The sequence below is a fragment of the Carassius auratus genome, chromosome 1 (assembly GCF_003368295.1).
Source record: "Carassius auratus strain Wakin chromosome 1, ASM336829v1, whole genome shotgun sequence".
Classification (NCBI taxonomy): domain Eukaryota; kingdom Metazoa; phylum Chordata; class Actinopteri; order Cypriniformes; family Cyprinidae; genus Carassius; species Carassius auratus.
The window spans coordinates 10,428,605-10,489,552 of record NC_039243.1 but is presented as its reverse complement, the minus strand read 5'-3'; the positions used below and the strand labels follow the sequence as shown (position 1 = coordinate 10,489,552).

General features: G+C 36.9%; 3 protein-coding genes and 1 pseudogene across 6 annotated transcripts in view; 3 read left to right on the top strand and 1 right to left on the bottom strand.

Moving 5' to 3' along the window:
* The first annotated feature begins 8,692 nt into the window (after positions 1–8,692).
* On the top strand, positions 8,693–22,630 carry LOC113109605 (spermine oxidase-like). Its single transcript, XM_026273295.1, has 7 exons — positions 8,693–8,841; positions 15,346–15,580; positions 15,697–15,923; positions 17,421–17,594; positions 19,141–19,840; positions 21,348–21,508; positions 22,208–22,630. The coding sequence occupies exons 2-7, from the start codon at positions 15,373–15,375 to the stop codon at positions 22,358–22,360; spliced, it is 1,623 nt and encodes a 540-aa protein (XP_026129080.1). The 5' UTR covers positions 8,693–8,841; positions 15,346–15,372; the 3' UTR covers positions 22,361–22,630.
* Positions 22,631–22,812: 182 nt separating this feature from the next.
* Positions 22,813–38,726, top strand: LOC113109359 (atrial natriuretic peptide receptor 1-like). Of its 4 annotated transcripts, XM_026272983.1 has the most exons (27): positions 22,813–25,754; positions 25,973–26,167; positions 26,260–26,381; positions 26,706–26,795; positions 26,906–27,051; positions 27,422–27,543; positions 27,645–27,791; positions 27,880–28,034; positions 28,237–28,372; positions 28,555–28,646; positions 28,773–28,902; positions 30,468–30,546; positions 30,874–30,973; positions 31,248–31,340; positions 31,494–31,571; positions 31,664–31,768; positions 32,396–32,467; positions 32,558–32,720; positions 32,908–33,060; positions 33,173–33,347; positions 34,566–34,709; positions 36,062–36,185; positions 36,797–36,865; positions 36,955–37,129; positions 37,826–37,924; positions 38,108–38,199; positions 38,607–38,726. In XM_026272983.1, exons 1-27 carry the CDS (start codon positions 25,748–25,750, stop codon positions 38,652–38,654), a joined length of 3,111 nt encoding a protein of 1,036 aa, XP_026128768.1. In that variant the 5' UTR covers positions 22,813–25,747; the 3' UTR covers positions 38,655–38,726. The 4 variants fall into 4 exon arrangements, with proteins under 4 accessions (XP_026128768.1, XP_026128764.1, XP_026128761.1 ...); XM_026272979.1 differs by lacking the exon at positions 38,607–38,726 and having other exon boundaries at positions 25,976–26,167; positions 38,108–38,588; XM_026272976.1 differs by lacking the exon at positions 38,607–38,726 and having other exon boundaries at positions 38,108–38,588.
* Positions 38,727–51,452: 12,726 nt separating this feature from the next.
* LOC113108993 (5-hydroxytryptamine receptor 4 pseudogene) lies at positions 51,453–52,297 on the top strand (annotated as a pseudogene).
* Positions 52,298–56,635: 4,338 nt separating this feature from the next.
* The window catches only part of adra1d (adrenoceptor alpha 1D), a 9,734-nt gene continuing 5,421 nt past the window's right edge, over positions 56,636–60,948 (bottom strand). The window contains exon 2 of the mRNA XM_026273354.1: positions 56,636–58,088. Within this exon, the coding sequence (XP_026129139.1) occupies positions 57,535–58,088 (554 nt within the window). The 3' untranslated portion in view covers positions 56,636–57,534. The remainder of the gene's footprint in view (positions 58,089–60,948) is intronic.

Here is a 60,948-nt window from a genome sequence, read left to right as displayed (position 1 = left end):
GTTGATGAGATCACCTGGGGCACCTACAGACTGGGTCTAAAGGACAGGTTGTAGGACAGTTGGCACAGAGAACTTTGTAGACCTCATTCTCTGTAAGAGGAGATAAGGTAGAGAAGAGTGGAATGTGTCTGGGTGGGTGGAAGCTGGCTGTGGGTAAGTGGTGTAGAGAACTGGTTGCCACCTTATCAGCAATCAGAGAAGAGGGAGACAGTCAAGAGAAGATAATGTTGTGAATAGTTTCCAAGTGTCTGTAGTGTTGCTGATTTTGTTTTGGTAGTGAGATATTTTGGCAACAGAAACATTAGAGGAGAAGGAGGACATGAAGGAACAGTACTTGCTCTTGTCAGCAGGGTTTCTATCCTCGTTTCATTTCCTCTTAACATCTCTGAGCTTGGTTCGATGGTCATGGAGAGAAACTGTGAGCAAGGGGCTGGGAGGTATCACATGTACTGGCCTGGAGGTGACAGGACACATATTATCAATGCAGGTTATTATAAATGCTTTAATTTACTGTAACGATTTGTTGGAAAATACGCTAGTTTAAGCTGAGCATGAATCTGTGCAGCACTGAGAAGCATCTCAATGCATTTAATCTTTACATGCACTACAGTTGTTTACAAGTAGCATGCGCAGCTAATAAATAACTTCTTCAATGCTACCAAAAGACAGGATCCATCAGGAGGTTTCAACTAGACTTCATCCGCTCTTTTTGTGGGCTCTAATACTGTGTTTCACTAATATTTGTTTACTGTGCGAGATACCACTCCAAATTATTCAGTTGGTGAAAAATTGAAATGATTCAGAGAGTTATGCTAACCCTTTGACCGATTCATTGAAAGAACCTGCTCAAGTATTGATTCATTCACAAACCGGGCGCATCCATTTTTGAAGACTGAAAATACAGACACAAAACTTGATGTTCCTTAGATTAGTATACATTAAGCTCCCTAGGCAGACAACATTTTACAGGGATTTTGTTCGCTACATATAGTGAGGTTTGCTTGGTAAATCAATGCCCACAAGAGAAGGCCCTAATGCGCTTTTTTTTGGCTTGTTTACATAACTAAAGGCATTGTTTTTTAATATAATGTGGTTACTTCATATTTCTCAAAGCAATAATTACCTAAGGACTGTTGTTAGGTATGACGTGGATTGGAGATATTTAGTGTTCTAAATTCACTGTAAACCATGGCTTCACGGAACTTATTGCTTTTGTGAAATGTATATTATGTACATGTATAAATATTTCTACGTCAAAATATAATACAAGTCAAAATTCACAACAAAATCTGATGTTTGTTTTATAGGCATTAGCAATGAGGATTTGTCTACCTGTCACATGAATACATTATGTTAATGCACAGTTAAGTAAGTGGAATTTATAAATAGCCTACTGTAGTTGCAAAATAATACAATACAATCACTTTAACCTACAAGCCAAAAATGTTTACCATAAATCTTATATTACTCTAACACTTTAACTCTCTTTTTTATTTTTTTATTATTTTATTTTTTACTTTCACTTGAACTTTGTGACTGCAAATAAGTTCTAGTGAATCATATCCTGTACATCTGCAGTGCACTGTCTTCTGTCATGTGAGACTGTTTGGAAATCTTGGCGAGCTGGAGAACAACAGCACGCTATATCTCCGAGATGCACAGCTGTTGGCCCATCTGCTGTGTGACAGACAGGTCTGTTAGGAAAATATGAATGACAATGTGAAGTCATTAGTTCTGGGTGAGCGTGGTTAATATGCACTGATCTGAGACCAGCCCCACCAAAACCAAACACACTGATACTCATGACTGTATAAAGAATCAGCAGGTTTTGTCAAATGTTAAATGAATGAGTAAGATCTCCCAGAGCAAATGCTGAATCCACTAAATCCTGACTGTTGTCCAGGGTGTCTGTGTGTGTTCTTTACGGCTTAAAGGGATAGTTCACAAATTCTGTCATCATTTACTCCAAACCTGAAAGACATATATATTTATTTGCCCACACTATGGATATTATTACAAATTGCACAAATGATCACTAGCTTTATCCTTTTTACTGTGAGTATATTTGTGAATAACTTGATCCTCGTCTGACTGTCTTGCTGTGAAGGTATGCTGACTAACCCAGCTGACAGACTGTTTACAGTATCATTTTACAGCATGCGATAGAGGCATGGGGTAAGAACAGTTTGGACCTGTAGCCTATGACACTAATAACCAGCTATCATGCCTGCTTTACCCTTTCCCTGGTTCTTTTTGGTTTTTGTTTTTCTTGAAGATTTTGTATCAGCTGTATTTGAGCTAAGTTGTGGGAGAGGGATCATCAGTTTGTCTGTTTGAAGGTAATTTAACAAACTGTGGCTGTAAGGAACCTGGAATCTCTGCTTGTTTTACAACACTCTACTAAATTGTGGTGTCAACTACCATGTTTCCATATTGGCGAGTTATCAAACTGCTAAAAGATATCCTAAAAACACACACTGCACTGTACTGTACAGACTTGTACTGTGATTTTTTCCAGCAATTGATCCTAAATTGAGCTAGGTGTCAAAGAACCATTTGATATTCAGATATAGTCTGCAATCTACTTGATCCACATGACGAGTCTAATTTAGACCTAAATGCTACAAAATAACTGTGGGCTGTATTCTCTCCACATTTAAATTCATGTTGTGTTTAACAACATTCTTTGATGGAAATGACAACTGAAACATGGAGATACTTTAATTGCTAGCATTTTTACACACATTTTAACAGCTATAGAACGTTTTAGAGACAAAGTTTGTTTGTTGGGTTTACCAAGAGAGACTAGAGACATAAAGACAATTTCAACCGTTTTTTTTAGCCGTATAAACCTCTAAACGTGCACACTAGATGATTCGATCAGACCACGAGACCACACACTTGTTGACTGTAGGAACGATTTGAGATGTAATGTAGACTTGAGATAAAGCGTGACTAAAGAAGAAAATCTCATGAAGGAAATTCAACATTGTCATTCTGCTGTACAGTGAAAAACCAAATATACGTACAGTATATAAAAAAGAATATGGGTGAGGTACCATCTTAGTGCTTTCGCGGCATGTTTGTGGATGCCAAGTTTGCTCACTCTCATTGGCTATCGTGGATATCAAGACAGAGGCAGCCCATTCAAGAGTCGGAAATATTAAACATTTTTGATATTTACGATTTGAGTTCGGGGACCCTCGGTCTTGATCAAGGGGCAATTAAATAATCATTATCAAATCATCACAATAGAGGATTTTTTTGGACACAAAAATCATTTGCGTCAAGCCTTGAATCGGGCCATACCTTGTGATTCACCTTATTTCCAAAGGTTGACGGTAGTATGTAAATTGCTGATTTTTATCTAAAAATATATTAATTTAATTATGTCATAGTTAAAGGTTTAATTATAAACTTTTATAGGTTAATTATAAACATTATAGGTCTGCTATAAAATGTTTAAAATGTTTAAAGTCAGTTTTTTTTTTAAAAAAATTCGTTCAAATCCCCTGGGACATAAAACTGTCCACTAAGGTAAAGAAACATCCAGAGGTTTATGAAAAGCCCAAACCAGATTCCTGATGCGCAGAGGGTCTTTGAACTCACCCCAGGACACACTTGTCCTGTCCCCGACAGAGACCTAAGACCCTTGAAGGCAAATCAAGTCCATCCAGCTCACTTCAGTTGTGCCTTTTCCATTTTGAGGAAATCCCTGAGAGGAGGATGGAGATAAATTGTTTGAGTCCATCACTGTCACAGGCATCCTTCCTATGATTCAGAGAGGAGGATATATGCACACCCAAAGTGAGACCTCACCCATAATATCACTGTAACCTCACCCAGAATACCACTGTCACCTCATCCAGAATACCACAGCCTAAGAATAGCAGGGCGGAAGGTACAAGGAACATAGCAGCTGCTGGAACAAGACAATTCAGATTCACAACACTTATCCTAACTCCTTCGTTGATCTATCCTATTGGTGTATTCAGGTTTGTTGAATTATATGATTTTTTTAATCAATACATTTCAGTTTGGATGTATATGTATTATAGTTGGGTAGCAAAATTTGGAGTAGAAACTATTTCTACGCTAGTTAATCTCATAGAAACAGAAAACCAAGTAGCACAGAATAAACATGATTTTCTTTTCAGTGTAGTGGCCAATTAAATAAATGTATTGTTTAAATCCAGCTTTGAATAAAATCACCAAATAAAAAAAAATGTTCCACTCCTGTTTCTATTTAAATAGAAATAACAGGTATTTCAGCATAGTTTACAAAACACAAAGGCCATTTAGGTGTGAACTGATGACAAAAGCGCAGGTGCAGCATGAATGAATAAATATAACCTTGTCTTGAGCACAAATTGTGGTTTCATATTCCTAAGTTACATATTTGTTCTTTAACTGTTAAGTCTTTAAATAAGCAGCTTAAAGTGGAAGGGTGTGTGCAGCCCTGATGAACTGTGGCACACTGGAAAACAAAATGACTGGTAACACAGCCCTGTGCCACATAGCCTCAATGAAGAGAAAGCCAGCTCCCTAGCCAAGAGTGTTGTGCAACCAGAGCTGTGAGGAAGCAAGAGTGAGATAGTGAATGAGAATGGGCAGTGATGTGACTGTCTTGGCTTGCCTTTTCTGACTGGGACTCATTCATTTTGGTTGCAGAGAACTAAGTCTTTATGTGTAGTCAATTAAGATTCCTCTCACATTACGTACAGCATGTTACAGCTGACTGTGTTTGCAGTAAAATATTTTGCATGTTAATGTGGAATATTTATTGCCTTTATTAGGCTTTTATTAGTGGATAGTTTGTTACACACACATTAAGGTCATATAGAGCTCATCAAATATTTGGTGGACACATGATTGTGTCTTCAGAACTGCTGGAATAACAAATAGTTCTGAACTTGTTACATGGAGGAACTACACACATGGTCAGGATTGCTGGTACCCTTGGTAAATATTATCAAAGAAGGCTATGAAAGTAAATCTGTATTGCTAATCCTTTTGATCTTTTATTTAAAAAATTCTAAAATTCTTCTATAATGCCTGCTGAGCTTAGAGAACACCTAGCAAGAGATCAAAGACCATTCCTTCATCAAGAATCATTATATATTTATTTATTTTTTTGTCCGGTTGGAAGATCCAAACATGGCCCATCATAAGATTTCAGTCACTTTTTTAATTTTTTTAAATCTGTTGGTATTTGATAGAATCAATGATGCCATGTGTCTAAACAAGATGTCCAGGACCTCCAGTAGAAATATAAACCCACAATATTAAAAGTACAGCTATGTATTTCACATTTTCATAATTGTGCACATTTTTTATTCCTTTTTTCACCAAATCTTGAGTGTTTGCTGCTAAAAAAGCTAAAGCTAAAAGCTAATTTATTAGTTACATTTGACCATATAAGCCAGTCCTGTTTGAGATTCCAGTCATGTCTGAAAACTGAGTATGCTGGAAAATGTTTTCTTTGGTGAAAGCATTTTTTCTTTTCTTGATTTTTTTTTTTTTCTTGAAGCCCTCTCAAACAATGTGGTTTTTTTTTCTGACCCTGAAATTCAACCTTTTTCTGTAATTCTCTAGCTGTGATCCTTGAAGAGTCTTAGGCTACTCGAACTCTCTTCCACGCCATGCATTAGGACGATATAGACACATGTCCTCTTCCAGACAGATCCATAACATTTTCTGTTGATTGGAACTTCTTAATTATTGCCCTGATGGTGGAAATTGGATTTTTCAGCCTGATCTGATGGAAATTCATACATATTTTACGAGGTAGCTTATTTGTATGAATTTGTATGACCTCATTCGTACAAATTCATACAATTTGTGCTAAATCATACATATTTTACAAGTTGCATAAATCGAATGAATTTGTACGAATGACATATACCTTCAAAAAATTGTGAATTGGATTATTATGCATTGGAATATATTTCAGATGTATTTAAGGTACAATTAATTGTGTGCAATTTGTATTTGAAAAAAAAAAAAAATCATAGTGATACCCCCCCCCCCCCATTTTAAATTCTTGTTCTCCAATGAAATGAAAACATTAGAGTTTTGTGAATTAAAGAAAAAAAAAATAAATAAAAAAATAAATATATATATATATATATATATATATATATATATATATATATATATATATATATATATATATATATATATATATATATATATATATCAGAAGATTAGCAATCTTAATAACTGCTTTCTTTTTAATTATATTTTAAAATTACTATTTTCCTTTGATGTTGAAGATTACATTTCAGTAGCCATTACTCCAGTCTTCAGTATCACAGTGTTATGACTTGGTGCTAAACCAAAAGGCAAACAAAAGTTGTTGTTTTTTCTTTTAGGTTAGGTTTCCCAGGCTGATCCTGGAACATGGCTCTGTTAAAACCTTTATACAGGGAACTGTATTTGAGTTTGGCCTCAATCTTCAGAGAACAGCACTGATTTTGTGGGTGTGTGTTTTATTTATTTTTTTATTTATTATTGATATATATGAACTATTCCTACACATTTCAAAAGAAACCATTAAATAAATTACTGTAAAAAGCCTCCCAGACAAAATGATATCATTAATCATAACAAGCAAAACAACTAAAATGTGCCAACATTCACAATGAAGCTGCCTAATGAGAAGGATTCCACCCAGTTCCTGTGGTTGCTTTCTCCTCCCAATCATGAAAAGACACTTTCTTCCTTCTCTTTTGTACTGCTGAGGCACATGGCCACTGGCCAATGCCAATTGCACTGCTAGAGAAAGGCTAGGCGGGCAGCATTCACAATATGCAGGCTATGCACCCCGCTGAAGTCACCAACAGAAGAGCCATTATAGTAGACTAGGCCACTGGTGAAGGCCTATTACCCCATTCCGCTTAATTCCACATATAAGAGGCTCGTGTCTATTCACGTGCTGGCCACATAACAGCAACCTTTCTATGTTGCCAAGCTTGCTTTGAAATCATCAAGATAACAGATATAAAGTGGAGCCCATGTCGAAACCAGTCAGCGTGTGGTTTGCAAGCGACTACGTGTACTGGACTTGTTTCATCTGTTGTTCAGCAAGTACAGCGATTCAAAGTGAGTGATTTCTCAAAGATTAGAAAGACTCATTGTGTTCATACTGTAAGTAATTATGCCCGCACACATGTATGTTTGTGTGTAATTAAACTCAGTCAACAGATAACTTCTATCCAACAACAGCGTTTTCCTTCCAGTCAACACCAACTTAGAGAATTTACAAAACAGCACCATAAGCATATCTTAATTGGTGTTTGCGAGTGAAACACTTAATACGCCAATGGCAAATGACTTTTTAAAACCATATAGAGGATGTTAAGGAGGTATACGCAGTGTTTTCAAAACAGTTTCTTACCAGCATTTAAATGTGAAAGATTATACCATAAACAAGCACCCCTGCTTTACCAAGCATGTTTTTCTTCTTTTCTTTTTTTTAACCTGAGTATATGTAAAACTGAACTTTATTTAGATTAAAACTTTTTAAGTCACTTGATGTAATAACATCCAAAATAAAGCATGACACAAATAATATTGCTATATAATGAAACAGTCCAGAACACAGGCCGGTATATCTGGAATCACAAGTATTTTTTTTTCCAATTCCCAAATGGAATGCTACTAATCCTTAGTGTTTTCATTTGAATGAGTTGTGCTTTGGCACTCATTCATAAATGGGTTTTAACTAGCTGTACATCTCAGGAACATACTGACCACTGCTAATCCTCTTGTGATTATTTTTTGAGTTTTTTTTTTTTTTTTTTTTTAACCAAAGCCTGTAGAAAGCAGGCCTTTAATAACATGACACTGGGATATACCAGGCATTTACCAAATTAGTTTTTCTAATATAAGTTATGTTTTGTAATTTTAGATGGAGTTATCATTCTGAATTTGTTGGTGATGAACATAGTAAGGTTTGAATGTGAGATTTATAGCATAACTTCCTTCTTTATAACAAGCACATGATTTTCTTCTTTTTCTCATGTGAGTGTTGAATAATACCTCAAGGATAATTTGGAGGAAAACTGAGGGAAAACATTTTACAAAAGTACAGACTACAGAGATAAATGCAAAAACAGCACATCCAGAACTAAACCACAATCACGTTTGATTTCCATTCCTAGGATAAAATATCTGTTTAGGATGAATCATATCAGAACATGAATTGTACAGACTGTTCCACAACAAGGACAAAGTGTTCCATTGAACCTAAAAAAGGAAAGTTGTGAATCTGCCGAACTGGGTTTATAATAGCTAACAATAATAGCTATAGTTAACTAACGGATTAGAGCTAGAAAAAAATCAATGCAAGTCGAATGGGATGAATTTTTTAAAGATAAAAATACACATTGAAATAAGATTGCAAGTTGATAAAATCAGTCTCAAAGGATGCATTTAATCTTCGTATTCTGCATATAACGTAATTATAAATATAGTGTACAAACACTTAATTTGAAATATTGATTAATTCATTAAACCATGCCTTTAATTGTTTGTTTGCTTAAGGATAGGCGCTTGGCGTAATCTAACAAGACTCAACAAAACCAGCTTTACTCTCTCTTTTGGTGTGTTCAGACGCCCCTGTGACAAACCGTGAGTCACGCCGAGACTCGCTCGAGCGCCGGTGGTGGTTCCGTTGGTGTACGTCACGGATCCTCATATTTATTCAGCGAGGAGGCAGCGGCATCGACTGAACTGGCTGCTTCTGGTTTCAAGACACATAAATACAAAGAGAGACGCTGCGAATATACAAAGAACCGAGGAACGCTCTCCGCTTTACGCTGAAGACGACAAAGTCCGGTAAAGACCATCCTAAATAAGATGATTTGTGTGCGGTTTTTACCATTACAGTACTGCGCGTGTTAATGATGTAGGCTGTTAACGGAGAAATGGTGGATGCAAACAAAACTGTAAACAAAACTGACTCGCAGGACTGATCAGTGCTTTCATATCGGACATTAGGTGCTTCTGTCTTATTCGTTTTTCTTTCTCGAAAGCACAGTCCATTGTCGGTTACAATTCTTCTCACTTAGCTGATTTTAACAATGCGCTGTTATAATAGGATATATGCTATAAATTGTGACTTAAAAGTCAAATTAGCTGAAAAAAGGTAGTACAGTAAAAGGTGATGGTTGATTTCAAGAAGAGGATATTTGGTAAATGTTAAAGGTTGACGTTTCTTTTCTTATTACTGGAGGCCACTCGCCCGTGACAGTATGTACGTGGCAGCGCTGACTTTGTGCTGCTACTTTATCAGCAGCCAAACTTCGCTTATATCAACTCAAATGACACGCTGCTATTTTTTTTCTCTCAATAGCCTATACGTTTTTTATTATTATTATTAATGAGCATAACAATAAGAATAAGCTAATATAGATCAAACCTATTTATTTGGATAGATCAAATCCTTTCCTGTAGCTACTGTACAGTATCTCATATGGAAAGAGATTACTCTGCCGGCTTGGTGAAGGTCTGTTCTGTTTTATTTCCTGTATTTGGATTGTAAGTCTTATATATCGGTCTGTTTAACAGTTCCAAGTCTGCTTTGGATAAGGGACCCGCTCATAATGTGGGATGGGATGAAGGGAAAACTTTACAGTGATGATGTACTTCCTTTGTCCTACAGTGTGTGAGTAGAGGGACAGGCATCATAGAGGTGTAGGGTGTGATTTCTAGGTCATCATCTAGAGTGAGTGAGTCCATCAAAGCCCGCCCTCTATGGCAAGAGAGATGCCAGGACATGTTTTGTAATTATTATCCTGCTACAAGGTCCATAAAGTCCACTTAAAAAAAAAAAAAAAAAAAAAAAAAAAAAAAAAATAATAATAATAATAATAATAATTATATATATATATATATATATATATATATATATATATATATATATATATATATATATATATATATATTAAATTAAATCAATTGACAGCACTAACTTTGATAAATACGGTTGTGGATGGACCAATAATGCTGATGAGAGTTCATTTTTTAGCCTGTTATTTTCTTTGTTTTGTAGATTGTATTTTACAGTACCTAAAAAAAACAAAAAAAAAACATATGATGAAACAATGTTTCAGGAGCAGTCAAATCACAGTCAGATTGCAGTCATAAAACATAAATTCAAGAGAAACCAAGAAGAACAAAGAGAAAAGCTGATGGAGATATATCCATTTTTTTTCTGCAGACAACTGAAAGTATTTTGTGTTTGCTGTTATAGTAAAATATCATTATTTGTTTTATTAAATTAATTATGCTAAACACAGTGTATTTGGTTGCTGAAGATGCAATATAAAATGAAGATGAGAGCACTTGTAAGATTTTAACCACCAACCTCAACAGAGTGGTGAAAAGTGGAAGTCAGAGGATACACGACCAACCTGCTGCAAAACAATGACACAAAAAGGTACAATATTTATTTTCCCTCACAGTATCAACTTTGGCAAACTCGTTAATCTACTAATCTGAAGTTACTGACATCTGCATTTTCTGCATTTTATCATGCAGGTTCTCATGCTAATATGTTAACTGCATAATAAATAAAGAATTTCTGTTTGCACTGTTGTATTGTATATTCTCAGTAGGTCTAATAAATGTTTCTCCGACTTGCATCTCCATCTTAGGATATCAAGCCTCTTCAATGCAAGTGAGTTAGCATCAAAATGGATGTGTCACTGACTGACAAGATGTCAAAAGCTTCTGTTTGCTGTCTCCCATTTGTTCATAATGGAGCATCCAAAAGCCATCATTCAGTGTCTTTCATTCAGCACTGTATACGTAACTGTATAAATATACTATTTGGTGTCATTCTAATTTTATTTATTTACTTGCTGTCTTTTGCAGGTTAACTTTCAGTTTATTTATTTGTTATTTTTCAGTTGTTGTTTTTTTTGTGCATTCTAGCAATCAACATTGGATGGGTGAGTAAGGGGGAGGGCTTTTGATAAAAACTTGTTTGTACTGTTAATATTTCTAAAAGTGAATGCACTGTTTTCTTTTAATTGTTACACTGTGAATTGATTGCTGTATGTTGTATATTATTTGTGTGATTGTAAATGCTAATAAAAGTGTCTTAAATTATCACCTAATACTTTGATTTTATCCTTATAGTAATTTTATTCTTTCTAGTGATAAAGTATTTGAGCTGTTTAAGTCCTAAAACTTAATTAAAAAAAAAGTACAATTTCATAAAATGATCCCATTCAGTGACGTACCGCACATATTAATGGTCCCCCTTCAAAGAATGAGATGGGGGCCCCTCCCAACAGCAGTGATGTCATGTACAAATTTATTGTGTATCTGCTGCAAGTATACTACGGAGTCTGTCTCTTCCATTTACATAACTGATTAAGCAGTCATGAATGTGGTAAATTATCATTTCATTGATGCATGTCATGTAGGCTAATGACCAACACGTTTAAAACAAAAACAAATTAAAGGAATAAGTATATATGCTACATTTCGAGAAAAATTAACTTTCTATGCATTTACCAACTTTTGCAAACAACTTGTTTATTATTTTTATTAACTGACAACCACAAACGCTCTCCAAGCGTTTGAGCAGTTTTTGACAGCAGATCATTGTCATTGTTGCGAGTGGGGAATCCTAATACTTGGAGCTTAACTGGAGAGTCTTCTTTCTTGTAACATTTTGCACCGGAGAAATGTCTTGATCACTTTCAATTTCGAGAATGAACAATTAATTGCATTATAAAATATCTATTGACAAGTCATCAGTGAATCGCTAAAGCCTTTGCCATTGAAAAACGTCAATGTTGGTGAAGCACAGCAGCGGACCAGGGCACACAAACATATAAATATATTTCACTTAAATCATTAACAGATTAACAAAACGAAAGATAAAAAAAATGTGCTGAGTTTTTATTCATGTCATGCGATTGTGACGGAGATAATGCGAGCTAAGTGTAAAACCTATGTAATAAATATTATTTTAGCATCCAAATAAGTTGCGAATATGGAAACATTTTGATTTGTGCCGAATGAATGGTAGGCTTAAATTTCCCTTTAATTTAATTAGTTTTTGGCTTGAAGTTTATATAGCCTTAAGACTATTAAATAAAGAGTATTTGTTGTGGAGGGAAGGGAATAAAATAGCCTGTATTATTACATTATTTACATACATTATTTACATATTATTACATTATTTACATACGGCATTTTTTCCCCTGTCAAATCACAATTTTATACAAGTAGTACAAGTTTTTTTTTATCCATGCAGCAAACATTTTACATTTCTTGAAAAGGTACCACGGGGGCTGCGGGGGTGTACCTTACACCACTGATCCCATTATAGGAACGCTTAAAAGGTTCTACATGGAACCTTTTAGGGGTTCCAAATATGTAGCACCTGATAGAACCCTTCAAGAACCTTTTCTTTTAAGTTTACATCTAATATTCTGTTATAGCTTTGTTCTAACTTCATTAGCTGTGACCTTCTACCACTACCTTGAAACCAGATGTGCCACAAGGCAAAGACGTTCACATAGTTTTTCTTACACAAACCCTCTCAACCATAACCACTGTGTTAAGAAAAAGGTCTGTAGTTATATTTTATTTGGTACAGCTGTTTGTAATGCCTTCAGAAACTTATCTAGAGATGTGTGTCTGTTAAACATTGCACATACACTCTGATTCACCTCTAACTGCATGAGACTGGAACGGGTGGTGGGGTGAGGACCGGCAGACAGGCCTTTCCATTTCAGGACCCCATCTAAGAACCTTCTTCACCTCACTGTAGCAGGGATGGGCAACTCCGGTCCTGGAGGGCCACTATCCTGCAGGACAGTGGCCCTCCAGAACTGAAGTTGCATATCCCTGCTGTAGAGAATTCTTTCTATAGGAGCTTCTGGTTGTGAGTCAGTGATAAACACCTCACTGCTTCTCTTTTTAACAGGAGGTCAGTGCAGATCAATAAGATAACACATTCACAAGCTTTGTTTGCTAAAGGGATCCATTCACTAGACAAGCATTAATCGAAGAATCAGGCACTTCTCATACTATCACTGCTGGCACTAACCAACTTCCTCTGCTTAAGTTATAAACTACATAACTAAGGTCAACTTCTTAAAGAATTAATGATAACTTTTTCATAATCTGGAAAAACTGGTCTTCACTCTGTAATTTTGGATATACAGCTTCAAAGCTCATCTATATTTGGGTTGTTTTTCTAGCTCAGGGGAGGCAAGTTCGTTCCTAGAGAGCCACAGTCCTGCAGAGTTTAGCTCCAACCCTGAAAAAAAAAAAAACCTGCACCTGCCTGTAGCCTGAATACACTGATTAGCTTGTTCAGGTGTTTTTGATTAGGGTTGAAGCTGAACTCTGCAGGACTGTGGCTCTCTAGAACTGAACTTGCCTACCCGTGTTCTAGCTGTAGACCACACAAATAGATGCTGCGTCAAAACTTAGGCAGGTGACTTGCTACCTCTCTGCCGTATCAGGCAATGACTTTGCAGGCAGTGTTTTTGTACGAAGGCTCCTCATGAAACTGATTTTGGACAGGCATCTGAGACAGAGTAATGGTGCAATGATCTACAGCAAAACATCGAAAGCTTTGGTGACAATTAAGTGGATATTACATTACTGCAATATTAATTTTATCGCTAGAAATTACATAAAGTGGAAAACGTTGATCAAAAACATACATTTACACACAAATTGACCACCGACCGCAACTTTCAGAAGCCATCTTTATTTTTTTGGCTTAAGGGTCACAGACTGGAACACACAAGATTGTGGGATATCAAAGGTAGCAAAGGATACATCTATGCTGCCTTCAAAAACCGGTCAGATGAAGGTATCTCAGGAGACAGGAGCTGAAGCTAACATTGAATTTGGATGTGGCTTGATGCCTTCCTACCTTGGAATGCATCCTCCGAAGGCAGCATTTTTCAGTTTTCGGATGCAGCCAGAGAGTTCTATTATGCTTCATGCTTACAGTTCAGTGTAACAAAACATTATGTGTTTACTTAATCCTTATTACATACCTATTACTTCACAATAAAGCTAGGATAAGGTTTTATGTTTTGCTATTTTGCTCTGACACTTGTTGTTTTTGCATGGTGAATTGATTATCTTTGGAAAACTGTGTTCCATTTGTTAAGGAAATCTATTTTACAAATGTAACAAACCATCTAAATTTTTTAGTTCAGCCACATTTATAATCTAAATTCACTTGAGGTCACATGCTGAGAGAATTCTCAAGAAGAAAACAACCCATTCATGCCACTGACAGCCCTTCCTGTCCTCTCCACAGTCTGATAACAAACTGTGTTTGAATTATGAATTTGGCCTGCATGTGCACACTCCAAACAGGAGGTTATTGTTGTGTCTACTGAGAGCATAGTAGCCACAACCTCATTGATTTAAATCAGATTAATTCACAGTTGTCCATCTCTTCCTCATTGCACGTTTGTGGCTATACCTACATAGCCTGGTAATACCAGACTCTGCTACTTCACTTTGCTTCGTAGACAGAGTCTGGAATGGCATAATAGAGAAGTGTTTTCTCTCTCGCTAGGGGGCGCTTGTCTGAAGTTTAAAATCTTTGGTTACCCGTAAGCCAATCAGATACGTTTAGTTATGACGTATGTTATGCGCCTGTACAGCCGCATCGAAGCACAGACATCGAGCATCCAACTCAAATCTATGATTGAACTTCCATTGTAAACCTGTTGTTAAACACTCTTCTTGTTCTGGCTTCAGTTTGAAAAAGAGTTGAATGTTCTCCATAACAGAGCGAATTGCATCCCTTGTCTCGTTTCCCATTTCCGCGGTCGTTTCGGTTTTCGATTTCTCTAACCTACAATGTAAAACTCGGCGCTTAGCATCTACGCCACGGCTCTCAGCCTGCCCTCTGTTCGTTGATTGGCCCGGCTGTTTCCAGACCGGTGGCAAACAGAAAGTTCTGACGCTGTATCAGAGTACAGAAGCGAAATGACAATACTGACAGATAAGCAGTGTGTGCAGTTGGATATAATGAAATATAAAGAAGAGAACATTGTACTTTCACAAGCCTCCGGGTATATCTTAAATTGTGTTCTGAAGACAAACAAAGCTTTTACGGGTTTGGGTGTAAGTGATTAGCTTTGTCTTCATTCTTGTTTAACACTGCAGTGGTATAATAATTTTCAATATGAGGTTGGAGATAAGAAATGGGTATGGTGTTATTTAACACTGTGTTGCAGTCATTCCTATAAATGCTCAATGCTGAAATAAATTTAAATTTTCGCCTTTCTGGAGGGCTTGGTGTTCACTCTTATAGTTTCTCCCCATCTTACTCTTCCCCAGATTCCCTAGAAGAAGAGTTTGGACGGCATGCAAAGTTGTGAAATATCTTCAGACAGCACTGATGATCCTCTTAGTAGTGCCTTACACAGAAAACGACAACCACGAATAGTAGTAATTGGTGCGGGCTTGGCCGGCCTTGTCACCACCAAAACCCTCTTGGACAGCGGCTTCACCAATGTCACGGTGCTAGAAGCCTCAGACCGTATCGGAGGCAGAGTGCAAAGCATTCAGCACGGTGAGACAACTGTCTTGTCATATGATAGCATCCTTTTTTATTCCTTCATCCTTAGCCTTCCCAGATAAAAAAAACAAAACATCTTTTCAAAGTGGCTCATTTCCCTCTCTTTACAGGTAAAACCACTTTGGAACTTGGAGCAACCTGGATTCATGGGGCAAATGGGAACCCCATCTACCACCTGGCTGAGGACAATGGGCTGCTGGAACACACCACAGAGGAGGAGAGGAGTGTGGGCCGCATCAGCCTCTACACCAAGAATGGTGTGGCCCACTACCAGACCAACAATGGCAAGCGGATCCCAAAGGATCTGGTGGAGGAGTTCAGTGATCTGTACAATGAGGTAATGGAAGAAAGCAGAGTGTATGGTTTTGTGCAAGTAAAGTGAAAGACGTGACATTTGCCAATTATGGTTGTCCATACTCGGAATTGGTGCTCTGCATTTAAAGGCCGTGTTGCAAGGTTAATTTTTTAACGAATATGTGCAATTTGCTTGTTGGTAATAAACATTTAAACTGTTATCCATTGTATTTTATGTTGTTGGGTATCACAAAACGGAATATAATACGAAAAAGTAGGTACTATCTTACAGCGGTCTCCTTTCCCCCACAATGCATTGCATCACATCACGTTGGGGAGAGAATTTACCAAAGCCGCCTTGAGAGCATTGAGAGTGACTAGAGAGACGTGAGTATTCAGATAGCGCAGAATGCAGATTATAGATAAATAGATAAATACATATATATAGATAGATAGATAGACTACATACAGTATATAGATAGATAGACAGACAGATAGATAGAGAGATAGCGACCCAAACGCACTCACTTCCCTACAGCACAAGCTTTCTAACGCAGTTTACATGGGACGGCACCCACACAAGCTCCTGTCAAACAAAGCGACACACACGCGGCTACGTTTGCAACAACATTTTCACCGGAGGACGAGATAAACGCTTAGAAACGTCCATATAGCTAGCATGATGCCTTTTATTTCTAGATGACAAAGACAAATTTTACCAGTTCTACGACACTATGACAAAGGTTACCGGTACTTCTCTGAACTAACGTCATGATCACTGCCACTAGATATAAAGAAAACATTGATTTTTCACTCGGTGCTATTCAATGACAGTAATAAATAAATACAATTATATATATATATATATAAAATATACATGATTGTCTTTCCAGTGCACTTTCACTGGTTTAAGATTGGAAAAACACAGGTTACGGGTTGCCTGGAACACTGCATCATACTAGACTGAGGCTACCTTTCCTCGACTTCTCCACAACATGACGTCATCAACGAGTTACGTGAAAAAAAAAAACGTTAATACCAAAAACTTAAAAAATAGGTCTTTAAGGCCATTTTTGAGACATTTTAAAATGATATACATATATCTTGAGTGATTTATGTACCAATTAATCGAAAGTGGTGTTTAACCTGCAACATGGCCTTTAACCCATCCAAGAGAAAAGCATTTTTTTCACTTCAAGCTCACAGCTGCCAAAGTAAAAGTAATGTGTTCTGTGGTTGTTACCTCATCTTGAGCTGTATATATATATACACACACACACACACACACACACACACACACACACACACACACACACACACACACACAGACACACACACACACACACACACACACACACACACACACACACACACACAGAGTGAACTATCCTTTTAAAGTTTTGCATTTTTTGACACTAGTGTATTCAAACCTCATTAACTAATGCAATTAAGCCCTTGTTTTGTGGTAAATATAGCTTCATGATCTGATGATTCTACAATCTCTCACTCTTAATCTTGTTATACGACCTCCTTTCTGCAGGTGTACGAGCTGACTCAGGAGTTCTTCCAGAATGGAAAGCCTGTGGGAGCCGAGAGTCAAAACAGCGTGGGGATCTTCACTCGGGATGTTGTGCGCAAGAAGATCATGCTTGATCCCTATGACTCAGAAAGCACCAAGAAACTCAAGTTATCTATGCTACAACAGTACCTCAAGGTGAGCAGGGCTCGTATGTTTTAGAGAGATCTTTCATAAGCAAATTGTGGTTTGTTTAGCCGCAGAATAGTTAAAAATCATGATATCTATAGACCTGATTTCGAAATTATAGATGTGACATCTTGTTTGCCACCTCCATAACAAGCCATAACCAGAAGTTTTTTTTTTTTTACGATTTGAAAATTACAACTACAAAATGATTCATGTGACTTTTTCTTTATTAACCCTCTAGTTAAATAAAATTATATTCTAAGTGCAGCACACATGAAGTTGTTAAACACTTGTTAAACATCTTTGCAAAAAAAGATGCAAAAACTACAGCTACATATTGTGCTTGTCTTGTACATATTATGTGTTCAGAAATAATACAATACCTTTGTAAGATAACAGTGCTGTCAAGCTCACTGCCATGCATGCTACCCACTCTGTTGTAACAGTGAGTTTCTCTTGCAAAATACTCTACAGTTAAGCCTGTGTTAAACTTTCTGTGTCCCCAAGTCCGCTATGGTATGTATGATGTAAAATCGTCATCGGCATCCGCGTGCCTCCCATTTTTTGTGACCACACGGATAAGTGCATGGTCAGTAGGCTTCAAAAGCACCAATTGCACATGCGCAGGCTGTGTGAAGAAACCCGTCGCTACTTGAACCTGTACAATCCATCGATAAAACAATATAAAGAGAGCCAGATGTGCAATAATTCTGGGAAATTGGTTGTTCACATGTTTGTTGCTGAGCAGACCATCAGCGTATGCCTTCAGAATAAAAATATAAATAGAAGTAGTCCACGCACACGCGTTCCGCATTCTTTCTGCTCATGCGGAAAGTATAACACAGGCTTTACACCCACAGAGGTGTGGATTCCAAACATACTACTGATTTAATCATCTATTCACCAACCCACACTTTGACCTAGACTCACAATAGGCTTGTAATTAAAATTTATGGAACAATTGAACTTCTTCATAAACATCACAAGGTCTTGTTGAAAAAAAAGAAAAAAAAAAAAAAAAAAATATATATATATATATATATATATATAAAAAGGTTGGTAAGGTATGTTTTGAAGCATGGCTACAGCTCAAACCAGCAACAATGCTTCAAAACATACAGTACTGTTTGTCTCCTGTTAAGTCAGGTTATTTACAGAAATTCTGATAAAAGCAAAAGCTCTGGATTACCTAGGTAAAAGTAGGACAGACATTGAATGTCATCTTGTAATGCTAAAGGTTATGAGAGGAAGGGGGAGGATCAGAAAAAGAACTCAGCTGGCTGTATGCCTGCTAGACCATTTCTGCCTGTGTTTGTTTACAGCAGTATAGTTTAGAACTGTTACCTTCGAGTAAATGGTGTGTTTAGCAGAGCTCAAGCATTTATTATGTGAAAAAAAAAAACAGTAAATGAAGCTGTGCAAGGCTACAGTATACACAAAGTGAATGGTCACAAAATCAAACTAAGCAGACTTCAGTTTTGGTTTGAAGAAGTACCTTAACAGCAAGTTCTCTGTGCGATGTCTTCTTTTCTTAATATTTTCTTCTGTGCCTCAGGTGGAGAGCTGTGAAAGCAGTTCCCCCAGCATGGATGAAGTGTCTTTAAGTGAGTTTGGCGAGTGGACCGAGATTCCCGGCGCTCACCATGTCATTCCTGCTGGTTTCATTAAAATCGTTGAGATCCTGGCTCAGGACATCCCGAGTCGCGTGCTCCGCTTCAGCAAGCCTGTCCGCCGCATCCACTGGAACTGCAGCTCCCATGATACAGAGGAAATTGTAGACCAGGTCGACCATAACCAGGACCAACGGCCCAGCCATTCTCCGGTCTGCGTGGAGTGCGAAGACGGCGAGTGTCTGCTGGCAGACCATGTGATCGTAACAGCCTCTCTTGGGGTTCTGAAGAAAGCTCATGAGACTCTCTTCTCCCCGGGACTGCCATTAGACAAGGTGCAGGCCATCCAGAAACTGGGCATTAGTACTACCGACAAGATCTTTCTGGAGTTTGAGGAGCCCTTCTGGAGCCCCGAGTGCAACAGCATTCAGTTTGTGTGGGAGGACGAGGCACAACTGGAGAGCCAGGCATACCCAGAAGAGCTTTGGTACAGAAAGATCTGCAGCTTTGATGTGCTCTATCCACCTGAACGCTATGGCCACATGCTGAGTGGTTGGATCTGCGGAGAAGAGGCCCTGCGCATGGAAAGGTGTGACGATGAGACTGTGGCGGAGAAATGCACTGAACTACTGCGTCAGTTTACAGGTCAGCATATGCGCAAGAATAAGAACTGTGATTCATTTACTGTAATTATACAAGAGTTCATACATCCAGTTTGGGTGAAATCCTGTTTAACCTGAACTGTAATCGGGATGTGACAAATCTAAAAATTACACCCCTCAGTAATTCTCAGTAGTACCATATGTCATTGAATTGCAGTTTGTTTCTCTCTTCCACATTGACTTCAGAGTGCAGTTGAAAGTTTTTAGGCATTTATCAGACGAAAGAGCATTGCTAATGCATTGTTTTGCATAATGATTTTAGCTTCTCAATACCATGCCCTGATTTATACTGTATAATATCCCATTTTGACACTTTTAGAGAGCTGCATTTACACAATAATCATGGTAGATAATATCCAGCTGACAGGAGATGTGCGTAGAGGTTCATTATTTTAATGCAATTAAGTTTGTCATCCAAACAAGGAGTCAGAGTTTTGTCACATGCACATTTAACTGGTTACATTAATGTTGTCTGCTTGTTATATTTCTGTGACAAGAAGGCACACGTAGCTGCAACAAGGTCGTATCTCTAGTGTAAATTTATAAAGAGTGGTTCTAAAGTTTCCAAGGTGGTGTGAAAGATTGTTCTGTAAACAACTCTTCCATTGTAACCCTTTCATGACAGAACACAAGTCAGATTCTGATCCTCTGTAGATGATGTCAACAGACCGGCATGCCTCTTAACTAGGTCAGACTGTTTTAATCCAGATCCACAACAGATTCCCCTCCCATCTGCCCCAGTCCTATATAATTAGTATGCTGAAATTGGATTCGGTCACACCTTACCACTGGTAACTGAAAGGTATGACGGAAACTGGTATATTTATGGCATTCCGAAAGCATCACCTGCTGGTAGAGAATGAATTTGCATTTTCAATAAGACCGTCTGCTGTTTTGTTTAGACCAGTGTAAAAATCAACCCATGTTTTTATGTAGCACACAACACGCAGCGATGTAAATGTGAACTGGTGGATCCACAAGAATATAATGCATTATTAAAATCGCAACAATTAAGACACCCAAATATATTTAGATGTTATTTCATTGAGAAAATTATTGTTTGCTAACGGTTTAAATGAGTATAATAATTCATATTTCTGACTCATCTGATTTCTTCAAAATGATTTAAAGCCTAAAATGCGAAATGTATTTACTTTTTTTAACGAAAACCTATATCTGAACGGTCAATCATACTTTTTTTATGGTCATTTTACAGTTTAATATGTTAACATAGAGGTTACCCTACCCAGCTGCTATATGGTATTAATTATATTTATGCAGATCTTAAAATGTTTTAAATTTGAGCTTAAAATCCTGCAGATACCCTGTTTAAAAGAAAGAAGGATTTGTGCACAAAGTAGTCTCTTGATTTTCTGGGTTTAAAGTTGTAGCAACAATACGCACAAGTTTAAGATAAAAAAAAAAAAAAATCAATAAGTAGCGTTTGACAAATAGTCAATTTATTTTCATATGTTTGATGTTTCTAACAGGGAACCAGAATATTCCGAAACCAAGGCGGATCCTGCGCTCCTCATGGGGCAGTAATCCTTATATCCGGGGTTCTTACTCTTTTACTCGAGTTGGCTCCAGTGGCAGAGATGTGGAGAAGCTAGCTGAGCCCCTGCCTTATATTAAGAACACTAAGGCTCCGGTGAGTCGAAATTTCTACTGAGTCGTATGAACTATTCAAGCAAATTTTGCACAACTGTAGTACACGCTTAACATAGTTTAGATATCAGAATTTATGCAGTAAAATACATACTGCATATCTGAATATCGCTGCTCTTTATAAGTGCATGTTCACATGGTGGGCAGATAAGTGTATGGAGGGTAAATTATGTTTTTAACTTATCTGCCAATTAAACCAGAAACATCAGGTGCCCTTTCCAAGGCGTACGATTTCTGATTATTTTAAATAAAGAGATTTGAATCCTGTTTAGAACCGCTTCTTTACCTCTTGTCATTGTTCAAATTTCCCACGACTCCTCTAAAGTCATGCTGAGCCGGGTTGTTTGCGTGGAGATTTTTTAAATACGTCTTGCTGAGCTCTGCAGAACTGATACTGAAATTTGAGTCCGATGAGAAGGTTGAGTTGTACGAGGGCCAGACAAACACACACATATACGCATAAGCACACGAACATGCTCTGGCCAATTAAATGTCTGAAAGGAACAGTCTGTCCCCACAGAGCACACTGCACAAAAAGAACAAGAGGCTAAAGATTGCTAAATCACTTTTCTACAGCAGAAAGATTGAGACTAAAATAGCTAACTGGGCCACAGGGCAGTAATGTTGTAGAACATGTGTTTGGTCAAGCTAACTTTTGTTCTTTCTTTTCTTCTTTCCAAAGCCACTACAGGTGTTGTTTGCTGGGGAAGCCACCCATAGAAAATACTATTCCACTACCCATGGTGCTTTGTTGTCAGGGCAGAGGGAGGCCAACCGCTTAATCGAGCTGTACCAGTGCTCCTTCGGTGAAGAAACCACAAAGCCTAACATTTAAAATAATCGCAACAACAACAAGAACCACTTACTAGTGACAAAAACAATTGTGTTATGTGCTATCTGTATTTCAAATTATGAAATGATTATGTATGAAAACCTAGTAGGGGCATTAATCTAATAAAAATAAATCCTCTTTATACTGTACTTAGATTAGCACTTTTTAGATTTTACTTGAGATGTACTGTACAAGGCAGCCATGTGGCACTTTCTCTAGTCCTTATTTTTTCTTATTATTTTTAATCCATGTTAATATGTTTCTATAATTTAATATTTTTTTTAAGTGCCTTCTGTATTTAATGTTGTCTTTAAAAAATTAACAAAAAATAATAATAATTTAAAGTATAAATAAAAATGCAGTGTATGGTAATGTGAAGAATAATGTGTTTTTCTTTCCAAGTATGTTTCAGCCTATTATTCCAATTTTTTTTTTCTTTCTCTTACAAAAATACATTTCTTTGAAATACAGATGATCGAACTAACTTATCAGGCTTGTAAGATTTGGGTCTTTTTATAGCGCTATTCAGTGGATTGTCTTGTGCCTAGTGCAACTACAGATTTTTTTTTCACTGTTTTGGCTCTGTACAACTATACACTGTAGACTCTAAGGGGTCTGCTCTATTTAAAAACCACTGTAAGCCACAAGATAAAAATAAAAATACAAAATCTAGGCGACCACAAGAGGGCAGTGTTGACCTTTAAAAAAATATATATTTTTAAAACTTACTGGCTTAAGACGAGAAACTAATAATAATAATAATAATAACAACCTGCCACAAGGCTCCATATAATGTTAACCTTCGGACATACCAGTGGCAGATCATTAATGTACATACAGAATAAGAATAAGGGGATAGTATGGAGCCTTGTGGCAGGTCGGTCGACAGAGGGAGAGGAGCTCTTACCAATACGAACAGTTTGTAAGCATTGATAGAGATATGATTTTAACCATTTTAACACCTTATCTGAGAGATTAAAAGAAGATAGTTTAGCCAATAGGAGACGAGAGTTTACTGTGTCAAATGTTTTTCTAAGATCAAGGAAAACTGCTCCTACAATGCTATTGCTGTCAAGTGATAACTTGATTTTATCAATAAAGTTGCAATGATTGCTTCCGTATTTGCTTCTGTGGCCCAATTAAAACAAGACTAGGTTCTGTTGATGGGGTTTTACATACCGCAACATTTACAGATTTGAAGCTCTGGGCAATGGCTGTAACCGAGTCAACAAAATAATGATTAAATGTCATAGCTGGGTTCCTAACGCGCATTTCATCCATCATTAGTTCAACAGGTTTTCTTGTTTTATGCTCTTGGCCCATTCATTTTTTTAGCTGGTCCCATACTAACTTTGTATTACCCCTTGCCTCACTAATTATGGCCAGAAAAAAGTTAGCCCTAGACTTTCTCAACATGGATGTTACGGCATTCCTTCGCATAGCAAAATGATGTTTATCATGTGGCCGGTTTGTTTTAATAGCCCTTTTCAGTGCAAGGTCACGCTCTTTCATTTTCTTCAGGACATCTGCATTAATCCAAGGGAGACTACTTCTTCTTTTCCTTTGTGTATGCCTACAAGTACATTTTTTAATAATACACTGTAATTTACTTGAAAGTGTCATGCTTCCCTCATGGACATCTTTTCCAGTTAACAGAGAATCCCAATTGATTTACCGTGAAGTTGGTCAAATTTCGATACGAGGCTTCGTATATTGAGGTGCCCACCAAATAATCCATTTGATTTTAATTTGTGATCCCATATTATTTTTGAGTGGTTAACAGTCTGAAAAACATTCCACATCCTTTTTTTACGACAGTTGGATTTGTAGACCACTTCCTGTGTTGACAAGTTTGACTTCCAGATATTGTTTCACTATTGATTTGATTAGCATTACGTTCCTTTGGGGTGAGGGTTGGTGAACCTTCACCTGCAATCCTTGACAAAAATGGCAGTCTCGGATGATCGGATGCCTCCCGAACGCCCAACATGCCACCATCCCGAATCGGCACCGATGACGCTCCTGGCAAAGGTGGTGCACGCGGGTCTGCACAGGCTGAGACCCCTTGCCCCGGTCCCAATCCCCATCCATATGCATTGCATATGTGCAGTCCTTTCAGTTTCATGGTTCAATCCGATCGTGTGTTTACATGCATGCTCAATCGTATTAGAAGAGGAATAAACCACCCCCTTCAATCTGATCGAAAATTAATTCGGATCGAGCTCAGTCGCATTGTGACTCCGATTGAGAACATTCATACATACAGGCTCACACAAATTAGCATTTTTTTTTAAGATCTACATGCGCTTTACCTCAGTACACTGGAGTTCAGTGTTCATTAAGCATAAATACCATTAAGGAAAAAAGTGCATTAAACAGAAAGTGGATTTGAGCTGTGGTCAGCCACAGAAAGTGAGACATTGTTTTGTATTGTTCTTTCAGATTGCTTCAATAAACCTGTTTTTTGAAGCATACTTCAGATGCAAAGAGTTTTGAAACAGAACCCTTTTCACTTATTCTTTACTATTTCTATTCCCCTGTGTATTCGTGCAGTGACACACCCTAACCCCAATACCGATAGTTGTTTTTATAGGCAGGCATATTTAGTGTGGAAATGTCTGCAAAATTAATCTCTCATGATGTTCAGCTTTTTATACTGAGAAAGGTTTCAAATGTTTTCTGGCCTGTGAAATTGACAGATGCACTGGAGGAAATTCCCACGGTACAGACGGGCTGACACGGTTCTTATTTTAACCCTAACCTTTTGACCTCTTGTTCCTGACCTGGCTGGTTCTTCCGCTATGATTTTGAATTAATGTAAGGTATACATAAATATTATTATTATATTATTATTTCTATACTTCATTAAAACACAGAAAGTCAGCAAACATCTTGGAAAATACCAGTTTATTTGAGATCCTTACATCCATATCATTTAATATGAGCAATGCCTTGTTTATGCTTGACATAAGTACTTTTGGAAAGAGCCCTTGTGCATGTAAACGGAAAACAAATGCTACAGTATCACTCAAAGCATTGACAGAAGACAGAGGGCATGTGTTTTTTTTTAGACCTTGGGACATGAGAATTCCCGAAGACATCTGTAGACCAGTGTTTACTCATATGCTTGAATAGCTATAAACAAACGCCAGAGGAACACCAGAGCTTGAGATAGAGCAGTATAAATGTGAGACCCTTGATGTACAGTCACTCTGGGGAGAGATCACTGTTGTGGATTGCTGGATTCAGAGCAAAACCACATGGCCACAATTTGCCACTGGATGTTTTCCCGTCCTCATTACAGGTAGTTTCTGATGCAAGGTCCTATTTTATTTGTTTTCAACGCATTTTGCTCAAACTCTGTGTTGAATCGGGAATTGTTCTTCTGGAATGAGTGGTAAGCAATTTCATTTATTAACTTTACAGGCTCATATTGACTGCACTACAGTTAGAAACTATTCAAACATGTATATATCTACACATGGCTTGCTTTTATTGTCAAAAATGTATATATATATATATATATATATATATATATATATATATATATATATAAATATATCCGTGTGTGTATTGTACAATATGAATATAAATTTGGATTTACATGTCATCTAGAAGTAATGAAGCACTTCGAGAGACTTCCTGGCCCGCTGCTCTTCTTGATGACTCTGGTTTCTCTCAGTCTGGGTGAAAGATTCACCTTGTTGATCTCTATGCCCAACACCTCCATTCCTTTCAGTACTGGTCGGATTGGGGCCGGAGCTCTTATCGCAGTCAGTTCTGTAAACCGCAGTCCGGACCTTCTGCGAGGTCAGTGAGCTATTTGTACGAAGTAGAAAAGGAGATGAGCGATATTTATATATCATCTTTAATTGAATATGTTGTTGAATTATTCATGTCAGGTCATCAACTGGATTACCATTATGTGGATGATGAATGCAATGATCTACGCGGCCCGGGGAAAATTGCGGCACTTTACCATAAACACAAATACAGTGCTTTCATCGGCCCATCTTGCTCGAATGTATGTGGTTATATTAGCTTCATTTCCAAGACAATCGAAGGTCAAAGGAAATAGATAATAAATATACAGCTAGTTTAAATGGAACGTGTCAAAATAACAATCGCTCACTCATTATATAATTACTCAGACAATAGACTTTCAAATTAATGTATCTGTCTTCTGTAAGCACAGTTGCAATTAAAGCTTAAAATGGACTTTTAATGCATGAAGGGCTATCAAAAAGTAATTACAAAAGTGGGTATAATCTCATTTGTCACAAGATATCATCATTACAAGATGAAGTCCGTTGAGTAGGAAATTATCTGTTGTTAATTCTTATTGAAGGTCTGCGCTGTGACTGCTAAACTAGCAGCGTATTGGAACATTGCTGTCATCAGTCCTATATGTGCAGATCAACAATTTCTAGATAAGAAGGTTGGTTGTAACGTGTGTATTACCATTAACATTGTGATATCTGAAAATGCACTTTGCTTTTCAGTTGCTAAATGTTTTCTCTCTATCTCTCCCGACCCCTATAAATTCAGGCCTATCCGACCTTAACAAGAGTTTTTGGACCTTTCACTAAACTAGGGTCTTTCTTTGTGGAAATCTGCAAGTGGTTTGGCTGGCAGCGCATCAGCATTATCTATGAAAATAAACCATCCTGGGCTATTCCTGTTGAGGGGATCAGGTATGTAATATACCTTGAAACTGAGAGATGGAAAATCTATGTACATTTACATTATTAACTGCATTTATATTGAAAACATAAAAAAAAAGAAAGTAATAATAAAAAGAATAATAATGGTAAAAGTGATTTTGAATTTTACAGTAAAAAATATTCTACTAATTAGACAAGGAACTGTACAGTTTACAAGTAAAAAAAAAAAAAACAACAACAACAAAAAAAAAAAAGTAAATTGGCATTCCCAGAATTTCCTGTGTGATAGCTCACTTTTGAGAGTAATTTAGTAAGTATAGTAGATTTTGTACTATTTTGAAGTCAAGAATTTAATCTTAGATTTTTTAAATATTTTTACTTAAACATATTTTCTCAAAAGGTATCAAGCAGAGCACAATAACATTACAGTGGCCAAGTATCAAGAGATCCCTGGCCCTCTCTCCCAAGGGTCCTTGTCGACCTGGTCCTGGGTCTTAACTGAGGTGGCACAAGTCTCGCGCAGTAAGAAAAAAACAAAATCCCCTCTGATGAGAATTTGTTGTCACAAAAGCTGTGAGGAACTAAACAATGAAAGTATTGTTTGTGTCCTTTACCCTGTACAGTCATTGTGATCTCAGCAGATGGCAAGGTGGTCCGCAGTTTGCTAATTGAAGCTCACAAGAAAGGCCTCACCAACGGAGATTTTGTTTTCTTTTGTTTCGAGCCATATAAGCAAAAGGTGTTATTTGGCAGTTTTGAATGGAAACAAGGTGTGCTATAACCACAAATTCATAAAATGAGACATTACTGAACCTGATGCAAATTCTTTTTATAGTGCAAGGTTTTCTTCTTTCTCAGGTGATGAATATGACTCGGTGGCCAGGCAAGCTTATCAGGCTCTGTTTTTCCTGTCTTTGTATAAACCCAATCATAAACTGTATCAGGCCTTCTCAGAGAATGTCATCAGAAGATCCAAAATAGACTTTGGCTATACATATGCTTCTGACGAAAAGGTTTGGTTTTATTATGCACATCAGCAAAGGTAGAGTCTATTTTCAATGACTGAGCTTTGGTGTGAGGGCATGTGGTTGAATGGATGGAAAGCCTGATGTGAAATATAGTTCGCTTTTAATTATCACTATGCAAGTGATATATGACCCTTTAGCACAACCTTTAGGTTACTTCCTTATGAGCTGAATTGTTTTAATTCCACAGGTGTCAGTCCTAGCAGCCATAGCTCATGATAGTGTCTGGCTGTATGCCCAGGCATTAAACGAAACTTTGGCCGAAAATGGAAACCCATATGATGGTTTAGCCATCACTAGACGAATGTGGAACAGGACCATTACAGGTTTGTAAAGTTTAAAATGGATCCAGTGATTCCACAATAATTCAAGCCTTTATGGAGTTAAGATTACATGCGCATATGCAATGCTGAGTTGGTATTATTTAGTATAATACAAGTTCAAAGGAACATATTTCTGGTTTTGGTGTGTTTTCTGGTTAGATGCTTTGTGACTTTTTGTTAAACAGGTATCCAAGGAGATGTAACTATTGATGCAAGTGGAGATCGAGAGTTAAATTACATGATGAAACAAATCCAAGGTAGTAATAACCAGTTTCAGGTGAGCTACTGTCATAAGCTTAAATAATCTTAAACTACTGTAGGCACAACAAATTCAAGATGTCTGAAAACTGCTGTGCTATTGTGAATTTCATTAGTCAAATGAGTCATAGGGTTCTCCACACAGGTCATTGCGAACTATTTTGGGACTTATAAGGCCGTACAGGGGCTTCACATCAAGTGGCCTGGAGGACGGACAACTCCTCCCAAAGACTCTCCAGATTGTGGCTTTCATGGAAAACTCTGCATCAATCTAGGTATCAGTCAACTGGGGCTCACTGGGAGAACATGACTGTTGCAACAGTTATGCAAAATTATATTATTTAACTTCTTGCACATTTCGTGAAAAAGTCCAGTCAATGGCACTAAAAACGTGTTCTTTTTGTTATCCAGACGAACATGAATCTGGCAACGTTTATGTTGGTGGTTGTATGTATAGCAGTTCTGAAAAGAAATGTGAGTGGCACTAAAAGGATAATGCTCTGTCATGTTTGAAAAGAACATACCACCTGCATTTAACCATATCCTAAACCTAACTGATAGTGGTAACAAAAGCAAAAGCACGTTACTGGAGTTTTGCAGAGATGTAGGTAGAGGCTCGTTTTTCCAGTGAGTCTGGGTTGGTATTTGGACTTTCATGGCTTCTAAGTTGAATGCATTTCACAGTTGGTCGAGCATTCATTCATTATGAAGGTGTGCTAATAACATGCAGAAACATGAATAGAAGCCTGGAACATGTTCATCTTGTTCTAGTTTATCAAATCCTTCAAGAGGCCAGTCAGAGGCTACAGTGCAGTCACTTTAGTTCCAGTAGGGGGCACCAGATGCCCAACTTAGTGCATTCACACTGATTGTCTTTTTATCCCTTCATTTTCATCTTTTTGGCAATGTTCCATACCATATATTTGATTAAAAAATAAGAAAGAAAAGAAAAAAACTTAAATAACGAACCAATGCCTGCAAGATCCAAATTTGTGTGTGTGGTGGGATGACATGCTTGCGCACGAATCAGGTCATGCACATGCTCATAAGAACTGTAAAATCAACTGCATAATAATAATAATAATAATAATAATAATAATAATAATAATAATAATAATAATAAAGCAATTAAACAAGTAAATAAGAATGCTAAAATAAGTTCTAGGTTTGTATTAATATAAAGTAGTCATCAATTTACACTATTTGAAAATAATATTTTACTTTAAAATGTGCACATTCACTCTTATTCATATGACTAATAGTCGAAAGCGCAAACATCTCTTGTAACATTCATTTATGATTTACATGAATCATGATTGCATATTTTCAATTCAGAACTGTGAAATTTCATAAAAACTTAAAGTAGTTTGCATCTCTAGTCTATTACTATCAGTCACTGAACATTTCTATCGTAAAACAGTTTCCTAATACAGTACTACTTACATCTTTCCACGAACTCACTTTGTGTTGTGATAGTAAGACCCGTTTTATTTAATTTGATTTGCCATCTTGATCATTTAACATTAATGAGCGCTGTTGGACCACTAAGGCAGACCAGCCTAAACGGCTATTCGCTGAGTGAATCTTCCCCAAGGTAACAGGTCAAAGCAATAAAGTCTGGACAGACTTATGCAACTAGATATAACACTTACGTATATCAAGGTGACTGGATGTGACAATGCATGATGTTTCGTATTGCATTCCTACAGAATTACCCCTGGTAGCTTCCAGTCTTGTTGTGTCATACTTCTATAAATGGACATAGTTGCAATTTGAAAGCAAGTGAGTGCTAATCACCCAGAAGACTTGCAGATTACAAATGTATGTGTTTTATTTTCAGAGAGAAAATTCTTGATTGCTTTAGGGATTATCGTTGGCTTGGTGGGTGCTGGGACCCTTGCAATCTGTGCTTTATACAGGTAATAGATAAAGTGTGTATTTTCAGCTGCTTTTTAAATAATAAAAATTGCAGATTCACAATTGCGGAATCAAGTGCAGAAATGCTGTTACACCATTTTACTTTATTCTGGATGTAAGATTTGCATGTTATACTGCATTTATGTTGACATAATCTTTTGATTATATAGTTCATGAATGCCAGACTAAATGCTCAAGCTAAAACGTTAGAGCAGATGCCCAAAAATGCAAGCCTAATTCAGTCAACCCCGCTGCTGTTCTTCAGTTTTTCTTTGTAGAAATATGTACTTAGATTATAGTCTTCAAATTAAAGTAATATTTATCACCAGGAAGTTCAAAATCCAGGAAGAAGCTTCCAAGATGCTGTGGACAGTCAACGCCGATGATGTCATAATGATGGAGCATCACTCCTCAACTGTGACAGCAAAGGTTTTGGGAGGATTTGATGCATTATAAGTTGATTAAGTATCTCTTCTGGCCCACAGTTTACTTTATTTTGTTATGCAAGAAGTATGTGAACATAAGTACTAATAGCAATTGTGTGCCAGAAATAGTATTGCATATAGTTAACAATGCAATAGACACTGTCATCTAAAGAGATACCCCCTTCTAAACCCTAATCATTGCCGTTTTATTTTTTTGTTTGTTTGGATGGAATTACTACACAAATTAATCTATTACATCTAGATTCTTTGTGGTTCAGTCTCACAGATCCAAACCCATCCAGGCTTCTTTGGAGTCTATAATTTGCAGCATGCAAGGCGAGCCATCAGCACACAGAACCGCAGTCTACAAAGTGAAGTATTTGGAATCTGAGCGTTTATACATTTACGTCACTACATAGCAAAATTATGGAGAAGGCAGTTTATGCTAACAAACATTTGGCACCATATAGTTGCCCAATAAAACAATAGTTCAGTTGATTAAATACATTTTCACTCTCCTACAGGGAACAATTTGTTCTGTTTGCTTTCTGAATTTAAAGAACCCTCATCTGAGCAGCGAGCTCCTGGCGGAACTCAAACAGGTGAACATTAAAACATTAAAAATGCATTTCATTTTTTATACAAATTTTGCATTTACTCATGTACTGCAGTTAATATGCCTCTGTGTCTTTAGTGCAGAGATTTGACCCACTATAACCTTTGTAAATTTATTGGAGCGGCCCTGGATACCCCTCAGCCCTTCATTCTTACAGAGTACTGCCCTAAAGGAAGCCTACAGGTGCTATTACACAGATAAATGATTCTTTTCTATCAGTTAATTAGCATTTGTATTTCTTTAGGATTTTCTTATGGGTGTTAAATAAAGAAAGTTTTGGATTTATGAATAAAATAAATGTAACTATTGGGACAATCCTTATGCAAGAACTTTATTGCAACATGTATTTAAAAATGGTGGTAGAATAGCATTTCTTGGTTTACCTACAAAGTAATATTGAGACTAATCAGATTTATTGATAAACAATAATATTTATGGTTTTTCCTTATTCATTTTTAGTACACCAACAATCAAATTATTTGTTCAATGTAAAATCAAATTATTTTCTTAGAAAAAAAAAATTTCATTTAAAAAATAAATACATAAATAAATGTAATTCTCTCAATATTTAACACACAAAAAAATGTAAATGTAATTTTTTTTTTTCTGGAAAGATGAAAAGAACTATGCAAATATATATACAATATTCTAGTTCTACAGATTTGGAACAACATTACCTGAATAAGTGCTACTGTATGCTCTTTCATGTGATTGTATATGAATGAATGAATGAATGAATGAATGAATGAATACATTATATATGTTATTATTTTAAGAATGACCATTGTAACGAAAGATTTTCTCCCTAAGGACATATTGAAGAATGAGTCTATCAAGCTGGACTGGAGTTTCAAATTTTCCCTCATGCTAGACATCGTAAAGGTGATTGTGTCTGTGTTTTATATAGTCTAAACCGTTTTCGCTGACAGAAGAATATAAAACAGTGATGGATCAATTTTGACTCTCATGTAGGGCATGGACTATTTGCACCATAGCCCCCTGCACTTCCACGGTCACCTCTCATCAGCAAGCTGTGTGGTGGACAGCCGCTTTGTCTTGAAGGTCACTGATTTTGGACTTAATATGCTCAGGATTTCAGACTCAGAGAAGAGTCCCGTATTTGAACCCTGGACCGGTAAGCTGAAAATGTGGAACTTTCAAGAACAAATGCATTTTTGTTTGGAAGAATTTTTCTTTTTTTAAAGAATTCGTTTAGAGTTCAAAACATAAATGTGTTGCACACATAAATGCAAGATGAGGACCGTTTTAGCTTGATTTGGTCAGTTCTGTGTTTTTTTTTTAATATGTGTTTTCATTTTAAGCTCTGCTGTGGAAGGCACCAGAGCTACTGAGGCAGTCCATTCCAGCTCATGGTACACAAAAAGGGGACATCTACAGTTTTGCCATTATCGCTCATGAGGTAGTATATCGTAGAGGGCCTTTCTACATCCCCAACTGTCACTTCAGTGCTAGAGGTACGGTAACACACTCCACTCCATCACGCTATAAAGTCACTCTTCAAGTAAACCATTTCAGATGGACAACTGTGTGGGACTGTTGGCGACTTTCTCCCTGTCTGTTTTTTAGAGATTGTGGAGAGGGTCAGGGCAGGGGGCTGTAGCCCACTGAGGCCTCACATAGATCCAGCAGAGGGTGTAGAGGAACTGGAGGGAATCATGGTCAGCTGCTGGAGAGAAAAACCTGCAGAGAGACCAGACTTTTCTTCTCTTAGGACTGCCATCAAGAAACTGTGTCCTAATGGGTCAGTAATGAATCAAGACGTAGAGCCAATGGCATCTATGTCACAATATTTACCCTTAAAGTAATTACTACTACTGAAAAAATATATAGTCACAAACTTAATCATTATCCTAACAAAAGCTTAATTTTAGATGGAATAGGGCACCTCGTAAGGGCTGACATGTGGCTGTTTTTCCCAAGGGAAAAAAACTATTATTTAGTATGACTGAGTCAACCTACTAAATTTTTTATTTCAGAGCAGGAAACAATCAGCTTTTACAGTGTGCAGCTGATTGGTTTACAAACGTTTTGAAACTAGGTTTGATTGAATCAAGAACCAGCTTCATTAACAAATTGGATATCACTAATCTTTAAACTTCTGTTTGTATGTTTGTGTATTTATCTATGGCTATCAGTGTCTTTATTATTTACTAGAACTATTTAATATGATTTCCATTGATTAAAATAAAGCTGAATTAATTAAAGCTATAAATAGATGAAAATTTTGAATTAAAAGAAAAACTGAAAATATACAAATGAAAGCAAATTCAATAGGTTATAATATTATTTCTATTTGAGCAACACTTATCTACACTCATTTATTTATCTCAATCGGCTAATAAACATAATTCATATTTTTACATTCACCCATATACAGTACATTATAAAACAGTGACGTGTTAGCAGTTGGCACTTACCAGACCTAAACGAAGAGAACCACAGCCTCTCTGACTTTTACGGTTCTCCGCGGACTACACTTTTATTAGTCTTTCTGCTGATCCAATCTTCACCACATTCTTCCTTCTTTGTGCTTGTTTCAACTCTAAATGAGGGTAGTTTGACTAATGAACACTTTTGAGATAATAAAGAACAAGCAGGGACACAGAGGATCATTAATTGCACTAAGAAATGACAGTGCTTAATCAAGTAGACAAACAAACAGGATACGGCTACCCCGGGGACCAGTGACACACAACCCAGCGATCACAATGTCCCATGAGAACAACACTGTCACAACATATCACGCTAAACCGTTATACTGGCCTCGGAGGATGAACAGAGAGAGAGAGAATAAAAAAATAAATAACGATAGTGTTGTGAGTGCAGTGCGCTGATAAATGTTTCTTTTGCACCAAAACGGGCAATAAAGAATTACTGCTTCTTTAATGTGATAGTACTAAAGCTGGTTAATGTTAATAATATTAAATGACTTTTGCTTAGCATTTGAGTGTGTGCCCAGGGGGTCTGAGAACATTCTGGATAACCTGCTGTCCCGTATGGAGCAGTATGCGTGTAATCTGGAGGAGATAGTCAGTCAACGTACCGCTGAACTCCAGGAAGAGAAGAAGCGAGCAGAGGGACTGCTCACGCAGATGTTGCCACGGTAATGCTCCAGATTATATATATATATATATATATATATATATATATATATAATGCTGATCCAAAGCTACCTAGAACTAATTTTTTCCTTTTAAACTCTTCTTCCTTTTTCCATTCTTTTCTTTGATTTACAAAGTAAATATGCAAATAGACTGTGACACACCAAGCCGAAGGTCAGCCATCGACCAGAGTCAGGCTGTCTTTGAACATCTGTTGGCCTAGTTTTTGAAGAGTGCTCCCCTTGTTGGACCAGCCTTGGTAGCTTTTTGGCAGCATGTTGAATCAACAACGGAGTCTCTCGGTGATAGATTCGACACTGATGGCTGTTCAACTTTGAACTTTGAACTTTGAGGGCACACACAGAATGCTCTTTTGGCTCTTCCAGTTTTTCTTTTTGTATGATGAATACAGACTTCTGCCACCTACTGGTGTGGTACATTTCTCATGCAGGCACAACAACTATGTGCTAAGCTGTTGGCTTTTTTTTTTTTTTTTTACTATAGTGAGCTACTGTTTCTGCTTTTTTATGTCACTTTGTTGTGTCTTAGCCTTAATGTTAAACATGTTCAAATGTTTTGTACTGATTGCAAATTTAAAATGTACAACTCTGTGAGACTGGATATATTTTAACCCAAAAAAATTGTTGACCCTAAAATGAAAATTTTGTCATCAATTATTCACCCTCATGTTGATCTAAATCTATATGACTTTTGTTCGTCTTCGAAACAGAAATCAAGATATTTTAAAGGAAATCTGAAAGATTTCTGGACCCTCCACAGACAGTTTATTCACCCCGAAATACGACTATTCAAAAAGTTCACAAAGACATAGCAAACGTAATCCATATAAATCGAGCTGTTTAATTCTTCTGAAGATGCACAATCGCTTTTTATGATGAACAGATTTAATTCCAGCTTTTATTCACTTTTAAACATTGATCAGTGCAGACAGAGCAAATCAATATGCTAAATGCAAGCTCCAACATGCTTGCTAGACACACAAGAACCAAAGAGGTTTGTTCTTGCATGCCACACATGGTTGAGCTTCTGTTTATCATATTTCAAGAGGGATGGAAATCTCTCAGATTTAATTAAAAACTTTTGTGTTTCGAAGACGAATGCAAGATTTGGAACGACATGAGGTTAATGATGTACAGTATGCATAGTGAATGACGTAGGTGTTTTCTCGTTGATATACTGCAGGCAAAAGTGGCACAACTGTTCAGTGAATTCATCCACAACACTTCAGTTACTAAAAACTTGCTAGCACCTGGCCTCACAAGCCTACGTGACGAGACCAGTGATCATCACCAAGCCCCCCACTTGAAACCGGTCTTTTTTCTCGTATTTTTAGATGCGTGGCTGCTCAGCTCATAGCGGGGAAGACAGTGAGAGCAGAGACCTTCGACTGCGTCACCATCTATTTCAGTGACATTGAAGGCTTCACAGCCATGTCAGCATCCCTCACGCCAATGCAGGTGATGAAAGACGCAGAGACTCAAACAGCATCTTAGAGTTTCTGCACTTTTTCTGTGTAGGCCTTGCAGGCAAAAACACTTCACAGAGGTTTTTAAAAATGTAGGTCCTTTGTGGGGTCATTTGTACAGATTTCGATCATATTTTGAAAAATACATATGTCCAGGGATATTTGGGGAGGCTTGAGGAGCTGCTGTCTTCTATTGTCTAAGATTTTGAAATATACCCTGCACTTGTTAAATAATGCATGTGTCTATGTGTTTGTTTGTGCAGGGGTCTGTTCTAAGATCAAATACCCACATAGTAAGCTCTGGAATGGATTTCATATGTCCCATAAGAGCTCTTGACATTATTAGGTGACATGGCACAAGTGCTGAAAACTTAACTCTGTCATGAGTAGCAGGCTTCTGTTAGCATAGCTGTTGGCTCGGTAGCCTACTTGATCCTTAACGTGGAAATAATACATTCACATGAGGTTAATTTTGGACCATGCTGAAGCCCACAGCTGAACCCCAATGGAAAACTATTGTCACGTTACAGAAACTTTGATCTCTGTATCTTGATCCATAAGCTGACTGCTATAAACTGACTGCACTTGTTTTCTTTGCTGTAGGTAGTGAACGTGCTGAATGACCTGTACACATACTTTGACAATATCATTGACCACCACAATGTTTATAAGGTACATCATTTGAATGCTTCACTGCCTTGCAGAACGATTTCATCTATTGTAGGATATAGGTTGCTTCATGTGTCCTTTGCTGTATCCAGGTAGAAACCATTGGCGATGCCTACATGGTAGTGTCGGGCCTGCCTACAAGAAATGGAGACGACCATGTGAAAGAAATAGCAAGAATGTCATTAGCTATAGTGCAGGGCATGAGGAGCTTCTACAGTCCACATATACAAGAGCAGCAGCTGCGGGTTCGCATTGGAGTTCATTCAGGTAATGACTGGATGGTGAAAGCTCTTTGGCTTTGCTATTCATACTGGCCTGCAATGTAAATAATAATAATGTAATGTAAAATAACATGTTCACCAAAGAAAATGTATCATGGATTCCACACACACAAAAAAAATGTATTTGCCGTCACAAAAATAAATTGCATTTCAAAATATTTCAAAATAGAATACAGAATTAAAATAAAATAAATCATCCTCTCCATGTATATAAATATATGCACAAAATCATGCATTATTTAAAGTTTTAAGGAACTACTTCTCATGAATATATTTCATTATGAATGGTTATTTATACAAAAGTTTTCTACAGTACGTTTCTTCTATTTCTTGCCTTTTTCAGATGTGTTTTCAATAGAAAACCAATGACGCATTTGTATATTCACTCTGATTTGGTCAATTTATGCATCAGAGGAGTGTTTACACTACTCAGGCATTCGTGCAGTAATTCCAACTTGCCAGCTTGCTTTATGACACATATAAGAAAAATTCAAATAAAATACATCATTATACATTATATTACATAATGTCACCATTAAAGAATTTCTTTAGGCACACAAAACATAGGCTGAGTACTATTGCATTAAAGGAACAGAAGAAACTTTATTTGAAATGTGTTTGTTAAAACTACTTGGTTGTGAAAAAATAGAAGTCATAAAATAAATCATATTGCTTGTTACAGGCCCTTGTGTCGCGGGGGTTGTGGGTCTGAAAATGCCACGCTACTGTTTATTTGGAGACACTGTGAACACTGCCTCCAGGATGGAGACATACGGATTACGTAAGATCATTCATGAAGGATGTGCTGACAACAGATTAGGATGAAATGTGTGAGAAGCATTTTAAATGAAACCCATGTGATTGATCGTACTGCCATGACCTCAGCACCTTTTTTTTTTGACTGGACTTTAATTATGTAAAAGCATAGACAGACATCACATTTCCTTACTTTTTCCCTCTCCAGCTCTGAGAATCCATGTGAGCAGTTCCACCAAGTCTCTCCTTGACACTTTCAGGACGTTCCACTGTGAACTGCGAGGTGACATCCACATAAAGGTGCAGGGTTTCTGCCACTTTGACATTCACCTCAGAAAGCATCATATCGTTTTCATCTCTCCCGCCTTATCACATCACAACAATCCGATTCGCTCAACTGATTTTTTTTTTTCACACATATTTATTGTAGGAATGGTGCTTTGAAATTATTAGCACTAACAGTGACACACCTATTGTGTTACAAAAACCATAGTGTAGTACTATGACATCTTAAGTACAATCACGGCTGTAAACATTGATATCTGAAAAGTTGTGTATACATGGCAACATAATTTCAGAAAGAGTGGAAATATTTCTTCAGTAACGAGTTACAGCTGGTAAGGACCTATAAATAGAGCTCAATAGCCTACTAAACAAGTTTTCATTGCTTCGGTAACTGCTCTCACCTCTGTTCTTTTCCATTTCAGGGAAAGGGCTGGGTGAGGACGTACTGGCTTCTGGGAGAGGACTACTAAACCAGATGTTCAGATGTTTTTTTTTTGTTTTTGTTTTTTTTACAAAAAAAAAAAAAAAAAAAAAAAAAAAAACTATATGTTCACTATATGTATACTTTATTCTGCGTGTCTGCTCTATTTTCAATAAGAAAGTTTATAAGTACAAAAGTTTGGGGTTGGTAAGATTGTTTATATTTTTGTATGTTATATCATATATTTGATGAAAAATACAGAAACCCCCCAGAAATATCATCAAATATTATTACAGATATATTACACACAACTCCAGCCTTTAGTATGATCATTCTGAAATGATAATATTTCTTGAACACCTAATCATTTTTGTCAGTGTTGAAAACGGTTGTGCTGCTTCATATTTGAGTGAAAACTGCACTTTTTCTCTTTTCAGGATTCTTTGATGAATTGAATGTCAAAAACACATCTTTACTGTTACTTTTGACCAAACTGAATGGATCCTTGCAGAATAAAAGTAAAAAATAAATAAAAAAATATTATATATATATATCTTTTTATTATTATTATTATTATTATTATTATTATTATTTATTTTTTAGGTATTTAGGCCACATAAAAGTGTTTTCATATATTTATCCTTATATTAAATGCAAAGTCGCCTGGGCACTATAATTTATTGGGGGAAAAAATTAGACAAAGATCTGATATTTCCATTTTCAGTTATTCAAATATTTATCAGTGCTTATTTGCATTTGAACACCTATTCCATGTAAAACATGCTAATAAATAAATTATACCACACACTGTATTTGTTGGGACTGTATTTTGTAACCTGTCACCTATATGGACACTGCTGAGAGCAGGTCATTACATTAATAGCACTCCCATTCCACAGTTGACCCTTGCTGATTCATTCCCGCTTCTGGCTTTTATCCAGTCATCTCTGTCTTGCATTGCTTTTTGTACCGTATTATTGACAGCAAACCTCTGAAAACTTTAGATTCAGTCTTAAAGGTATTGCAGTCATTGAAAAGGACTGTCCACATCGGCATTACTCCTTTCTGGGAACCTTTGCCCCCTTGTCACAAGGGGTCATAGACACACAATTTTCAGACACTGAAAAAGACATTGCTGTATAGAATTGCCGTTCAATTTGTTGGGGGGAAATAAAAAAAGAAATGTTTTCCTTAGTATTGGGAAGTTAATGGGAAACTTATCCTCCGTTGCTAGAATTTGCTCCTTCAAGATAATCTTTAACCCTGCAGTGACATGCATTTAACCCTTTCTTAAGCACCCACATTTTGGCATGGGGACATAAATGACATACCCTGCCCATGAGTCTTTCTCACTAGATACATAACCAACATACAGTATATTTGCAAAGCTGACACTTGAAAATGTTGCTGTTCAAGAGTCAGAATTACTCAGACTGTTATGAATATGGAGATATATAAGCTCGAACATAAAAACGAAAATTAAAAATATATGCCAGGTATTTTGACTAATCACTCATGAATACTTAACCAAATTCAAATCCCTTTATCCCATTTTATATCTCTTAAAGGTACTGCGAGCTCCTGTGCAGGATTCAGAGATAATCATGTTTGTCTTGTAATTCATTTCTTCCGTAGGTTGCTGCCTGCTTCCTGTAATATAGTATGTAATGTATCCCTTATGTAGCAACGGCATTCATCCAAGACCACTTTAGCAATTTCTCTCCGGTTAAGATTCTTGTCACGGAAGCCGGATCAGTGTCCTCTGAGAGGCGCTTTCTTACAATGAGCCAAGACCCCAAATGAGTGATTCGTTTCACGCATTGAAAGTGCTGATGGGGTTACTTCCTCCTTATGATCACCCTGTTGTGCCGGTGTTGTTATAAGTTGCATACAGGTCATGTTTAGAGTAGAAACAGTTTGCGCAGTATATTTGCTTTGGCTTTGTGCCTGGTTGGTACTGGCATGCTATGGACAGTCATTGGCTGGATGAGTAATTATGGGCGGGGTTAACTATTTTTGTATAAGCGTGTTGGGCGAGAAAGGTCTTTAGGAGATGTGCCTGGATCGGCCTGGGCTTACCTTGCTGACCCGTGACCGGCTCTGTAATGTCCGATCAATCTCCGGAGTCTGTCAGTGACTCCCTGCTGACCACTCCACAATTGTGGGCTGTTTTCTTTTGTGATGACCTGATAAGCCGCTGCCATGAGTGGTTTTAAATACTTGATGCAGATCATTGTTCTCGTTACATAGATGCAACAGAACAGGAGAGTTTTAACCCAAACATCCTGGAACAGATTGAAGGATATCCTGCTTTCTTCAGCCAGTAAAAGACAAAGACTGTTGATGTTATTGTTAATGTAAAAAAAAAAAAAAAAAGCACTGTGGCTCCAAGATACAAAGTATATAAAGAGTAATAATATAAATAATTTTGAAATGCCCGAAATGATTATAATCCCTCTTTGATTGATTAAATAACTGTGTTTATTTTAAATAATCTATTTAATCAAAATAAGGGTAAGATGGCGCCAGTGTGTGGGGCAGGCCGTCTGTTGTCTCTAGCCTTAATCGTGTTTGTGTTGTTTTTACTAACTACTTTTAACAATGTGGACTCTCTACTTGTGTATGATCGCCAGATACTGCTGAACATTAGATTAAATATGGAAAATATGCTAATTTATAATTCTGGTGGATCGCAAACCTTACCTCACCTGCATGAGTTACCTGCGTATCTCTGCCGAACGCCGTTTCCTGCTCGAAAGAAAAAGCGACGTAAACGTCGGGGGAAACGTGGCGGCCTGCTGATAAAAATTAAATCCCGTCTGGCAGTTTCCCGTAATCTCCGTAGAACATTAGCGGAGTATCAGATAGATGACTGCAACTATATTTCCATGCGTTCTTTGGATCCTGTCCACACCTGGCTGGTACCGGTGGTCGACGCCGACAAGGAGTCCAGGGCTCCCCGCTCCGTGTCTCCCCGCTTCCGGAGAGGTAGAGTTAACACATCGTGCCTACGGGTGTTGGATCGTGAGCCCCGGATAGCAATTAACCCAGCTCCGGCCAGGATTGCCCTGGTAAATGCCAGGTCGCTGGTAAACAAAACTTTTATCTTAAATGACTTTTATACCTCTAATAACTTGGATCTACTGTGCGTGACTGAAACCTGGATGAACGAGGGTGAGTTAAGCCCCTTTTCGGAGGTTTTACCTTTAAACTGTGACTTTTTTAACTCTCCACGACTTACAGGACGGGGTGGTGGAATTGCGATTATTTTTAAGGAAAAATTAAACTGCCGGCGTGTGATGTGCAACTTCTACTCAAGCTTTGAGCTGATTGTATTTGAGCTGAATCAAGCTGAACCAGTGCTATGCGCTGTGATTTATCGTCCTCCCAAATACCATAAAGACTTCATAAACGACTTTTCCGATTTTCTGGCAGAAATCATGCCGAAGTATGACAGAGTTTTAATTGTTGGAGATTTTAACATCCATATCTGTTGTCCCTCCAAGCCATTGGTTAAAGACTTCTTAAATCTCACGGAGTCGTTTAACTTGATGCAGTTTGTGGCTAGCTCTACACATGAGCACGGACATACATTAGACCTGGTTTTATCGTGTGGTCTACCTGTTAACAATATTAATGTTTGTGATGCTACTTTTTCTGACCACATGCCTGTGTTATTCGAGATTTCTTGTTTCTGTAGTGTTAAACCATGTGCTCCTGCTCGTCGCTGTCGCGCATTTAACTCTTTAACTGCAGAACGGTTTACTGATGTTTTTAAAAACGCAAATGTGGCCTTCTCAGTGTCCACTCAGCATTATAATACTGATGAGTTAACATCATTGTTTTATACTTCTTGTCAGAATGCACTGGACATTGTTGCCCCTTTCAGGACTCTTCGTGCTAAGTCAAAATCTGAACCATGGCTAAATGACATTACCCGTGCTGCTAGGCAGGAGTGCAGGAGAGCAGAACGCCAATGGAAAAAAGATAGGCTGCAGGTTTCGTCTGAGATCTTGAAAGACAGCTTGTTTAAATATCAAAAAACTGTAAAAATGGAAAAGTCAAGGTATTTCTCAAATGTCATCGCAAATAATTCTCATAAACCTCGTGTTCTGTTCAACACTATTAATTATGTTTTAAATACATCTCAACAAATGAGTTTGGAATTTTCCAAAGAAACATGCGAAAACTTTTTGCAGTTTTTTAATGACAAGATTGTGACTGTTAGAGCCAATATTGTTCACCCTTCTGCTGATATGTCTTCTTTCTCTGTGTGCTCTTTTGTTTTTAATCAGTTTGAGCCAGTGTCTCTTGCTTGTTTAAAAGACATCATTGACAAAATGAATCCATCTGTTTGTCCCACAGACATTATTTCCCCAGATTTCCTAAAAAAGGTTTTTGACACCCTTGGCCCTAAAATACTAATAATTGTAAATAGTAGTCTCATTCATGGAGTTGTACCCCTACATTTTAAACACGCAATAGTGGAACCACTGATGAAAAAACCCAATCTGGATTCATCGGTTCTTACTAATTTTAGACCCATTTCGAAACTTCCGTTTCTTTCCAAAATATTGGAAAAAGTTGTTTTTAAACAATTAATGTCCTTTCTAGACTTACATGGTTTGCAAGAAATGTATCAATCTGGTTTTAAATCACTCCACAGCACAGAAACGGCCCTGTTAAAAGTTTATAATGATTTATTATTGGCCACTGACACAGGTAACTATGCTGTTCTTATGCTGTTAGATCTTACTGCTGCTTTTGACACTATAGATCACAATATACTGATCTCTCGTCTTGAGCATTGTGTTGGTATAAAGGGTGCCTCGTTACAATGGTTTAGATCTTATCTGGGTGAAAGAACTTTCTCGATACGTCTTGGGGAATTTGTGTCTTCTACTGCATCTCTTGTATGTGGAGTCCCTCAGGGTTCCATTCTTGGACCCATTTTATTTTCCTTATATATATTACCTTTAGGGTCCATATTTAGGAAACATGGCATCTCATTTCACTGTTATGCAGATGACTCGCAACTCTATCTGCCTTTAAAACGAAACAATGCAAACTCTATAGCACCTTTGTTGAGATGTCTTGAGGATATTAAAGCCTGGATGGCCTCTAATTTTTTAAAGTTCAATGAAGATAAAACTGAAATCATTTTGTTTCGACCTGGTGGTACCATCAATACCCCTGATGTAGATCTTGGCGACTTAAAGTCATATGTGAAGCCCGTTGTAAAAAACCTAGGTGTTTTAATGGATGGTGACTTTAAACTAGATAAACAGATTAATTTGGTAGTTAAATCGTGTTTTTATCAGTTAAGGCAATTATCTAAAGTCAAGTCATTTGTATCTTTTACTGATTTTGAGAGGGTCATCCATGCTTTTATATCATCCCGCCTGGACTATTGTAATAGTCTCTATGTAGGCATTGGTGAGGCATCTCTAACACGTTTGCAGAGGGTACAAAACGCGGCTGCACGTTTATTGACAGGGACACGCAAACGAGACCACATTACACCTGTATTAGCTTCCCTTCACTGGTTGCCAGTTCGTTTTAGAATTGATTTCAAGATTTTACTTTTAGTCTTTAAATCATTAAATAATACTGCTCCTAAATACCTCTCAGATCTATTACAGCCATATACTCCATCCAGAGCACTTAGGTCTGCTGGGCAACTGCTTTTAGTTTCCCCCAATGCAAGATTAAAGAGCAGAGGTGACCGTGCCTTTGCAGTAGCGGCCCCGAAACTCTGGAATAATTTACCTTTGTACATTAGGCAGGCATCTTCACTTGCTGTTTTTAAATTACATTTAAAAACATATTTGTATAGTACAGCATATAACACAGTATGAGAGTTACCTGTTAGGAGTTCTTTTAAGTGTGTGTTATAAATCATTATTATATTTATTGCATATTTTATTGTGTTTTTATTTATTATATTTTATTTCTTTTTATGCTTTTTAGTTCTACTGTTTACTTTATATTGTATGTACAGCACTTTGGTGAACACCTGCTGTTTTAAAAAGGTGCTCTATAAATAAACTTTGATTTGATTTGATTTGATTTGAATCTGTCAGTTCGAATTTTTTGAAGCATCGGAAATACATTTTGGTACAAAAATAGCAAAAACGAAAACTTTATTCAGTATTGTCTTCTCTTCCGTGTCTGTTGTGTGCGAGTTCACTGCACTTTAGTGATATCCTGTTCACTTGATGTGACCGGTTCTTCTTAAACCAGTTCACCAAATCGAACTGAATCATTTGAAACAGTTCGAGTCTCCAATAAGCATTAATCCACAAATGACTTAAGCTGTTAACTTTTTTAACATGGCTGACACTTCCTCTGAGTTAAAACAAATCAATATCCAGGAGTAATTCATGGACTCACACAGTACACTGACTGAACTGCTGTGAAGAAAGAACTGAAGATGAACCAGGCCGAGCCAGATAACGAACAAAAGATTGACTCGTTCACAAGTCTAGAACCGGTTGCATTGGTTTTCGGATCACCAGTAGTTATGGGAAATTAGGTTATTTTCCTCAAACCGGTTCTTTCGGACAGTTCGATTATCAGTTCAGAATCAATCACCAAAAGAATCAGTTCGGTTCAGATGCTCTGTGTGTCAGTCTGCTTCACACTGAATCACATATGCGCAGTATCATCAGCTCCTCGGTTCTCGAATCGGACATGTCTGACAGAAACGGTTATCATTAAACTCTAGTGTTTTGAACACGCTCACAACAGACACGGAAGAGAAGACAATGCTGAATAAAGTCGTAGTTTTTGCTATTTTTGGACCAAAATGTATTTTTAATACTTCAAAAAATTCTAACTGACCCTCTGATGTCACATGGACTACTTTGATGATGTTTCTCTTACCTTTCTGGACATGGACAGTAGACCGTACACACAGCTTCAATGGAGGGACAGAAAGCTCTCGCACTAAATATAAAATATCTTAAACTGTGTTCCAAAGATAAACCGAGGTCTCACGGGTTTGGAACAATATGAGGGTGAGTCAATAATGACATAATTTTCATTTTCGGTGGACTAACCCTTTAAGCTTTAATCAGAGTATTATGGGTGCTTATATAAATATTTCAACACTATAATTCATTACAATGTGTCTTATTAAATACACGTTCATATTGCAGCAGATGGATGGTGCAATATCAATGGATGCATAAACTGATGGATAAATAGATAGACAAATGGATGGAATAATGCTTGGTTGGTTGGATATATGGATGGATGGATGATGGAAAGTTAACTGATTGAATGGATGGTCAGTTATTTGGATCTATGTTTGGATGGATGGATAGCGCAGTGCAACCGGCGTGTGCAACAATGTTATGTAGGCTGTGATTACCTCCAATTAATTCTGCTGCTTTATAGTCATACAGTATCTTTGATCATATTCATGATTAACAAAACTCTCATCATAAATGCGACCCATCCCTGCCTGTTGGTCTCATTCTGCTTTTGCAATAGCACAGATGCTCCGTGCTTCACATTACATATGAATGACTGGGTTGGAGACACGGCTGGCCAAGGAGTGAGCGTGCCTTTTTATCTGGGAGCCATTGAAAACCCCATATGTTTAATTAACGCTCATCCTACACACTTGAAGGACTTGAGCACAGAGACGTTCCAGGTATCTGGAGGGCAGTTCCACCTGCCAGATGTAGCACAGCAAGGGTTTTTGAGGCGAGAAGGAAGCACATAGTGGGCTTGAAAGGATGATAAGCAGGGTCTTGTGAATAAGTCGACAGATATGTGTCAAGTTAATTTTATCTTTATTATGTTTTTCAAGGCATCTTTACAGAAAACCATGATATTAATGTTTATCATATCTTACTACCTTCATGCCTAATAGTCACATTTAGCAGATTAGAGCTGAGCAATAATATAGTTTACTTTTAGCAATTTCACATTATTTTTCATTTTATGTTTAGATTAAAAATTGTTTATAGAAAATGCGTAAACTCAGATGTTGAGTCACTAGTCTAATTCCAAAGTTCAGATGTGTGCAAATCATGTCACACGGCATAATTTGCATGTAACATTATTTAGTGCATAATTTATTAATAGTTATTGGTATCTTTTGCATTACATTTACAAGCAAGCAAGCCACTTTCAGTTAGCCAAACCAGCGGAAACATTCATTCAGGCATTTTATTTTCACAAATCACATGTTAACAAAATCATATGATTTGAACAATGATAGTTATTTGGGAAGACAGAATGGGAATAAGGTTTGAGTGGGTTTGTGAATATATTCATCAGTCCTGTGCAGAGTGTTTAGCTTTTATTCATGCCATTATAATCGTGACAACAATTAACCTTTGTTGTACTGTCACTTTATTCAATAACTGCGCATCTTGTTCTCATAACTAGCATACAAGCAAGCAAACAAAATACTAATAAAAACAGAAAAAAAACAAACATTTTATATAATGAGCAGAGCTATCAGAGATGTGTTGTATTACAATCTCATTGTTTAAAAGTGCTTTGTTTTAAGTGCCTGATATTTTGGTTGTGGAAAAAAGGAAAGAGGTATTATGGACTGTTTCCTTTTTGACATTCTAATGGATATCATATCATCTAATCTCCTGCAAATGTTCTCTGTTAGGGTTAATCAGGCATCCTGTGACACTGCCGTAGAGAGTAGAAGAGCTGCCAAGAGCAGATGTTCACAATGGATCCAAAGGAATATTTCCTCCACTAATTTTATCAGTTTCAATATGCTAAGCAGCCACAACACTTAACTGTCTTGACGTTTTAGGCTTGTACCGTTATTCTAACCATTGTTTCTTATTTTTCTTATTTTATTAATTTATTCATTAAATTTAGCATGAAATTTGCACTCTAAAATTAGCAAAACATGTTAAAAAAAGAGCTAAGCATAAGTATGTCACAGATGATAAAAATGAAAATATGAAAATATAGATTAAAATGTGTGCAAAGTTCTTAAAAAAAAAATTTAATATTTGAGTTTTTTAAAGATGTTTATTTAACAACAACAACAACAACAAAACAATTTATTACTCTAAAATATAGTGTGGTGTAAAGCAAAAAACAACAACAACAACAACAACAACTGTAAATTTCATGAAAGGTAATGTTTAAAGTGAGTTTTTAATATTAATAAAATAGTAATAATTATTATTATTATGCCAAACTACCCATGCTAATGAGAATTAATTTTTTTATTATTTTACTTATTATTTTATTTATTTATCTTCTTTTTCTAATTTCAAGCCCTACAAAAATGTTAAAAATTTAATTTTTATGTGTTTATTCACCATCATTGAATAACTCAATAGATCTAATAGATTTTCTGTGGAGTCGTGTGAGCACAGATTCCCTGTGTGTCTGGCCAAAGCCAAGCGGAGATAAACTCATTCTAAGATCTGAATGGAATGCAGTGTGCTTACTGATGTTATCTGTGAAATCCAGACAGTCAGTACAGCAGTGTGTATCCTTCTACTGCCCGAAAGTAATTCTTTCATGTGATACACACATCAAGTGCAATTTAGAAAACATGTAACCTCTCTGTTTATAACCCAGTCTGGCTGCCTTTGATTTCTGCATTAGCCACACTGAGAAACGGCGAACAGTGCAGGAAATCTGTTGGATGTGAGGAATATTTGCATAACAATGGCCAACTCTTAATACCCAACACACAGGCACCCACACACATGCCCCACATACATTCTGATCAAGACGACTGTTTTAGAGCTTATTAATGTGGCATATTCAGGATAACACACACACACAGGTACTTAAACATCCTCACCTCACCGATGGAGCTGCCATTCAGTAGAAATAGAGGAAACAAGAACAGTCAGTTAAACATGGCATTATAAAGAAAGATGAAACACTGCCATTTAGGTGAATAGAACATCTCTGATTTGAGCTGTAAACTTGTTATTGTGATTGTAACATGCATAAATATCCCTTACAAGTCATGGAAGGGCTATAATAATAATCCGTTGCAATAATAAACAATTTAGCATTTATTTATACTTAATTGTTATTATTATTATAGCTCCAGCACTTTTTGACATATGTACTGTATGCATGCTAATAATAATAATAATAATAATAATAATAATAATAATAATAATAATAATAAAAATATTAATAAATACATATATTAAAAAATACTTATTATTTTTTATTTATATTTATTTTTTACCTTTTACAAGTAGATTTTTTATTTAAATTTTTAGTTTGTAAGTATTCAAATCTGTTATGTCTAGATAAACTCCCGTATTGTTATTATTATTTTTTTTTTTTTAGTTTATATTATCATGAACCCTGAATGTCCCCTCTGATCCACTTTATGACTGACAGGTCTGTTCGTCTCCTCCTTAGTGTGGGAAGGTGAGTTTCATGCAGTCTGATAAAAATCTGACCCAAATGGACATTCCTGCCTTGTCCAGTCTCTCTATCCAATTCCTTGAAAGTAAAGTAAATACATATTTTAAGTGAGTTGGCAGAATGCAGCGATTTGATTTGGGTCAATTGTTTTGCTTGGAACGTGCCAGAGAAGGGTTTTGTTCAAGAATAACAAACAAAGCAACTGATAGCACAATCACGTTAAATGGTTTAAATGTAAGATTTAGGGATGAATAGCAAGTCATTTGTCTTATCTCCAGTAGTGGTCAATTAAGCTAAAAAAAAAAAAAAAAAAAGGCAGAGGTGTTGTCCTAAAGATAACCCAGAGAGAGATTTTGTAACAGACAAGTGCTTTGGTCTGGATGTCTTTATGAACTGAATCAAAAATGTCCCCATTACTTTCTTATACAATTAGAAATATTCTGTTTACATTTGGGAAGCGTGGGGTAGAGTTTAATTTGTCATGTTTAAGATGGATAATGACCACTCTTACAAGCACACATGCACAATATCTGTTTCTCCTTGTTGCTACAAGTATCTTTAAGTTTTTGTCAGAACAGTGCCTTGATGGTCAAGAGTGTCTGTAAAGCTCACCTGCTGTGTCTGAGTGGAGATGGAGTGTGTGTTTGTGAGCGTATCTAAGCAGTATCTACAGTCCTAACCTCCCAAATAGGACATTTTGTAACATTGAAAATTACATTATTTTATGACTGTAAATTGCATTGTGCAATAATGCATGCCCATAAGGCCTTTGCCATTTCTCTATTTTTAGAGTCAGTCTCAATACCCAATCAGTTTCTATAAAACATTTTGTCACAAGGACATAGTGTAGACATACATATACATAGCACAATTTTATTTTTCATTATACGGGAATTTTTATTCAAAGAAAAGCTCACTCCTAAATATAAATGTTGTGTTCATTATTCTCATTATTGTGCCCCTCATTCTCATATTATTATTTTTATTTATTTATTTATGTATTAATTTATTGTTTAAGTATCTTTGTGCAGTTATAGCATGGTGACATTCATCGAGATGCAAAAAAAAAAAAAAAAAAAAAACATTATAATAATAATAATAATTATAATAATTTGTCCATACAATTTGTGCCATGTTCCACATTCAGAAGGGCTTGGTACAACCATAACTGATCCAAAACAGCACTAACAACTGATGTGGTCTGGGTTTAAAAAAGATCCATGAAGCACAAGAGTTGTACTGGCTACTTTTCTGATGATTTAATGGTGTTTTCTTGTTCTGTTTGGAGATGGACAGATGAGTGGTCACTATGAATTGCCATTGTTTATGGAAAGAGCTGCATAAAAACATTTGTGTTCCACCAGAAATATATATATATATATAAATAAATAAAAAGTTAATATGTGAAATGGTTTGAAATGACATAAGGGAAATAAGTCATAATTGCTGATATCAACACAGGTGCCATTTTATAGATCCACAATCAGTCATAAAATAGTCAAAGAAATAGCAAAGACAATGAAATTATAATTGGAATACAGAATGATACAATGACTTTTTAAACGATAGTGTAGACCAAAATGTTAAGCACTGCCTTTCCCTGTCACACGGTCCCATTGGTGGTAATTAAATTTGTATTATTACTGAACAAAACAAAAAATGCCCCACTAACCTTTCTTTTTCCTCTCCATTAAACATCCCCAGATGTTGTTTTCAGATTCGGTCACAGGCCGAGAAACATGTCAGTCACTGGGAACTGACACTTTCTTCCGCATGACTGAATCTGAGAGAATTCATGCTTCACATTTTAGATTCGTAACATCTCAAATATGTTATTTCTAGAATTTCATTAAATATTTAACACATTACACCATCCATTTGAATTGTTTCTGATAACATTTTTTGTGCGTGTGTGTGTATGTCAGTTGCACGCTTTTAAACTTGTGTTTTTGCTCACAACCCTATAGGGACTGAGTTCAACTTTAACAACGCTGATGACATTTTAGGTATGTACGTCAGGTATAATCTTAAAGGTCACAATGGGGAACACTGCAGGGGTAAAATTCCTGAAACAAGGTTGAGTTGAGGGGCCTTTTATGATTCTTGGCCAATATCCAGAACTAAAGGTTCCAAAATATTGTTTTCATTGCAGATTTGGCTTTGGTTTCCCAGTCTGTTCTGTGTTCCCAGCCTTAAAGGAGCATCAGGGGCAGTTGTCACTTAGCAAAAATATTAATGGTGAAATAGACTGATTATTATTGTGTGGTGAAACGACAGCCATTTTTGTTCTCATATATCAGTATGGCAGTTTATTAGCAACACTAGACAATATCTCGAACAAGCATTCTTCTTCTTGGTCTACTAAAACACAGCATGTTGTGAGAACAAATACAAGCATTTATCATGGGAATAAATCTTGAATTCACGTGTCTCATTTATCACCAAGTTGAACAGCATGGAAAACTCCTCCGAATGGATCAACATTTCACTTGACTCTGAATTTGAGCCCTGTGCCATGCTGAGGAGCTCCAGTTCACGAGTCGCCCTCTACATCTTCATCATCACCGGGATGGCCTGCACTGTTGTAGGCAACTTCCTGTGGTTCTCGCCATTGCTTACTTCAAACAGCTGCAGTGCCCTACTAACTCTTTCGTCATGTCTCTGGCTGTCGCAGTGGGCCTGGTGGTTACGCCGTACAGTATGGTCATTGGTTTTGACCGCTATTATGCCGTCTGCAACCCTTTAGTATATTCGTTTAAGATGTCCCATCAACGTGTGGGTCTGCTGATTGTGGTTTGCTGGGCCATTCCATTCCTCATCTCCTTCGGTCCAATCCTCCTCGGGCTGCACAAGCTTGGAATGGATGTTCCTTTGCCTGAAAATGTGTGCATCTTCTTGGTTAACCGTGTTTATACCATCATGGCGTCCATTGTTTAGATTTACCTGCCTATGGTGACCATGTTGGTGGCCTACTGGAAGATCTACAAAGCGGCCAAGCGGCAAGCCATGCAGATAAGTGCAATGGAGGCGCAGATGGCGGCAGGTGTGGGCAAAGTCTCGAGCAAGAAACAAAAACACCGCAATACTATAAGGAGGGAAAGAAAAGCGGCCAAAACTGTGGGCATCATAATGGGGTTTTTCCTTCTCTTCTGGTTGCCCTTCTTTAATATTGTCGACCCGTTCATTGACTAGGGGACTGCTGCTGTGATATGGGATGTGTTCCTGTGGTTAGGGTATATAAACTTCTCCCTAAACCCTTTCCTCTATGGTTTCTTTAACCGATCCTTCCGTACACTGTAAAAAATATGCCTTAAAATATATGATAAAAAACCGGCAGCTGTGGTTGCCAGAATTATACTGTAAAAAATACGGTAACACTGGTTTTTGTTTAACGGTTTTATACCGTAAAAAAAAGCAGCAACATCATTTTAGGTTTAACAGTTTTACCTTAAATTTACAGTTTAATACCGTTATTTAACGGTAATGATATTAAATTAAATTAATGCATTTAACAGACGCTTTTATCCAAAGCGACTTACAGTGCATTCAGGCTATCAATTATTACCTATCATGTGTTCCCGGGGATTCAAACCCCCAGCCTTGTGCTTGATAGCGTAATGCTCTACCAATTGAGCTACAGGAACACTGATGTAATATTAATATACCAACTTATACCAACTTATTGAAGTACTGAAATCTGTTTTGTACCTTTGTATTAAACTGGTAACCACCAAAGCAGGTCGTGATGAGAAAGTCACATGATGAAACAAAGCCCATCACAAGCAGCTTTAAAAAAATGTAGTTCAAATATATTTTTCAGTGTTCATGTTAGTGCACCCACTTTCCATGCCAGAAATGCTAGTTTGAATCCTGCTCAGGGATAAATTTCCCAAAAGCATTGTTAGCTAACTATGGCTGCAAGGGGTGGCACTGGTGCCGTGACCAGGATGGGAGTGAGGTTTAGGGGTATGAGTGTAATGGAGGTCAACTAGCAAGAGTGGTTTAGGTACAGTGGCATGCGAAAGTTTAGGAACCCCTTGCAGAAAGTTCAAAAGCTCACTGATGCTCCCGAAGGAAACAAAATGCATTAAGAGCTGGGGGGAGAAACTTTTGGAATTTGAAGATCAAGGTTTATTGTACTTAATTTGGGAAACATACAAGTGTTTTGTGTTGCTTACGAAGGGCAGAACTAAATGGAATATATATATATATATATATATATATATATATATATATATATATATATACAGTGGGGATCGAAAGTTTGGGCACCCCTTGCAGAATCTGTGAAAATATGAGTAATTAAAAAAAAAATAAGAGAGATCATACTAAATGCATTTTATATTTTATTTAATACTGTCCTGAGTAAGATATTGTGCATAAAAGATATTAACATTTAGTCCCCAAGACAAAAAAAATGCTGAAATTATTAAAATAACCCTACTCAAAAGTTTGGGAACCCTTGGTTCTTAGTACTGTGTTCTGTTACCTGATGATCCACGACTGTCTTTCTGTTTTTGTGATGGTTGTGCATGATTCCCTTGTTTGTTCTGAACAGTTAAACTGAGCAGCATTCTTCAGAAAAATCTTTAAGGTCCTGCAGATTATTCTGTTTCCCAGCATCTTTGCATATTTGAACCCTAATGCATCTTGTTTCCTTCTGGAGCGTCAGTGAACGTTTGAACCTTTTTTAATAGTTGTGTTTGAGTGCCTCAGTTGTCCTCAGTGTGAAAAGAATCATACATTTTTTTTTTTTTTTGTGATGTGGACTAAATGTAAACATCTTTTATGCACAATATCTTCCTCAGGACAGTACTAAATAAAATAAAAAATAACATGCATTTAGTATGATCTCTCTTATTCTGTTATAATGATTCACATTTTCACAGATTCTGCAAGGGGTTGCTAAACTTTTGCATGCCACTGTTAACCTCACTCCCCTGATGTCAAGCGTTGCACTACCAATTGATACTAGAGTCTGCCATCCTTGTCAGGGTGCCCACTTTCCATGCCAGAAAAAAATATGGTTTGAATCCCACTCAGAGCAAGTGAAGTGAATAGAACCAGAAGGGTTAAATAAAAAGCACACCTTAGGGAAATATTAAATTTTCAAACTTATTAAAGTATATTTAGTTTATTTTTCATCACAAAATATAATTTTTATAATAATTTTTTGACAATATTAATACATTTGGATAAAAAAGGCTAAACACATATGAACAATTGCAAGCAACTAAAACGTGAAAATTGGAAATATATTTGTGTAAATATATTTTTACATTTTTATTAGCAATAGGCTTTTTTGCATATTTTAAAACATACTTAAAACAGATCTGAAAATATATTATTGTCTGCTGTATGGGTGACCATAGGTATTAATTGTTGTAAGACTTTAAAAGACTTTAATGATTATGGCATTATATATACGTATATATATATATATATATATATATATATATATATATATATATATATATATATATATATATGGGTTCAGTATGGGTTCCAAATAATGATAAATGATATAACACAAACCCCAGTATGATAAGGCTAACAGCATGATAAAGTGCATGCAAACATTGTGATTGAACTTCCTGTAAGATGTGTTTTCTTTCATGTTTTTTTTACTGTGTGAATAAATTAGATGTCTGGTCTTCATTCATAATTTTTTTCCCACAGATTTGGTGCTTTGCAGCACACAATGCATCATTCTATTGCATCTATTGCTAGCACTAATGCAAAGTTTATTCAAGGTACCAAAAATAACTTTACCTTTTTTTATTCTGGCAGAATTATAAGCATTATGTGGTACAAGATGTAACAGTTGAATTCTAAAATGGTTGAGAGCCCATTTTAAACTCACATAATGTCCTTTGCAAACAAACTATGGCAGCATGAAATAATAAACAGAAAGAAGAACAACCAGGAATAGAAGGTTTTTGCTATTTGAGGATCGAGAGCACTTTAAAGTGCCTATCGAAAGAAACACTCCAAAGTCGTGTGACACATCGTCCCCTGTAATGCTATGCTGGAAATGAAACAAGAATGAAATCTCAGCAGTGATCATGTTTTCTTTATATAATTCTTATGAGATGACTGGATGTCCCGCTGGTCTGCTGCTATAATAATGGGGTAGGCAAAGATAAAGAAGCTTGGGTGGGTGGGGGTTGTTCTTTATAATGAATGATCAATTTAATAATTTTGAAAATGGAAATCGTCTCAGGAAAACATCCAGTATCATGCTTGTTGCTGGTGTTAGTGTTCAGTAATCCACAGGAAACGGGAGGACAGGAAATCACAGTGATTTATTCTTCTAAGTTCTCAGAGATCTTAAATGGAAAAGGAAAACAGTTTGTTTGCACATAGAGTACGTTATTTTCATACCCAGAGTCTTGTCTTATATAATTAAACAAAATGTGAGATGATTCAGAGTGCTTTTAGAAGCTGCCTGTTAACAATTGTGTTTCCAATTCTGTTGGAAAATTTTAGGAATTTGTAATTCATTTACATTAACAGTGACCTCTACTGGCCATCTTAGATTTTTCATCATTAATGATTAAATGAATGCAGCAATGAATCAGTTGATAGGCTGACCGACTTAGAGGCTGCTTTTTCATGACTCGGGAGACACCATAGGCTTCTCATTAATGTTTTGGTTAGGTTTCACCTTTGTCTCAGATGTTTCTCCTAAAATTCTTTGTATAAATAAAACTAAGAGTTGTGAAATAGATTTGCAATATAGTACAACGCTATAAAATGAATGTGCATTGTTCACATCCTGGCAAATCTGAGCACAACATGTAATACTGTTAACTCTCTTCTTGAGACATACAATGAGTTTCAGGATGTCTTAGTATCTGGCATATCCTTCTTTTGTTTAAATGTCAGCAGCACTTGAGCTGCATGAACCCAGCAAGTTACTATAAAGCCTTGATAATCATGTTCTCTGGCATGATTTGATCATTTTCCACCAAAGAGCATCTTGAATGGAAACAAGAACATCTGACCTTTTGTACAAAGGAGCCACAAATGTGCCTATGTGAGTAGTGACTAATCTTAAAGGGATAGTTCACCCCACAAAATGAAAATGCTATCATCATTTACTGTACTCATCCCCATGTTATTCCAAACTCATAAAACTTTTAATTAAGATATTTTTAATTAAACCTGGCACGATGTTTATATCTATGTTTGTGTGTTTATATGTGAATAAAAGCCTAAATTAAATCTGTTCATCTTATAAAGCCATTGTATCTCTGCACAAGACTTTGATCAAAATGCTTAATTTCAGTTTGTTCAGTGTCATCTTTATAACCATTTTGGATCTTGCAGTTTTGGTTACCTGGACTTGAATGGAAGGAAAATATCTTAAATTGTGTTTGAAGACTAACCAAGTCCCAACTCAGTCTTATGAGTTTGGAACATGAAACTGAATTTCATTTAGGTGTGTTTTAAGTATTTCTCAGAAGAAAAGGCTGACAAGATAAGTACTTGATTCCAGTGTTATCGTGGCTACAAATTACATTATTTAAGGGATCTAATCAGATTTTTCTTGCCTATGGGATGGTTGTTTTAATAAAATGGATTCATTGTTTTCAGGATTCAACAAATACACATATTAGATCAACTGCATGCTCTTTTCAGATTTATTATGTTCAATAGTTGACACTGAAAGACATCATCACATCAGCATTACAAATAAACCAAAAGCTTTTCTTAACAACACAGAAACTGAGTTGGAGTCCATTCATTTTGATTATTTTAATAATTTTCTTTTTCTTTCTTTTTTTTTTTCCACTGTTGGTCCTTTTAGGGATGACTTAAATCTCATGGCTGAAATGAGAAAAGCATGAATAGCACATAAATAGCACAGCACTGAACTACCCTCTGTAATACTGAAAACATCTGCACAAAATCTGTTAAGGTTATAAACTGTGCTTCACATTTAAATGTATGTACCTCTGAATCAATTTTGAATCATTTAAAATCAGCAATCTGTGAACCACAATGAATCATTATGTCAATTCAAATTAGTGTCATGGATTCACAAGTCTCACATCAGTCAAATATGTTTTTGCATTCACACTTAATGGACAGCAAGTCAAAGAATTTGTAACAATCTCTCTTTGTGAATACAGTTCAAGGGTTGCTGGAGATTGAAAAAAAAAACAGACAAATTACTTCTCAAAGGTCACATGGACAGCACGGTATACAGATACCCAGCAGCTATGAATCTTTTAGTTCTAATCCAGTGCAGTTAATTTTTTCCATCATATTTGTTTCCCCTTCAGAGTACTTTTGCCACTTTAAAAGAAAAATGTTAAATCATCCATGTAAAAATGCATTTATCTCCTTTAACACACATTGTCCTTGTCATTTTTACTCATAGTTGCTTCTCAACTGTGTTGAAACTAGCACTTTAAGACATAACAAGAACACTAGTCTTTGAGAAAAAAAAATAAAACTCTAACAATTTTTTAAGAATTGGCAGTGAGTCAGAGCTCTCAGAGAGAACAGTCAGTAATCTGTGTCTTTGTTTAGATGTCTGTTTCCTTCAGGCCGTAGCACTCTGTGAGGTCGTAGATCTGGTAAGTGCTCTGATCGCCGCAGTCGTTATAGATCCCCATGGAGACCGTGTCAATCTCTGTCCGGGCCAGAGCAGACGTGCTATTCTTCCCCGTCCCGTTCTTAATCTTATTGGAAAGATTGTTCATTTTCTCCTTTAGCTGGAAGGAGGACTTCTGTAAAGGGGGTAAGAAGCTCCAGCTCTTCAGACTAAGAGGCCGGCTCTTGTTCTGGCAGGAATAGATAGAGTTACCACACTGCTCGTGAAAGGGAAATCCAGAGCAGTAGTCTCTGTGTGGGTCCCTCTGGGCTCCTCGCATGGCTGTTCTCCAGCGCTGGTCGTAGAACCGGCGGAGGATGCGGCGGCGCCGCTGGCACTGGCAGCGCACCAGACGGGTGAAGGCACGCTGGAATTCTTTGCTCGAGCAGGGGTAAATTATGGGGTTAATGCAACTGTTGAAGTATCCCAACCAGAAGATTACTTTGAACACCATCTCAGAGGGCTTCAGAGCTGGGAAAAAAGAGCCTGAGGACACAAAGAAAGAAAAATTTAAAAAACATTTAGTTTACTTTTAGTTTATTTACATGGGAAATGACACTGTGGCTCAAGTAAACTTAGCCTGAAGCTACCATACTCCTCCCACACACTGAACAGTTCAAATCCGTGAGTTCACCGTTTTAAATTGTGTTTTCCTAATTATACCCGATTCCAATATGTCATTGCCCAATTCTCCTCAAAATCAAAAAATCACTGTTACCTTTGAGTGGCCACACAAGGCCATTAGTCATTATAATCAACATGAACTGCTGTTTGCAACCCATTTCACTGCATTATAATTTTATGTGTTTCTGAAAAATAAATGCAAGATAATATTTAATTTTATCCATTGGGAATTGATTGGATTGTGAAAAGTGGGCGGACCAAATGCAGGCTCTATAAAACATTACTTAAATAGCTATCGGGCTATTGTCAATCACCATTAGCCAACGTGACGTCAGTGGAAATACAAAGTCGTTACAGAGGAGATGCAAGCTGTTGCATTGTGATCAAAGATTACAAAAACTAATGGGTTTCTTTGGAATAACATGCACCAATGAATTGTTCACAATCAAACCAGAATCACATATTAAATATGGATAATTCACCCAAAATGAACTCACACCCACGCTTAAAAATATAGGTTCTTAATTAGCATTTCTGATTCCATGAAGAACTTTTATCATCCATAGATGGCATTGCCAAAACAGTCTTTTAGTTACAGCAGGCCTGCACAAACTTAATAGACAGATCATGAGATTGAGATTAAGTTCTGTATCAGTTACAAATTATCATAACTTACCTATAAGGCCCTAAATGGTTTAGCTGCTGCGTACCTAACTAGCCTTCTACCACGTTACAACCCATCACGCACCCTAAGGTCACAAAACGCTGGACTTTTGGTCGTTCCTAGGATAGCAAAGTCCACTAAAGCATTTGGCTCCCAAACTATGGAATAGCCTTCCTGATAATGTTCGGGGTTCAGACACACTCTCTGTTTAAATCTGGATTAAAAACACATCTCTTTTGCCAAGCATTCGAATAATGTATCTTTTTAATTGTGAGTGTAGTTGCATCTGATCAAAGGTGCATTTTTATTCATTAGCTTGGGTTAAGCTAATTTTACTTTGTTGCATCAGCAGCTATGCTAATGATGTCTCTATTCTGTTTCTATGTTTCACCGTAACTAGGATTTACACAAGCTCCAGTCTGGTTCCAGAACACCTGAGAAGAGATGATGCTGACCCTCAGAGGACCTCAGATGATGCTAACCCTGAATCAACAAACAGAACTAACAATTATTGCTAAATGTGTGACTGCATCATATAATAACTATTAATTAATAATATTGATAGTTCATCGTCTAGCTGACTACGTCTTGTATTATTATTATTATTATTTTTTCTAAAATCCTGTCAAACGTGCACAAACTACTAGCTACTACTAAATATTGTAAAAACATAATTTTCTGTAAAGTTGCTTTGTAACGATTTGTATTGTAAAAAGCGCTATACAAATAAACTTGAATTGAATTGAATTGAATTTGGGCTGGATGGATCTGGGCTCACACGGAATCTTTCTACATAACGTCTCTCTTCACATCCTCTCCTCCCACACATCTACACTACCTGCACATTTCCGCTGCACCTTCGACAGACACCAACATATGTTCCCAATATCTCCTCCCTGCCTTCCCCACAGGAAGTGAGAGGAGGCTAGTGCTGCATTATCTCACACATAACACAGTTGTCATCGCCCATGCCATGCATTTCAGTGTCACAAGAGGTCACAATACCTCTCTGTCAGTAGAGATGTTTAAAGATAGCACTAAAGGGAATATTTAGTAAAAATGGACTGGGAATAGAACGGTCTTGTTGAAACAGATTTTGGAAAACAAAAATAAATGTTTATTCTCCTTCTTGGCTCGAGGCCATCAATTGGTTGCAATTGTGAGCTTGAGATGAAAGCCAGTCCTTGGAAAGCCCCCTTTTGGTAATTGTTCTGATTATGAGACACACCAAGCAGGATGTGCACTAGCTACTAAGAGACAACTTCCTGTTTGCCAGAGCATCATTTACAATGTGGCATCCCTTATTCTGGGGCAATCTGGAACCATTCCGTGTACTTGCACTGCACAAAAAAAAAGGGTCTTCTGACTTTTTCAGATTTGCTGTTTTGTTTTTAGGGGAGCATGTGAGGAATTCTGCTAAAAGGACTTAGAAAAGCAAGCCAAACTAAAAGTAGACATTTAGTGGTAGCTGAAAGCATAATCAGTAAGACAAAATATTTTTAAAATGATTATACAAAAGGGCATGGGAAGTGTAGAAATTTCTCAATTTTGCATGTGAACTCACTGTGTCATCTTAATTATTAAGTTAAGCAAATAGGTTTAGTTGGCACTTATATCCAATGTGGCTTTCCCAACATGCTTGTTCTGCTTTACACTCTTAATAAAATCCAAAGGGGTTATCACAATAATGCCATTTAAAAAAATATATACTATATTTCAGGGAACCGTTCTTAAAATAACCTTTTTTCCTGGTGTGAAAAATATTCCACAAATGATGGAGCAGTCAGGTAGGCAATTCATTTACAGGTAAGCTGAGAGTGTTGAACCCATGCTGGCAGCCTTTGCTTTCTAGCAATGCATCCTGGCACGGGCCACTTGAGCTATAGGAGTGTTTTGGCAGGTAGCCACGTGTTAAAGTTGTCTCATCTAATAGTGATCACCCCAAGACCTATTTTACCATGGTCTGTAGTTATTGGCTACATGTGTGAGTTCCTGTCAAGCTGCATTCTGTGTCAGTTTGATCTAAATGTATTAGAGGCTGACACAACAGCTTGGGTC

Excerpts from the sequence above, each read along its gene's own strand:
- LOC113109605 (XM_026273295.1), top strand. The coding sequence starts at position 15,373 with ATGCAAAGTTGTGAAATATCTTCAGACAGCACTGATGATCCTCTTAGT. Across the intron at positions 15,924-17,420 it reads TCAGTGATCTGTACAATGAG|GTGTACGAGCTGACTCAGGA; the intron begins GTAATGGAAGAA and ends TCCTTTCTGCAG. Across the intron at positions 19,841-21,347 it reads ACTACTGCGTCAGTTTACAG|GGAACCAGAATATTCCGAAA; the intron begins GTCAGCATATGC and ends TGTTTCTAACAG.
- LOC113109359 (XM_026272976.1), top strand. Across the intron at positions 27,544-27,644 it reads GGTGGCACAAGTCTCGCGCA|TCATTGTGATCTCAGCAGAT; the intron begins GTAAGAAAAAAA and ends TACCCTGTACAG. Across the intron at positions 33,348-34,565 it reads AAGAAACTGTGTCCTAATGG|GGGGTCTGAGAACATTCTGG; the intron begins GTCAGTAATGAA and ends GTGTGTGCCCAG.